The sequence below is a fragment of the Hibiscus syriacus genome, unplaced genomic scaffold (assembly GCF_006381635.1).
Source record: "Hibiscus syriacus cultivar Baekdansim isolate YM2019G1 unplaced genomic scaffold, ASM638163v2 tig00111621_pilon, whole genome shotgun sequence".
NCBI classification, from domain to species: Eukaryota; Viridiplantae; Streptophyta; class Magnoliopsida; order Malvales; family Malvaceae; genus Hibiscus; species Hibiscus syriacus.
The window spans coordinates 3,767,805-3,828,752 of record NW_024063138.1 but is presented as its reverse complement, the minus strand read 5'-3'; the positions used below and the strand labels follow the sequence as shown (position 1 = coordinate 3,828,752).

The following is a 60,948-nucleotide window of genomic DNA, read 5'->3' as shown; positions in this document are numbered from 1 at the left end:
TCGAACTCAAAAAAAAAATTTAGAAGTTTGATTGAAGCCTAAAATTTGAACTCAATTGAAGCCTAAAATTTGAGCTCAATTGAAGCGAAAGAATAGTTCGCTTTGTGCTCACCAAAAGGCTCAATGATTTTGAATGTCAAATTACCTCTATTATTTATAGAAGTAAGTTGAGATGCTCTTCTATGTTTCTTAGCCATGTGAGATTGTTTTGTTCTCATATTTTTACTCTTTAAACTTTTGGGATACTCTTCTATGTTTCTTAGCCATGTGAGATTGTTTTTTTAAAACAATTAAACCAAATGACATCATTTGTTATGATTTTTTTAAACCTCAATTTTATTTTTTTGATTATAGTTATATAATTATATTTATTATTTAATATGTTTTACCTTAAATATTATGTTGTAGTTGATTTGAATCATTTTGTTTCACTTGATTTTATGGTTTTTCATTTATACATGTTATGACTTGTGATATTTTTATACATTTTAATATTGTAAACTTAAAAAAAGTGTTACATATATATTAATATTGTTTTGAATATTATGTAAAATTAAAAAAAAATTATTTTATATAAAATCCGGTTCAACCGCGGTTGAACCCAGTTGAACCAGTACCTTCACCGGTTCAATGTCCGGTCCGGTTTTGAAAACATTCATAATAAGTAATTGACAGCAACTTTTTTCATATTAGTGTTAAAATAACGTAACTGGAGGTGGTTATTATAATTCACTATATCATTATTCTTTTTATATGTATGTATAAAACGATATAGATATTTGTAATATTTAATATTACCTCTAGAATTGTATATTAGAAGAATTTATATATTTATAATGATAAATGACTAATCAACAATCTAATGGTCACTAGAATCTATAATAGGGGTGAGTTTTACCATTATAGTAAGAGTGGAAAAAAAATAAGAAAATGGCGTCAAAAGTGTGAGTTATATAAAGAGAGCTTAGAGACAAAGATGAGAAAAGTAGCTGGATAAATGAGTAATATTGTAATTGTATTTTGTATAAATAAAAATATTATATTCTCTTAAGTTTCATGTTAAGTCTTAGTTGTTTTTAAGTTCTTAGTGCACTTATGCTAATTTTACTATATGATCGACACTGCCGCCTGATTGATATATGATTTGTTATATCGCCTTATTGATATATGGTTAGTTATATCACCTTATTGATATATGGTCACCTCGACCACCTGAATTATATATTCTTGGTCATGCCTCCTAGTATTATTGTGTACTAAGAATTTTATGAGATAAAAGGCTAACCAACATCAAAAGTGTTGTTGTAGTGTGACTGATATATCTTAGGTCCTCTATAGTAGGTATATTTGGGCTCGTCAAAATTTCTAACACTGTACATCTATGATTTAAAATGTTGACGTGAAGATTACAGGTAAAACTAATGAAGGGATGATAAATTGATCTTGCATAAGGGTTTTTCCTTCTCTTTCTTACATAATATATTGTATATCTAGTTACAGGTGTAAACGAGTCGAGTCGAGCTCGAGTATTGTTGAGCTTGACTCGACTCAAAAACTCTGAAAGGAAGCTCGACTCGAACTCGAAATCCTAAACTGAAGCTCGTGAGCAACTTGAAAAGGCTCGAAATGAAAAAAAAATCTTAAACTTAACTCGATTAAAGCCTAAAACTCAAACTCGAACATGAACCTTAAATACATGAAATCTTACTTTATTTTTTAAAAAATCAATACATAAATATTAATATTATTAATAATTTATTTTTAAAAAATAAAATCTTAATATATTATATTTTCGAGCTACTTACAAGTTTTTCGAGTTGAATATCGAGTAGCTCGTTTCGGCTCTTTAAGAACTCAAGTCGAGTTCATTAGATCCGAATATTTATCGAGCTTTAATCAAATCAATCTCGAATAACTCACAATCTATCTCATCTCATTTACCGCCCTACATCTAGTCTTGGTTTCTTGTCTTTGTTATTTCATTAATTTGGGTTTCTGTTAAATGAATCAGAGCTATGTTTCAAGGGGGGAAATTTCAAGAAAGAGAGGAAGAGAGCTGGTGGTAGAGGCTATCGAGGAATGTAGGGGCAAAAATAAGTCAATTTCACCAATAGTAGCATAAGAGCTAAGACCATTAATTCTGGGTACATCAACATTTATTGCTTGAAGGAAACCAATGATTTGGTCCTATTTCCTATAAAATTGACTTATGTCAGTTTTGCTTTTTCTTTTTCAGCTACGTTGTATGTATCTATGCCTATGCAACAAAAGCTAACACTAATTTCTTCGGCGTTTTTCCAATATATCACCTTTTTTATTTTTTCCCTTTTAGATTATTTTTTTTAATTTAACACCCTTTACAGTAAGACACGCAGTGTTCTTTGTAACTCACTTTATGTTGATCTGTAACCACGTGGTGTAAGACGCCCCTTGGAACGCGCCTTATGTTGATGTAAGTTACACGTGTGTAAAGCGCAGCCCTTAATACGCGCATTATGCCGCGTAGGATAATAGTACAGGACAGAGGCCGCGTCTTACCTTTAATTTAATTATATATATAACACAATTATTAAATTTTATCAAACTAATAACAATTTGATATTTGAACATAATTTTAAATACAACAAACTTACAAAAAATATAAAATGATAAATGATAACCAAATAACAATAATTGATATTAAATGATAATAAATAGAATTAACCAAAATACATTAACAAAACTGTATAACAAATTTAACAAAATAAATTAAAATAAATCCAATCACATTAACGAAAAAAATAAGTATTAAATAATAAATAATAAAAAAATTACAATAAAAAGTCCAATAAACAACTAAATACAAATATAATAAAAAAATAAATTTTATCGATGCATGCGACGCGAATGTGTTCCGCAAGACAGTGTCTGTCGGCCTCGAGGAGGATTTCTTCGTATCACTGGTTGTGACTCCTCGCTGTCATCATCATCACCATCGTCGTCGTCGTCGTCGTCCTGAGCAGCTACATTTTATTGAGGAGGAGCTGATGACGATGAAGCACCTCCATATAATAAGGACCCTGGAGGTGTATGAATGACTATCCCACCGGCCTGCGAAAACTGGGAAAACTCATAAAACCTAGACATCGCCGAGTGTGAAAACTGTACAGGAGGTGTCTGTGCTGCGGCCATAGGTGATGAGGTTGCACCCGCCAAATATCCAGCATATGAACCCCAAGTAGGATCTGCAAACATAGACTCATAATATCCTTCAGGAGGGGTCATATAACTCTGTGGTGGTGGCGGGGTCATAAAACCAGGTGACGGTGGTGGCGGAGGCATCGGGTAAGAGAATGGTGGTGGCAGCATCATATATGGTTGCGGTATGTAAGTCGCTGGAGACGGTGACTGATGTGAAGGTCCTGCTGGTGCAACTGAGGACGAACCAGACGCACCTGCTCTCTGTCCACGAGTCGGAGGACGATGGTGCTGTGTCGGTGAACGTCTCTGTCGACGTCGCTGAAAGGTCCGCCCTCGTGCATCCTCGAGACACGTCCTAGATAGTCTCGACACAAAACAGTCCATGAACCGTGCGCCATCCCCGATATCACATCTCCATCCACCGGAAGCCTCAGGTGCATAGAAACATCCTCAAGTGTAATCGTGCACTCTCCGTACAGAAGATGGAATGTGTGGGTCTCCGGTCTCCACCGCTCCACTAAGGCAACAATAAGGTCTGGTTCTATCTTACAATGACCCTCATATCTACCTATGTGACCGAATCCAGCCTTTACTAAATACGACATGACACAACCAGATATCACTAACTTAAGGTTCCTAATAAAAGGATATAATATACGGTTTCTCTCCTAAAATATAAATAATTCCAAAAAATTAATTTTTAAACTAATAATCATGCATTAAATAAATAAATAAATTATCACTAATAATTTAAATTAAATTAAAACGTTAAAATGTTACCGTATCAGCAAAATGTCGAGATATATAATTTTCATCCAAGCGAAGCAGACCGCCTTCCATTTTATAACTGCAAAAAAAAATTAATTAAATACAATATTAAATAATTTAAATACTTAAATAAATTAAATACAAAATATTAAATATATAAAATATACATTAAACAGATAATATAGTACTTGAGAGAGGTTGAGAGAAGTTGAGAGGATTTGGTGTGATGAAAGTGATTGAGGATAGGGGTATTTATAGGGAGGGAGGGGATGTCAACGGTAAGGGTAGGTATGTAATTAAACCTAAGGCGCGCCGCAGGGGGCGCGCCCTTCTGACGCGTGTCAGATTTGCAGGTAAGGCGCGGCTCCTGTCCCGCGCCTTACACACGTATATCTCAGTCAGCATAAGGCGCACTTCAGGGCCTTACCCCACGTGGCGCCAGATTAGCGTAAAGCGCGCTGCAGGGGGCGTGCCTTACTGCAAAGGGTGTTAGATCGGGAAAAATAGTCTGAAGGGTGACTGACATGAAAAAATAAATGGAAAAGATGATATATCGGGAAAACGCCAATTTCTTCTGGTTCTTGGGAACTGACAGTTTGATGCAATCCTTCGCAAGCTGAAGAACCTCCGTCTAGAAATTAGAGAAGAAAATTTGAAAACGGAACTGACATTGATGCTGGTAGTTGTTCTAACATAGGCAACATTGATGGTGGTAGTTGTTCTAACAGAGGCAACATTGATGGTGGTATTTGTTCCAACAGAGTTGACACCGATGATGGTAGTTGTTCTAACATGGAAATGGATTCAGAAACTGGTAATTGTTCCAACATGGATATTGATAGTAGTTTCTTTATGGTAGAGCACAAGGTTCTTAATCTTGAGGTCGTGGGATCGAGTCTCACGGAGGGCATTTCATAATTCGGAGGTCTCTTACGGAAGCTGCTCTCAACCTGGTGTTGGGGGTAGCCTACTATCTTACCTCCCCTTACCCCATACATATGGGAAAAAGGGACAGCCATTTTTTTTCTTTATGGAAATTGATCAAAATGTTGGTGCATGTTGAGTAACGAAGTTAGTTTGAGCTTTCATGGTGATTCCAAACATTGCAACATTGTTATCCTGCTTGAAAATATAGGAGTGGCCGGTGACAAAGAAGATGAATAACCTACAGACTGGGACCTGCAGCATCGATATAGTAAATCTATGGTTTCGGCAGAGTTTAAGCGGAAGAAAAACATATTAAAATATGGATAAATTAAAAAAATTTCTCTAAACTATTTTAGATTTATTAAAAAAACTGTGATTAATATTTTATTTATAGTTCAGGAGTTAAAAAAATTAACATTTTTATTTACGTGTCAGGTCATCAACTTAACGAATTCAATGTCATTATTATATCATTTCCTATAAGAAAATATTATTCTAGTTTTAATTTTTTTTTTTGAATTTAGAAGAGCTAGCTAAGAGCCAAGTATGGAAAGCAGTCTTCCTAAGGTAAGAATATCCAGCAGCATGCAGGTCAAAAAGTTGGTGAACTTCCTGTGGGGGTTGATCATGGATATTTAGCGAGAGATGTCCAGAAGTTGACAGCTTGGCCATTTTTCCTGCCACCAAATTCCCTTCACGATGGATCTAAAATACCTTGGTAAACCAGCAACGCCTTCTTAACTAAACAATTGAGCGAACAAGTGGGAACCGACTCCTATCAGCACTCGGGTAGTTGATAAGCCTCACTGCTTCAGAATTATCCAATTGGACCTGCAGAAATTCAACTCTGAGAGACCATGCAACTAGTAAACCAAGAAAAATCCCCCAGAGTTCGGCTTAGAGAGGAGTAGAGATGCCAATGCGCTTGTTGAAACCTGTTATCCAAGAGCTATCACTAGAGCGGATAACGCCACCAATCAAGATTGAACCAGTAGCCATATCCACAGCACCATCGATGTTCAAGGAAAGCCATTGAGCAGGCGATTTTTTCCATGCAATCCATTCCAAAGCTGCAGTATTCTAAGTAGGCTGCGAGGGGGATAATTCAGTGAAGTGTTTAGCCCAAGCAATGCCGCAATGAAGGAGATCCTTAAGAGGCCAACACAATGTCGAAAAGATATAATTATTTCGACGCTTCTAGAGCAGCCAAAGAAGGAACGAGAAGAGGATGTTCCATGGAATGCAAGAATGTAAGACGACCATCTTTGAGTTCAGATTATAAAGGAACCAATTTTGCAGATAGGACCGATAAAACTCAGTGTCTTCGGGCACAAAGAACCTGTTACAGAGACTACAGATAGCAGCGCAATCTCAGAGTATGGAGGAGAGTTTCAGGGGCGGAATTACAAACCAGGCAAGAAGAATCAGAGGTAATACAATGTTGTGCTCGTTCAGTCTGGGTCATGAGTTTTCCATGCAGAGCTTTCCAAACGAACAGCTGGATACGCTGGGGGACTTGAAGGGACCAGGCAGATTTCCAGACGAGAGACCGTTCATTCCAATAATTTCCTACCAAACGCTCGTCAGCAGAGGCAACACTGAAAGAGGGTTTGGAGCTCCATCGCCAGTGGTAGGAATCCGACATATTAGAAGCAATAGGAGGTCGAACTCCAAGAACGTGAGAGATTGCTTCCAGTGAGAATAAAGTAGATAAACAAGCAATATCCCAGTCGCCTGAATTGTCGAGGAGGTTCATAAAGCACGAGTTTGGATCAATTTCATTTGGGCGGAGGGACTATTAGTGAAGGGGCCAAGAGACGACACTCAAATATCATCCCAAATGAGAATAGACACACCATTGCCTAGGGACCAGGCGATATTCAAGCGGAAAAAATCCTAAACTTTGGAGATACCTCTCCAGAGAGCCGAGCAAGAGGGACGATGGATTGTGAGGGTGCAAGTTTGGGTCATTTTATATTTCTGTCGAAGAAACGAAACCCAATGGGCGTCTTGCTGAGTTACCAAAGCATAAGTAACTTTGAGAATGAAAGCCAGATTATGGCTTAGAGCATGATGAAACCAAGACTTCCCCTGTCAAGAGCTGGCAAATTATGTCCCAGTTAATTAGTGAAGGTTTCCTCCCAGATGCTGTTGAACCCCACAGGAATTATACGGACCGGTAAAAAATTCGTTTGCATGGAATAAATGGGGATAGCAGCCAAGACAGATTTAGCAAGAGTTAAACGGCCAGCCATAGACAAAGTACGAGCTGTCCACCCATTAATATAAATTTTATAGTAACAAAGTACAAAATGACAAGTAGACTTAGTCAAAATTATAAACTTATGATGATGATCTACTTGTGATGTAATATTTTTTAATTATCACAATTACCTTATTATGTAAGGTAAATTTTTTAGTAACATAATTTTATTGTTTTAATTATGATTAATTATAATGACTATTTGTCACTTCGTTACTATTATCACTTTCCTCAACAACAACAACAAAATGGTGCAAATTTGAGGATTTCAGTAGTGGTAAAATGAGAGTGATAAAAAGATTCCATCAAAATTATGAAATTACAATGACAATATACATGTGACGTAACTAAAACCAGGGTCAACTACTTCAAATACCACTCTACTTAAGTTTGGGCTCGTATATGTCACTAACGTTTCAATTTTGTCAATTTTAACACTGATGTTTATGTTTAACTGCAATTATATCACCCCGCTGTTAATACATTATGGGACGATGATATGACATTTTTATGCCGTGACAATAATAATGTGACTCTCTTACTAAAACGACGTCGTTTTGATGCAACTATTTTGATGCTTAGAAAACTCAAAACTACATTTGACACTTCTTAAGCAAGTTCGCTATTTTGGACCCCGATAGTCAAAATTCTCATAATCCGTTCAAGAAATTATGATTCTTCTTGAGAAGTTTCAAAACTTCCTATGTAAGTGGCAATTAAAAGAGCATACCGCAAGAATTCACTTCGTTAACTTTGTAGTAGAAGACAATATTGTTTTCTAAAAAACTTAGGTTCAAGTAATCACGTTAGAATCATTATACGAATCAAACGACTTCAATGATTAAATGATTTGTTGTTATTTATTGAGGTCTTAAGTTCGGGTGCTACGTATACAAAGATATAAACGTTCATTATCAAATGATTGAATTATAAAACAAACTATCTTGTATTCACCCGAATTTATAAAAAAGTTATGTGACAAAATATTTGATACAATCCCTCAAATTATATAGGCTTGATACAAAAATAAGTACCAAAACTCTACATTTAAAAATGTTTTAACGCCTAAAGAATTTTCATTAAAAATAAATGCCTAATTTTTACAACATTAAATTTTTAGGTGCCCGATTGTTGACCACCGTTAAAAATATCCGTTAAGTGAAATGTGTCACGCTCTGATAATTTTAAGAATTTCTTAAAAAAAACCAAACAACAACTCGTCCCCCTCCCGCTTCCCCTTTCCATAGTCACCAGCTAGTCAATCGTGACTGTTATCGACACCGTCATTTATCGATAGGATAGTAAACAAAATTAAACTATTAGGATAGTATAGTATGTAATGATAAAGCGAATTTAACGCCGTCTTGATAAGGTTAAAATTATAAAAAAAAATTATCTTTGAGAGAGAACGATAAAATCAAAGAAAAAAAACCGTAACGGATGAGATCTAGCTGCCATGTCAACGAAAAACAATCCACTTCAACATAATTGGCTATCATGTCATCCTCTTGTTTATGATTTAACGTTCAAATGAGAGAAACACGAGTGAATAAAAAGTTTAATGATCAAATTAAAAAAATAAATAAATTTTAATGATTAAAACAAGAATGACGCCAAAATTGAGTGATGAAGCTTATAATTTACCCTGAAAAATAATAGTAAAGAAGACAGAATTCTATACTCGTGATCTGCAAGTAATGTCTTAAATCTTTGTTTTTAGCTCAGGATGCCCATTTTTATTTCTTAAAAGGATCCTGAAAAGGTTGGTAAATTATTCTGGAGGGATCTTCTTAGGTTAGGTTCTCTGGTATAATCTTCTCTCTTCCATTTACAGTCGGCCTGTATAATGGACATATATTATAACAATTTGAGGAAAAGGATCCCGACACTATTTTAACTCGTAACATTCAATACGAGTTCAACCTTTATGTAGGGATGCATGTGATTTCAAAAGCATGCATACGTAGTTCCTTAAGCACCAACAACTCAATAGCCACACATTAGACTGCATCAAATCAAATAGGCAGGTTACAAATCAGCATAACTTCTTCACATCCAAAATTTTCTTTCAATATGTTGCGAAGGAGTTAGAAAAACATCTAGCATGCAACCTCAGAGTAGAAAAACCACATGAGAAATAGAGGCTGCGATAACTCACCAGTTCGTTAAAAACCTGCATAGATGTGATGCGGTACTTTCTGCATGAAATCGACAAATGAGTACCCCATTTCAAAATATAGTTGAGATTGTATCCTTCTTATTATTTATCTCCACATAACCGATGCCGAAGTCTCACCGTCCGAACAGCCAGTCCAATTGAGAAAGGGAGCAATTGGTCACATGGGCTAGTTCCCCACACAAAACCATGATCCCAAAGTGTTATCACTAGTCACTGTGATTTCAAACGACATTTACCTTGCAATTCAATGGAAAAGAACATAACGCTCAAGCAATAACACTTACAAATGACACCAATCACGAAAATTCAGAAGCCACTGCTGGAAGAGACGCTGTCAGGTCTAGCAGTTCCTGTGGGACCATTACTAGTTTTGCTAATAACCCCCTTCCCAAAATATTCAGCAATTACGGAAAATCCGTCCTTTGAGCTCTTGACTTGTTGGAAGAATCGATCTTGATCTTTTGAATTCTGTTCCAAGCTTCTCTTCATTTCCATTACGGACCTGTACTCTGGAGCACACTCAGGACATTCCTTTTCATTATCACCAAGGCAGCGCTGATGAAATGAGTGCATACACATGAAGTGGACAGCAGGTAGGTCAAGCGTAAAAGAGCAAGCAGTGCACTTGCTCAGCTGAAATATCCTAGCATTTGTCCTCAGGTCCTGAATTTCTTTTCTCATAGCCATTGTGTCTTCCTGTGCACAAAGACTCGTTGAATTAGAAAAAGAATGAAAAATTGATTGCACATAGTTTTGTATTTGCCAAATGAGTATCATGACAAGTTCCATTTCCAAAAGAGAATAGACCATATTTCAACAAAGCTGAAACCATTGTGGAAAGGAAATAAATGAATTGTCCATAAAAAACGGCAGCAAACATTACCTTTGCAGTATGACATCTTTGAATTATAATTAATTAATCACCATTTGTTTCACATGTTGAGGAAAATGTCATTTTAATCTCTTAACAACACTTCAAGTAAATTTTGGATCTTCTTATGTTATGGAATGTTTTCTTGCCAAAATCTATTATTACATGATTTCGAAACTACATGTGCAACTCTTACTACCTGGTTAGGTGATCAAAATGACCAGTAACCAACATTGCAAGATAAAAATCAATGGAAGAAACTAGGTACCAATCTGATACTTCTCTATAGCTCGCCTGTCCTCTTCAATCAGTTTTGACTCCTGTTCAAGTTTCCGGGCAATATAATCTTTGATAACCGATAATGTGAGACATGGATTCCTAGAAAGTGTCTGAAGAACAATAATGGGGGGCAAGATGTCATCCCTCTCAATATATGTTAATACTTCCTTCACTTCTTTAGAGCAATCTTCCCCAAGTTCACCAAAGTACTTTAGAAGATCCGCCCAAAGAGCAGGATCCCCTCCCTTACCAGAGTCCCCTAACCTTTTGCAACATGCAATCAATCCCTCATGGTCATGGGCTTGCATGTAGCAAGCAATCACTTCTTTAAAAAGTTTCAACTTCTCATAGAGATACAATAACCCCTCTCTAAATGCATTCATCTCGCATAGGATGATAGCGAGATCAACATCATAAAGTGGATGTTCCAGGTCAGAAGGCCAAGCACTCTTAAGCAAGCGTAGCCCCTTTTCCAGTCTTTCCAGTGTGTCCTTTTCTGTAGAAGAATTCTTACCCTCAGCAACTAACTTCCCGTTGGACACTGTTCTTTTTTAATACTAAAATCTGATCCATTGTTAGCTTGGGAGATTGATGGGAAGTTCAAGTCAATGGACAAGTACAACTCCAAGAGTGTGTTATGAATCTCAACTTGAGCAGGAGAATCTTTTACCTTGTCAGCATATTTTTCAAGAAAATCCATAAGGGATTGTGGATGATGAATGAAAATGTTGAGGAAATCAACAGGAGATGGTAACATAGATAAATAACCACCATTTGAAGTTCCACGCTTAGCCAACTCCTTATCCTCAGTGCACAACCTCATGAGTATATTAATTGTCTCTGCCGGTTTGTGCTCTACGAGAATCTTCCCATATTCCTTCACTGTCACCCCAGCTTGACTTAGTTCAAGGTTAGAGATATATTGCAAAGCTTCATCATATCTGCCAAGGTCATCAAGCAAAATCTTTAAGTACCATTCATGCCGCCCTGCCTTCTTTGCAACATACATGGCATGCTCATGGTAATTTGCTGCTCGGCAAACCCGTATAGCAGTCTCCACGTCAAACTTATGTTCCCCAACACCATCCTCACTCTTAATGAACACATTCAACTTTTCAACATCTTTCAATTTAGTATAGCAGTTTAACAGAAGGGTGGTGTGATCCTTAGAGGCGAAGCCCTTCTCATGTAAATTTTCTAAGTAATTTGTAAGGTTGTAGATTCTCTGTGCATCCAGAAACTTTTGGATTACATATGAAGGTTCAAGATGACCAATGGTGTGTATGTACTGTGCCATAGCCTCATCATATTCTTGTTTGCTATATAGATGATCGCCATACTTCCTCAGTACTTCAGCAGTTGCAGAAGCATCAGCTTGTTGAGTTTGAACTAGGTTGATAGCTACAGTATAAAGGTTTTTCTTGAACAGCATATCTAACTTGCTTTCCATATCCTTCTCACCAATACACAAAGCTGAATTATCAGTCATTATAAGTATTATATTACCCCATTCACAAAGCATGAGAGAAACTTCTTTAACAACTAGACTGTTTGCAATTAGCTTGTTCTTCAGGTCATATATATTAAATGTGTTCTTCCCATTTCTTTGATCTGCAATAACGCATAATAAATATCCACGGTACCACCCCCAAGAACTTCTTCTCTCCTTCAAAAGCCCAACAAGGACCACACCCATCTACCTCATAGAAATACAAAGCCTCAGGTCGACCGATTATCAACTCCTAAATACAAACAATAGGGAAACACTTATCTTCTAAGATAATATATATATATGGCTATTAAGGCACCATAAAGAATAGGGCACAAAAATGCATACCGAGCGGTCACTCATTGCGACACTATTAACATCGCATCCGATCTGATCTAATGTTTGCCGCCTAGGAGGTTGGCTCTGCATGCTGAACAAACTCACAGAATTTGGAGTCACAGCAAACAATAGAAGGGCTTGACCATCCACTCTAAAACCTAGTCCAGTAACCGATGAATTACCATCACCAGATGCGCTATCAACCTGAAGCTTGAAACGAGTTATTCTTTCACGTGCAATATCTCCCTTGATACAGTAAATGCAACCATTGTCTAACCCAATAGCTATATGTAATATCGGCGGAGCTTCCTCCAAGACTAAAAATGATGTGATCTGCAATGTGTAAAGACTCACATTAAAAGTTTAAAAATACGCTGAACACCAGTCTCAGGTGCTTCACAAGTTGGTTTAGCTCAGGTTCAGTTTGGTTATTATTAGTGGTCATTTACATATAAAAGTAATAAAATAATAAAAATGACAACTAATCCAGAATAATTGTTAGACAAAAGAGTAAAAATTAAACATTTTTTACATTCAGCCAAAATTATCGTTTGCTTTATGTTTTTGCAAACTATTTATATACTTTTATTATTTCTTCTGAAATTAGAAAATAAACTAGCAAAAATTATAACTTTGATATATCATTGGCAGTGAAAATTGAATTTAAAAAAGAAAACAAAAGTAACTTAATATGAAATGAACAGCTAACTGTAAAAACGTTGTGAGTAAATATAAATAAAACGAGGGAAGAAAGAAGAAAACCTTCGCTTGGGGAAATTGATTGGTGAAAATACGCAAAATTCCAATACAATCAGGACTAGTGATACTCGATCCTTCTGGCTGCATTTTATCAAGATCAAATACCTTCAAGCACATCCCTGATTGCTGAGGCGATATTTGTTCATCTTCTCCAATACTCACCAAGAAATTCCGTTGCTAATTGAAGTCATCAATCAATCCAAAAAAAAAAAAAACCCAATGAAGTTGCTTCTTTTATTATTGCAATATAAAGTTGAATCGTAAAGTAAATATACACAGATTTTAGTCTCTTAATTTTACCTTGAGCATTTGGAGGAAGAGAACGGAGAAAGTATGAGCTTGAAAGCCAAAATTGAAGTTAAGACCGCGATCCAGGAGGCTTACAGTGCCGTCATCGCAGCCGATCACCAGCTTTCCTCTTCCGCTGTAGGCGCACTGTATTTTTCCAGTGATTTCCTCCGGGATTTTGCATTTTCCTCCTCCTAATTTCTCCTCAAAGAACTCGAATTTCCTCCACTGATACATTCCCCCACTTCTCGTTGATGGATCGGATAAGGGATCAGAGCTCGACAACAAAAACCCTACACTTTTATTTATTAATATTTTTTAAAAAAATATATAAATAAGCTGCTTCTTCTGTAACACGGGAAGTTTCGTGATACTTTAGTTTCTTTCTAGCATTTTCCGTGAATTATTAGCTTTTTTGCTGTTTGCTATGGCCAAGAACAAGAGGATGAATGGAATGGAATGGAATGGAATAATAAACTACGATGGTCTAATCAATCCCCGGATAATATGCTTTCAGATCGAAAACGGCGGCGTTTCCACCATATCAAATTCTGGGTTCCCTTTTCGTTTCTTGGGTAATATTGGCCCAATATAGTAGTCGGACTAATTATTTAGCCCAATATGATATCAAATATTTTATTTTGAGAATTATTATATTTGTTACAGTGATTTAGAACTTATTACGTCGATATAATGAGTTTTAATAAAACAAATATTAAAACTTGTCACTCCAACGTGACAAAATTGAATAAAAATTATATTTTATTAGAACTCGTCACTTCGACGTGACGGATTTAAATAAAAAATATTATTTAAGTAAAATCGTCATGTGAGTTTGACGAGTTTATACTAACTGTAGCATTTTCGTAGATCCCGAATTAGTTTTTAAAATGATTTAATGGTCTAATTTTTTACCCACGTGGCCTTTTAGGCCAATTTGAACTTTCTTGTGGGCAATTGCGGGCTAATTATTTAACCTAATACTATAACATATTTTTTGTTTTGAAAACTACGACATTTACTACAATGAATTGAAATTCATCACGTTGGCGTGACGAGTTTTAATAAAATATATTTTTTATTGAAACTTGTATTTTGATGCGACAAAAATCGAATAAAAATTATATTTTATTAAAACTCATAATTTTAACGTGATAAGTTTAAATAAAAAATATTATTTAAACAAATTAATCATCTTAAAGTGACGAGTTCCCTTATATTGTAACATTTGTCATAGATTATAAAATAAAATATGAGATTCTCTATTGGGCCAAATAATTTTAACACCATCGGTATTAAGCCAAAAAAAATCATCTTTTTATTGTTGAGCCAAACTTGGATACTATATATAAAATAATCTAATCTACAAAATAAGAATCCTATTCTTATTAATATATAGGGATGAGTATTTAAACCCGACCCGATCGGGTCGGATTTTTCTAAAAAAAAATTGGGGTCGGGTTTTTTATGTGGTGTCGGGTTCGTGTTTAAGGTGAAAAAAATCCGACCTGACCCGAAAAATATATATAATTTTACCCTATATTTTAGGGAAAATTACAATAATACCCCTCTCTATATATATTTTTTCAATTAAGTCACTGTTTTTATTAAATAAAAATAATTTTTTATTATTTCGGGTCGGATCGGGTCGAGTCGGGTTTCTATATCATATATTCGAGTCGGGTCGAGTGAAACCTTGTTTTAGTCGGGTCGGATCGGGTCTCAGGTGGAGACTCTCTTATTTTCGGGTCGGGTCGGATGGACCAAAAACCCGACCCATGCCCATCCCTGTTAATATATCCTAAATTTTATCACACATACTATGTGGATGGAAAAAAGATATTTATCAATTAATATGGGTGATGTGAATAAATAAAATATTTATCAATTATTATAGGTGAAATCATAAAGGGCTTGCATATAAATATACCAGTTTTTTATTTTTAAATAATGGTTTTTAATTATTTTCTAACTCGTCAGACTTAATTAATAAATGTATAGAATTCAATATTTCAATTACGCTAATCATGTTTTTATACAGTAAAATTACATGGCACCTATCGTATTTTCTTAATAATTTGAAAGGATAATAAGGTAGAATTTGTTAAAAATATTTTTTAATTATTAACAATATATAAATACATTACAAACGTAACTGTTTAAATTTAAAATCTCTAAAAAATAACTCTCTTTTACTCACGAGATCACTTAATGAATTCATCACTTATAATATTAAAATTTATTTGTAAACACAAAAACACGGAGATAAAGAAGGAAAAAACTATAAACTAAAATATTCTTTTAAGAAATTTCAAGAGAATGCTTTGACAACGAACACTTATACATTCTTGTGACATCTCGTTTGAACTTAAAATTTTAAAGATAACAATAATCTATTAATTATTAAAATCGTTTGATTTGTGTTTCAAAATAATGTATGAAAGACGGAAAAGGTAGGAAATCTCCCAAGTTCATAAATGGCCACATGAAAACGCAATTGAACGTAAAAGAGAACTATAAAGAAGTATTATTGATTGAAGCTACAGATAACATGATGAGCCGAGATCATTTAATAATTTTTCATGTAGATATACAAGTAGACTGATTGTTCCTTAATTTATGGGCTTCACTTGGTTAGGAAATGAAATGGGGGCCCATTCTTATTGAAAGAGACATCACATTCTATTGTTTGGATTTTGTTAATAAAAGGGAATCATAATAACCACCCACCAACCTACTATTCTTAGTTTTAATAAAAGATTTAATATAAAATAAGTGTTTAAGTTATATCTTTTTATTTAGGTGTTTAAATTATTTTCTAATCAATATAAGTGTTTAATGTTATAAATATTATTATTTTAAGTGTCTTAGTCGTAATATATATTAAAATTTTGCGTTAAATAACACGTGAATCATTTAAGAAATTTTAAAATTTTGATTTAAAAAACTTAAAATATTATTAATTTATAAAAAAACTCAAACTTTTTGGAAATTAAAAATCCCTAAAATCTCTAAAAAAATCTCAATTTTTTTGGGATATTTTATGATGAAACAACCATTAATTTTGGACTTGGGGGTAGAGGCAAATCAACTCATGAACTTTGGGATCGAATGATCACCATCTACGGCGGTTGACGACGGCCAGCGATAGCGTTGGACCACCTTCTATTTTTATTTTATATTAAAAATAATTAAATTGGATCAAAACAAAAATAATTAGAAAGTTTAATGAATAAATTAAAAAAATTGAAAATATAGTGTGTAAAATAGCAAAGAGTAAAATTTATGTATCTTACTCTAATTGAATAAAAAAAGAAGTTACTAATAAGGGCAATTAAGACATTATAAAAACCACCGGACTGATTCATAAATCCAGGCGCATTTTTAATAAAATTCCCGCAACTATCTGTAACGACAACTACAACCTGGAATTTTTTCATAAATTGGTTTTCTATAATTAAAAAAAATATGTGGCAACAAGGAAAAAAATTATTTTTTAATTAAGAAAAACAATAGCATAAATAGGCAAAGTAGTGACTTTTTTAATTAAATAAACAAAGTCAATCAAAACTACTTTTCTGCTTACTATTACTAGTAATATATTTAGAGAGAGAAGCAAAAGTTGAGTATATATATATATATATATATATAAATATATATTTACTTATTCAAGTGTGTGTTGATTTGAGCTAAAGACAAGGCTGTCCTTTGTCATTTTGGCTATATTTCGAAGCAGGAAGAAAGAAGATCAAATTTATACCAGTGGAATGGAAGAATTTGAGGCATTGCATTTCTCCTTTTGATTTATTTGTGTTTTCTTCATCTTTTCAAGCCTCTTTCTTTTGGTGGGTATCTTAAACCAGCCTGTTTTTCTTTTTTATAAGAAAAACAAAAAGTTTGGGTTCATAATTTTGTCTTTACAACTGTGTTTTTCTGCTTCGAAAACACATCTTCAGTGTTCATTGGCTAGAAAAAAAGCGACCAGGAACTGACTTTTGTGGCCCCCTTTTTTCTCACGGGTTGATGGCTATGAATTTTGAAACGGTTGTTGCTTCAAAGATGGTGAAGCCAACTGTTCAATTTTGTTTCCATGAAGGACTAAAACAAAGTAGAAAATAAATTCAAGAGAGGTTGAGGAAGAGAAGAAGAGGAAGGAGTTTAACATGTTCTACCTCTCCTTTCTACTTTTCTTACCTGGGATTTCATGTTACCTGTTTTTGCTAAATTCAGACTTTGATGAAGCTAACTAGCTGTACTGTTACTGGCAAGAAAAACCCCCATCTTTTCTCTTTTAAGATTAGGCTTTCGTTGCACTGTAACCGTGCAGATAATGCTTTCCCTGTCTTAGAATCAGATGTATATATGTATGTATGTATGTATTTGAGGTTATTTCCATTTTACAATTTGAGATTATTTCATTATACTCTGTATGGGTGTTGTGGCCTGAGGGTGTTATATGTGTATTTACAGGGTTTGCGAGAAACCTGAGATGGATTTCAGTGAATCGACCAAAGTTGTTTACAATAGAATCCAACAGTTGGAGCCCGAGAATGTGTCTAAAATCATTGGCTATCTTCTCTTGCAAGACCACGGTGACCGGGACATGATCCGTTTGGCCTTTTGCCCCGACACTTTGCTGCACTCTTTGATCCACAAGGCCAAATCCGAACTCAGCTTAAACAAGGTTGCTGTTTCTCTAGTGAGTCCGACCCCTATCGTCGATCTCCCCGTGCAGTTCGCACCGTATTCCCCGGCTTCAACACGTGTGGTTTCGTCTCCCACCGCTCAAAGAGGTGCCCCAAGTCCTTTCTGGGATCATCCTGTAGTGACTGCTGCTGAGCAGCATGTCAATGGTTTGGAATTTGTCCCACCGGGGTATTCGGATGTCGTTGCCAAAGATTATCGCCTCCAAAACCAAATGCATTTCTTGAACATGGAAGATCAGTTAGAATCTGCCAATCCCATTGGTTCCGAATTCCATAGCAATTACCATTATTCAGAACCTGCATTGGATGCAAGGAGCAACCGAAGGTCCCCGAGCTTGCCTGAGTTTCCTGTCAAGATTTGCCATTACTTGTTCAACAAGGGGTTTTGCAAGCATGGGAATAACTGTAGGTACTTCCATGGCCATCCTATGCCGGAGAGCTTTTCGCAGATTTTCAATCCTGGTTCGAACCAGGCTGGCAACGATGATAAAGTAGTCTCTCCCGGGACTCTCAAAAAGCTCGAATTGGAGCTCACCGAGCTTCTAAAAGCCAGGAGAGGGTTGCCTGTCTCCATTGCCTCTCTGCCAATGCTATATTATGAGAAGTATGGGAGGACACTTCAAGCTGAAGGTTATCTTACTGAGAGCCAACGACACGGTAAGGCTGGTTATAGTCTGACCAAGCTCCTTGCTCGATTAAAGAACAGCATTCGTCTCATTGACAGGTGTGGAATGTTATGTTCCTGTTGGACCTTGCATTTAGACAATTAGCAAACAGAACATGTGTGTATTTAATTGTCATATTGATTGGCAGGCCCCATGGCCAGCACGCCGTGATATTGGCAGAAGATGCTCCGAAGTATGCTCCAGAGAGGAACGATCCTGGTGCGATAGTCGCTGGTTCCAGGCAGATATACCTTACCTTTCCAGCTGACAGTACCTTCACCGAACAAGACGTTTCCCACTATTTCAAGTAAGGAACTCATCATAATGAGGTCATTTAAGCTCCTTCTTTTTGTTGTTGTCTTACTTATTCTTATGTTCTATGTTTAAAAATATTTATAGCAAATTCGGACTCGTGCAAGACGTTAGGATTCCATGCCAACAGAAGAGGATGTTCGGATTCGTCACTTTCGTTTATGCAGAGACAGTGAAGCAAATTCTGGCTAAAGGAAATCCTCATTTTGTATGTGGGGCTCGTGTTCTGGTGAAACCGTATAGGGAAAAATCAAGGATTGTTGATAGGTAAAGTTTCCAGTTTCATTCAACATATAAATGATCATAATCTATAGCACTTCAACTTGTTTACAGTACACTTCTATAAGAACTAGCAAGGGTAACATATTTAGGTTGATCTTGTTTATATTAAAGTCTTCGGGATGCAAACTCGACGACCGGATTTGCAACGTGTGCTTGATTCATATGTTCTTCCTTACATGGTTGCTATCTTCTTATTGGTAAAACCAAATGAGTGCTATCACTAGTGTGATAAAATTTTGTTGCTTTGTGATTAATGTTGTCAATGTTCCTGCCAATGGCGCATCGATGCTTACGGATTATTTTCCCTCTCGGTTTTCTCAGGAAGTATACTGAGAAATTACAGCAGCCTCCTATGTATTATTGTCCACACTTCATAGATGGAGGTTCAGAGCTTCAATCAAGTTACTATCTATTCATTTGCCCTGCTTGTTTTCATCTTTCTATTTCCATCAACATAAATGTTGGTTGCTTGTTCTGATGCAACGATCGAATTGCATGCCCGTTTTACAGTGCCAAGAGTTTGCGACAATTCAAGGTTATTCCGGAAACAGCTGATCGAAGATCGCGAACAAGCACTGGAGTTCGAGAGCAGGCTTTTTTCGGAGTTGCAATTAGCACCAAATCAGCAACATATGACTGATCAATTCTACTTTGGCTACTCAATGGATGAACTGAAGCACACAGATGGTATAGCCAATATCATTACAAATCTGTTTCATTCTTCATTTCTCCTTATACATGTTGCTAACCATTGAAAAACTACGATTCTCTCCTGTGCAGACCACGCGGCTACGGATTTCCCGACGTACAAGCGATTCAACTATCTGTTGGATGTTCTGAATACAGGTTCAACCAGTGAGGACAAAGTGAAGAATATTAGCACCAATTATAACGATCAGGATAGGTATGCATCTTCTTCCTCTGTTCCAACTCCGGCATTCGATCGATGTCGATTGTTTTCGAGACAATTTAATACATTAGTTTCTTTGTTTTTGAGCAGCCAAGGACTCAATCTTCCTGAGAGTCCATTTGCATCTCCAATAGGGAGTGGCATTTCAACAGTTATATAGAAGAGACTCAACAACAACAACGACAAGACAGGAGTTTCATTGTCTTCCCCTTTGTTTTGTGTTTTGCTTTTTCAAGTGTTAAAGTTGACATAAACATCATCGGTCCGATAGCATCTTTTCATAGTCGATACCTAGTGAAGGAGAGAAACACTAGAAATTCTCCAGTTTTACTTCCAATGGAGAAGAAGAAGATATAGACGAGGTAATATGTAAAAGGGTCCAAGGTTCCTTTTCTTTTCTATTTTTTTTTATTTTTAATCACAGAAAAGCAGGCAGAGATAGAGAGAGAGAGAGAGCTGTGAATATTCTAGAAGATAAATGTAAAGTACAGCCTTTTTCTCTGTTTAGTTGAAAGAAGAAAAACAAAGGTTTAAATATTGTAGATGGTTCAGATGTAGAAGAAATCTCTGCTGTTAACATTTCTTAAATACTGTCAAACCCCAGTTGTTAATAATATGAATTTTTAGGACATAAATAAAAATTTTAAGGTAAACACTATCAGTAATAAAACAATTAACACAAAGAGATTCGGATTTTAGTCCACTCTAAGTAATACCTACATTCGCCACTTGCCTTGGTGGCCAATGAAAAAAAGTTTTACTTGACTTTCTCCATGGCGTATTGTCAAAGATCATGAAATATGTTGTTGCGAAATCTACAAGTAAATATTTTTTACTAGGAAGAATGCATAAGCGATATATGTTGAGGTGATATAGAAGTAGCAAATAAGATTAAACAGTAAATATCTTTTGGCATCATCAGTTTTTCTTACATGCCAATTGCTGCTGCATGCGAGATACATACATGGCAGTGACGTGGAATTTGTGAATACAACTAAATGCAAAACACACTTGAAAGGAACTGGTAGCTGCGATGACTACATTTTTGGAGCATTAGTCTTCATCACCACCGAGATCACCCCATCTAACGTTGTACTTGGCCGCAAGATAATGTGCTCCCACCGGTCCTCTGCTCCCATAAGGGTACAGCTCCGGAGCAATCCTTTTTCCTTCGAGTTCCTTCAACAATGGCGTGAACAGTGACCAAGCAGCATCGAGCTCATCGCTTCTAATGAACAACCTCCGCTCCCCTGCTATTGCATCTAAGAGCAGCCTCTCATATGCATCTGGGATTTCTCTCGGATATCTGCATGTCATAACAGAAGTCCTAAGCTAATGCCATAAGAAAATCTGGAAGCGAATAAGGTGTTTCGATAACAATGGTGGCAAGGATCGTTTTTACTATACCGAACATTGTAGCTTCAACATCAAGCTCATTGTTGATACGTTTCGCATTTGAGTTACATGCAGATCAATGAACCAAAGCATCGTATTAAGTTCATGAATAATTAATAATCTCCTTACCTTGATCGATAAAGCAAGTTAAGGTCACTGCGGTCTAATCTCATCCCAAGACCAGGAACTTTGTTATTGATCTTCAGATAAATGGCTTCATCAGGTTGTACACGCAGCACAAGCTCATTTGTAGCCTTGTCCAAATCAGTTCCGAAATTCCGCTTGTACAGATTACCTGGAACGTGCCTGAACTGAACTCTGATCTCTGCCCTGGATTTTCATATACACAACTTTTCAATCCATCTGATTATAAGGATGATCACGCCCTCAAGAAAAAAAGCAATGAATAAAAACACACTCCTACCGCTTCCGATGGAGAGCTTTTCCAGCCTTCATGAGGAAAGGGACACCATCCCATCTAGCATTATTGATAAACAAAGCTGCTGCTGCAAATGTAGGTGTAATACTGTTACTCGGTACAGTCGAGTCATCGGTGTAACCTGGATATATTCTACCACCCTTGTTGTGACCCTTATACTGACCAATGATGACATCTTCTAGTTCCAGTGGTTTCATTGATCTCAGAACCTTTACCTGCAAATACCCGCCATGTTGTACCGGATTTTACAAGAATAGAGTTACTGGAAAATCGAAAACAACGTAAACGTAAATCATGTCAAAGGAAATCCAAATACCTTTTCATTCCTAATGTCCTCGGCATCTAAGCTGACAGGAGTCTCCATTGCAAAAAGTGCCAGAATTTGCAGGAGATGATTCTGCATTATGTCCCGTATGATCCCGTAGTTATCGAAATAACTGAAATTAATAAGGAATACTCGAGTGATCTTGGTACTCGAAAAGAAGGATGCTTTTTGACAGAAAAAGATCAGATGCAACTCACCCTCCTCGCCCTTCGGTACCAAAGTCTTCGGAAAATATAAATTGCACATTCCGGATATAATTCCTTGACCATAAAGGTTCGAAAACAAGGTTGGAGAAGCGAAGCACTGAGAGGTTCTCAACAAGCTCCTTCCCCAAGTAATGATCAATCCTACAAAACCATAATCAAAATTAAGCTGTTCTTTTAGTTTTTATAACTTGTAATTTTCTTTCTAAAACTGCAAAATGTACCTGAATATCTGTTCCTCCGTTAGGTACTTCTTCAAACATCTTGTAAGCTCAGCCGATGATTCCGAATCACGGCCAAACGGCTTTTCGACAATGACCCTTGTCCACCCCTTTGCTGAAGAGGCTTTCCACGAATATATTTGGAGGTATCGACAAGTAAAATAACCTGTTCGACCGTTTTCCGGCCTGGAAATAAGCAATTTATATGTCGGTTTGCATGCATTGCATCTTCAGTAGGCAAAACCTATCCAGCTCTTGATCTAGAAGTACAAAATATGAACTCCAGTGAACATGTTACCTCTTTCTCTTTAAGCTTTCTGTCTAGTTCCACGAAATGCTCCTCGGAACTATACTCGCCCGAATGGTAAAAGCATCTCTTTAAGAACTGCTCCATTTTATCCTCACAATTTTCCCTACAAGTCATACCAGGAAATAAATCGACACAACGGGCAACGGCATACCGAGTTTTTAGATATAACATGATAGATTAATCAAATTATTTCAGCATGATATCGCTCTCACCTCTTATCGATTCTACAAGTTAAAGTTGTACAAATCATATTCCTGAGCTCTTCATCTGCCAGCTTAGTACGAGCATAACCAAAAATTACAAAGTTCTGCAATAACAAAAGAAAATAACATAAGAAAAAAAGATAAAAACTCAATAGTCATTTCTCCACCATACATAAAATCATGCAGACTCCGATTAACCAATTGCATTCGATCTTCGGAAAGCGAAACTATGTTTAGAAATGAAAAACATTACCTCAGGAAGCCAATCTTCATAGTAAAGAGCAAATAGTGCAGGAAATATTTTCTTCTTAGCAAGGTCCCCTGAAGCTCCAACAACAGTTATGCTGAGAGTAGAGTGAGCTTCCGCTCCATCCGAGATGTCGATGAAAAAATCGTCGTCTTCTTCTGCAGGGTTGATTGCTTTGGCCAAAGGACTTCCATCCATACCTAATCCGAAAAGCCCTCGAGGGATCCAAAACAGATCATATTAGCATATAGCATTAAAACTTTCCAGAAGTCATACAGCTAAAAAAAGGCAGCTAATTTCATTCAACAATTTCAAATGCCAACAAAAAGGCAGCTAATTTTCAAACATAAAACAGACCATGAAACAAAAACAAAGAGTAATTTAAATTGACTGACCACCCTGTGAAGAAACTGCGTTTAATGGATGTCCGTTGGAGGATTTGATCTGGAAATTGCTTCTTGCATGAATTATCGGGCAAACTTGAGAAAACCTCCTAGAGAAAAAACATTTTCTCGGCTTGAATTCAGAAGGGAAAGCAAGGGAAGAAGATGAAGTTGGGGAAGAACAAGGTGCAATTTGTGCAGCCATGCAAATTATATCAATGAACAAAAAAAAATACTTAAACAAATGTCAAAGCAACCATTTTGAGTGCATTGTCGGATTTTGTACCAAGTAAAGAAAAGAATGTAAAGAAAAAATCTTTGGAATGGTGGCCTTTAGAGTTGTTGAAAAGTTGAGTTCTTTGAGAAATGCTAATGAAATCTTCAATGTGAGGTCAGGATTTTGTTCCAATCTTATCAGGTTTTTATTTTTATTTTTTACCAAGTGAAAATGGCCCCTTGAGCATCGAGGATTCGTTTCTTCGGTTGAAATTTATTGAAAACAAGGAGAGATTGGAAAGAAATTTACGGGGCAAGTATCAAGTTCTAATCTTCATTTCTTCAACTTGAATTTCCTTAATTTGGGTTGGTATGATATTTATTCTCAACTATAATATTATACTATATTATTTTGATTAATATTGTTATAATAGTATCGGTTTGAGGTTAACTACATACAGTATATTACGCAATAATTGTGAAGATATAAATCGTTTATCTTCATACAATGAGTCAAGGTAGTATTTAGAATAAGGGTAAATAACAAATTTCATTACTTAATTTTATTTTTACTCTTATTTAGTCATTAAAATTTAAAAAATTTCAATTTACTTAATAAATTTTTGATTTATTCTTGTTTTGGTCACTCAATTGTTGAGTCATAAATGGAAGGACGACATGGCAGTCACATATATTAACGTGGACTGCTTTTGCTAACATGAAATCAGGTCCGTTTATGAGATTTTAGTGATTTGGAACGAACGTAAGCCTCTAATAAAAATATCGACAAAATTAAATTGCAAGAGCAAGAAAAATAAATAAATTTGTTTGTAAATTATTTTTTATTACAATTAATAAATTATCTAATAAATATATTAAATTTTAAATAAAAATATCAAAAAAAATTATTAAACACTCAATTACTAACACAAAATAAGCATGACCCTCTATAAAGAGGGTTCATATTCAATTTCAACATTCTCCATCTTGTCAAAAATAAAAAAAAAAGAATAATTAAATGAAAAGTAAAAAATAATTTAAAAATGTCACATCAACATCGGTGTTAATTTTTTAATGATAGAAAATAAAAAAAATAAAGTATACCATTAAGTATGATATTAAGGAAAATAATAATAATTAAACGATCAAAATAAAAATAAAATAATAAATTAATGAATAAATAAATAATTTATCCTTTTATAATTGCATAAGAACTCTATAATTTTAGACCCCGGGCAAGAGGGAGCCCTAGGCAGGTGCCCCTCTTGCCAAGGGCTATATAGAATTTATGTATCGTCCAAATCATTTTCTTATTTTTTCCCTTTTTCTGATTTTTATTTTTTTCATATAAAAATTAAAGTTTTACAATTTCATCCGCGTGTTCTGTAATTTTTTTTAATTCATACATTTTTACTCTATTCTATATTACCAATCAGAGGATAATGAAACACCTTCGTGTTTGCGGAGATTGTCACGTGGCATGAAAGTACATATTAAAGATTGTCGGTAGATTAATTAATTCGGTTCAATAAATGTTATAAATTAATAAAATAGAAAAGTTCCATGGGTTAAGCTTATTAAAACATATGATCGTATCGTCAACAATCTCTAAAGCAAGTAATGACACCTCAAAAGAAAGTATCACGTAGCTAGTGTTATATATATCAAGGAAACTCGATCTCAAGCAACATTATATATCAAGGTTAAATTTGAATTTAGAGAATATATAAAATAACCCTGAAACCGAAGAATGAATAAAATAAACTGTGGATTTCGATGTGAATGAGCATGCTTTCAATATAATTGAATTCAATTTATTCCAAAGTCTTATCCCTATATGGATCAAACGCAGATGTCGAACATGAATACTTTGACAAAATTAACTCGGAGCAACAAAGTCCTAGCATCTGTGAACCTGCAAGATTCAGAGGCATTGCATGAGCTAGAAAGTAATCGACAATGCAGTCTAACAGTCGGGAAGCTATGTATGAAAAGGAAGAGTTATGCAGTGTAACAGACCGAACCCGACTCTGATATCTCCATGCTGTGTGCTAAGTGAGAATCGATCGACTGATTCATACTCCGTTAAATCAGGTATGTATCCAACTCAGGTACGAATTTTTCAAAGGCAGCACAGTCAGTTACAATTAATCGCCACACGAACACTTACCATCTTCAAAAACGATGAAATCTGTTCGAGTCCCGAAGTATAATTAGTCTGCCGACGATCTTCGATATATACTTAAATGCCATATGACAATCTCCGCAAACACGAAGGTTTTTCATTATCCTAATTGGTAATCTGGAATGGCGTATGAGAACAAATGCAACGGCAAGTTTCTCACAATGGTAGCTAAGGAGTTCCTCTTTACTCTCAGGTTCCAAGTCATACAATGCGAATCTTGTCTCTGGAACGTATCCGGCATTCCTCATTTTTCGGTTAAGTTCCTTGAGTTTTGAATAGATCAAATCATTATCTGGGTGTGACTTATCACCTGCCACGAATACGTGGACGCCGTCTTTCATCGTGACCCAACTACAACCAGCTTCTTTCTTCGCATCTGCCCTTCTCATCGCCATCCTGGCCTCTGCCACACCATCCCACTTTCCCCCTGAAGCATACATGTTTGCAAGGAGGACGTTCACAGCATTTTGAGGTTCCAAGTCAAAGAGTATCTCAGCTGCCTTCCGACCCAATTCCATCTTCCGACCGTTTGTTCTGCAGCAAGCCCCTGAGATTGTCCTCCATATAAGAACATTAGGCTTAATCGGCATGGTATCAATAAAATCTTCTATTTTGTCAAGTTCGCCCGAGGAGATCCACCATGCATGAAAAGTGTTCCATCTTGGGAGTCAACCCATATACTTCCTGCATTGAGTTGAAGTGAGAAAATCCTTCATCGACCAGTCCCACGTGGCTACAAGCCGATAAGACCCCAACAAAGGTCACGTGATCGGGTAATTGACCATCTAGCTTCATACGCATAAAGAGCTCAAGAGCTTTGTCTCCATGTCCATGACAAGCGTAGCCTGATATCATAGAATTCCAAGAATATACGTTCCTTACCGGCATCATATTAAAAAAACTTGAAGCATAATCTATCCTTCCACATTTCGATTACATGTCAACAATTGCACTTCCAAGTTCCAACTACAACATCAGATTCTAAACAAGCTCTTATGGAACAAGCATGAACTTCCATGCCACGCTCTAGTGTTGCAACTGAAGCACAGGCGCTTAGGACAGTTGCAAAAGTGAAACCATCCAGTTTTTGACCCCCCTGCATGATAAACCAGACTAAATTAACGGCTTTGTCCAAGAGCTCATTATGTATATACCCAGAGATCATGGAATTCCAACTAACTTAACCTCTTCTCTCAGACATCCTGGGGAAGATCTTCTCTTCTAGCATTCAAACATCTCCCTGCATTTCCCATAAAAGCCAAAAAGTGCATTCTCAATGGAACTGTCATTCGCAAGATCGTGTTTGAGTACTAGAGCGTGTATATGATGGTTCAATTTGCTGAGTGAAAGAGATGACGCTGCCGCAAGAATGTTTATAAAGGTTATTCTATTAGGAACCCACCCATAACACATCATGTCCAAAAAGTATATAACTACATCTGAAAATGAAGACTGAGTCAGCTAATGCTCCAATCATAGAATTCCATGAATCTTGATCAAGGTCCAGCATCAAGGAGAAAACGTTCTTACATTCAGAAAGGCATCCAATAGTTGCATAGAACGCAAGAAGAGCGTTTGATACCGAAACATCCAGATCAAGTCCCAATTTGAGAGCTTCACAGTGTACCTGTTGTCCGGTTATGCTCCAGCCCAAGCTTGCACATGAACTTAGAGCACTTATTACTGTATAATTCGAAGGCGTTAATCTAGTTCTTCTCAATCCATTGAAGCTTGTTACAGCATCTTCAAAACACTCATTCTGGTCAAGACCAGAAATCATGGTATTCCAAGAGACTAAATCTTTATTAACCATAAGGCTAAAAACAGAACTAGCAGCAGCAATATCACCGCTTTTAGCATACATGTTAATAATTCCATTTCCAATTGCAACCACTGTGTCGTTTAAGCCCCTACGAACTAAATAACCATGAACTTCTCTACCTTTCTTTTCCCTTGTTCTGACATGGAAAATTCAGCAAAAGAACCTAATAGAATAACATAAGAATCAAAATTTATATCAACTGAGTTCATCGTCTCCCTAAAAACTTCTGTTGCTTCTTCCCCACATTTCTCCCTTACCAATCCAACCATTCATAGAGACCGCATTTCTCCGACTCATTTTCCCAAAAATCTTCATAGCATAGTTAGTTAAACCAAACCTTGCAAAACCACTCACCAAAGCACTACCCACGTAGAGATCTGAGAGAAACCCACAAGCAGCAGTTACCAAACTCCCAAATGTATATTCATTAGGCTTGAAAATGAACTCTATGCCCTCTGTTTGCATCCTTGAAAACAACTTGAATGCAGACACTGCATCCCCAGTTTGTGAATAAACTGATATAACACTGTTCCAAGATATTGAATTTTTAACCTGTAAATTATCAAAAATGCGAAGAGCATCAGAAACACACCCCAAACAACTCCCATACATTGATATCAGCGCATTACAAACAACTCCATCAAACGTATACTGAGATTTTGAAATCAACCCATGAATTTGCAAACCAAATTGAAGACCACAGGATCCGAGCTCCTGACAAGCTCGAAGAACACTGCCAAAGGCATAATGAGTAGGCCAAAAACCCATAGAAATCATCTCTTTAAAAACCCCACACGCCTCATTAGGCATCCCACTTTGGCTATACCCTGAAATCAAGCAAGCCCATGTAACAGGATTCCTCTCACGCATTTCGTCGAACAATTTTCGCGCAGACAATAAATCACCAGCTCTTACATACACATTGATAAGGGTGTTGGACAAGTACAAATATACATTAAACCCATGTTTTAAAATCAGCAATTGAAACTCTTTTGCGTCGGTTAAGCTAAGAGCATATTTGTAGCGAGTAACCAAAGATTCGCATAGCTCGAAAGTTGAAGCTGAGAATGATGGAAACTCCAGATTGAGATGATTTATAGTGATTAAGCAAGTTTTCCAATGGGGTCGGAGAAGGAAGAGAAGGGTTGATTAAGGGATCGGCGTTTTGGGGTTTGCAAAGAAGTTGATTGGTGGCGTGCGTGGCCAATGAAGTGAAAGCAAGTGATGAGTTGCAGGCAATACGACATGGAGTTTGAATAGATGGTGGGAAGAGAAACCGGAGCATGGCGGCGATGAAAGTCGACCTTTCTGTTTCATGCTTTTTGGCGCCCCTTTTGTTTTCATTCTAATTATCAGCATTTCAACTAACTTGTATGTTAAATGGGTTAAGGTTAGATAGAGTGAAGAGTCCAAATATACCACTGAAAAGTTCTCGTTGAAATCAACAAATAATGCTTTAAGATTCAGTTCTTCGATTTATTTATTTTGGCACAGAAACAAAAACAAAATCCACCCTTTTTCACGTAAAATAAGTAAATACGGTGGCTCAACAGTTTGACCAAATGCTTTCATAGAATAAACAGGAAACAAAACAGGTTTTCTGCCATTTAAAAACAGAAACAAGACAACATAAATACTATCAATGGAGGGAACAGCAAAGGGTCTCAAGAAACACGAAAGTTGAATGCCGATCCTCCCAACCCGGACAAAGGATAGCTCGAGCTACAGGTTTTCTGGAATTGAAACTTGGAGCCACAGGGAACTATTTCACCTTCTGCTGTACCAATACCTTTGAGATGTTCGTAATTGTTCGAGAAGGATCCGTCTACATCCTTCTGTATTTGCATGTGACTAGCAACCAGTCTTCTGAAACTGTTTATCCTCCATAGCTGGAAAAGAGTTCATTATCAAGTCAAGGATCATTTAGAGGTTCACTGTACAGTAGCCTCTTATACACCAAAAGCAGCAACATCGGCACCATATGATGCCCAGGCAGTTAGATATTGCCTCAGTCTATGGAATAGTAATGCAAGAAAGATACATAATGTATCCTAAAATAAAGAAGGTTCTAAGATATTCACTATTGTTTTATCAGGTTTTCTCGTTACTGAAATCTTCGATTCTGCAGCGAACTTTTCACCTGCGTTATAAACTTCTAATGGCGAATGCCCCTTGATAGGTTGAGCAGCATCAGGTATCATCCAGACTCAGAAAGACCACAACTTGACCCCAAGGTCTGAAGACGTTTGATTGGTTGAGACTTGAGAACACAAGCCACTGATACGGTTCATGTGGAAGCTGCAGTACCGTTGTTTCAAATCTCATCAGACTCCCATGGACATGGGTTTTCAACGGTGACCCAGCTGGTGAGCCAATGGAAATTCTAAAAGAACAATGAAGGATGATCTTTCGGCCTCTCTAAGATACTGTACAGTACCATTCATAATCTTTACAAGCTTCTGACTGATGTATAGGCCTAGACCTTCTCTTGAGACACCCTGCCTGTGGTGGAACATATCCCGAATTAAATCTTCGGGGACACCCGGCGCTGGATGAGTGATCCTGCAATATAATCATTCAAAGTCAACAGCCTTATTTTGATTCTTTATCTGAGGATATATAGACATGATAAAACTGCTCTATTCTATCCAGCTGCATCTATTATGAACATAATAAAGCATACACAGCAAAGGGATTTTACCGAAATTCAAGATGAACAATGTGTATCTTTGTTCCAATACGTTCCTTCCAAGGAATCACCCTGAATGCAACTGATGATTCCTCAAATGCAGGAGTGAAAAGGAGTGCATTTGTCAAAAAACCAGAAAGGACTTGCTGAAGCCTCAAATTGTCTCCATACAAGTACATGGATGAGAGTCCAGAAGGTAACTCTTGGATAACCTGAACTTGGCGCTCCTGGCTCATTAACATAACCTGTTTCAAGACAGCTTCCAAGGCTTCTCCAAGGTTAAACTCCCCAGAGTCCATTTCCATGTAGCTACAAGTGTCAGATAGAGCAAGCTTCCGTTAAAAAGAGAGAAGGTTAACTTATGAACATCATACAAAAAATGAGAAATGTTAAATCCATGAAAGATTTGATTGTAAAAAACCCAGAATTAACTAATTCAAAAAGAACAAAGATCAACAGCAACAAGGTAACAGACATGTTAAGTACTCCTACCACTCCTCGATACTTTCAATGTCTGTGTCATCAACAATCTTGGTCATTTGTTCTTGACACGTTATACTTGTCCTCAGAAGCCGCTTCTGCTCTCTACTCAAATCAGAAGACCCCATTAGATCCTGCATTAATGCAATTCCTTTCATAGGCTTCCTGAGTTCTTGACGGATGTAAGCCAACTTGTTGAAGCTACTAGCTGCTGCCTGTTCAGACATCCTCTGCACCTGTAAAGCATATTGAAGCTCAGGGCTAGCTACATGCAAAAAACACAAAATACCAGTGATCCTTCCGTTCGCATCTGTCCTTTTGTTTGCCGAAAGTAATACTTCAACAAATTTACCCTGCTGATCAAAGAACCCAAACAGTAATTTATCTGCATCCTCACCCGCAGTTATCCCATTAAATAAAATCCTTAGTTTGGTTAAGGTGTAATGATCCTTCACCCTACAGCCCAACTTATCCAGTGTAAAAACCTCCCCTAAAAGCATCCTATTAATGGCTTCTTCCCTCTTCATGCCAGTCAACTTTTGCATTGCATCATTCCACTCCAAGCATCGGCCGAATTCATCGACCATAAAAATTGGGGGAATAAGAGCAGATGGGTTCCTCATAATACCAACATAGTCACTCTGGACACGGGCATATTTGTTTATGATTGTCTTTTGGCCGGTGAGATCTTGCCCAACAAAGCAAATTCCAACAACATTTTCCTTTATGTCTCGATTACAACATGCATTAACAACTAAGACTATAGGGCCATTATTTCCCTGACAACCAAAAGTCTTAAGCTTGATTTCGATGCTTCGTTCTTCTATACCTGTCATTTGTCATCAACGTGAAAAGCAAGCTTAACTTCAAAACCACCAACATAAAAGGAAAAATTAGAGAAGATAGAAGTACAACAAACAAAGGTGAGTAATATTTAGAGCAATCTTACAAAGGAAATGCTGAACTAAATGGCTCATTGAAAATAAAGAGTTAAAAACATCACACCATTTCTCTATGGGGCTATCACAAAAGGATCAATTAGAAATAAACATGATTCAACTATTTGATGATTCAACAAGTTGTTCATTGTTTTTAAGAGAGATACATAGTTGATAATAGGTCAGAAAGCCAAAAGAAAACCTTTATCCGAATACTCATATCAAAATGCCTACAAACATGTCACCAGTAAATAACACAGCTACGCACTCCATAATGCAATTGAGCTGCTGCTGAACTAACATATAAAATAATGGATGAAAATGCAAGTTTGATGGGGGATCTGCCGATTGCACAGTCGGTCAGAAACCCCAACAACCGGAATTGGTCTAGTGGTACCAGGGGAGCTCGACAATTCCCCTTAAGGCTTTGGGGGTGGTTTCTATTACCCCAAACGCATTTCAACACCAATTGTGTCATTCAATGCCAATTGGTCCTCCAAGGTTCGCCACTTCTCCAATCGGGTCCTCCAAGTCACCAAACCCTTCAATTGGGTCCTTATGGCTCTTTGCCCAAATCAATTGGGGTGAACCACACACAGTTGCTCAGCACTCAAGGTAACTCACGGTATGTATGACGCAATTCAACCAGACACTCCCAGGACCTTGTTGGGAGACAAAATCCCAAGGCTGAAAACGCCCACAAGCACCCTCGGAAAACAATATCTTTCGGTTGGTGGGGGTTCCAACTGATTGCCCAATTGGGAGATACCTAAACAATAAAACCTCGAATGACGAGTTTCTGGTTGTGGTTCACCCATGTTGATTTGGGCAGAGAGCAACGGGAACCATTGGAAACTTGGAGGACCCAATTGGAGAAGTGGCGAACTTTGGAGGACCAATTGGCATTGAATGGCACAATTGGTGTTGAAATGCATTTGGGAGAATATAACCTGCACCCTCAAGCCGTAAGGGGAATTGTGGAGCACACACAAGGTTCTATTCTCTCAAATGCATTTCAATGGCAATTGATCCTCCAAGGTTTGCATCTTCACCAATTAGGTCCTCTAAATCTCCAACCCCTTCAATTGGGTCATTGTGGCTCTCCACTCGAATCAACCGAGGTGAACAACACACGAGCTCGACATCCAAGATCAGGCATGGTAAGTACAACATGATCTGCATATCGTGCTCTCCTCAACCGAGGAGCTCCTTAGACCCTCTTAAGGGTCAGGAGACAAAATCCTAGGGCTAAAACGGCACTCATGTACCCTGGAAAAACAATACCTTCCGATTGTTGGGGATTCCGACCGACCGTGCAAGCGGGAGATCCCTCAAAATAAGCGATACGGTTAAAATAGAGGTATATAAGAAAGAAACAAAAACATATATATCCATAATGCATAAATACACGGTTCAATTGAACATGCATATAGTTTCAAGACCAATAAAAAAGTAATATCTAATAAAGCAGCATGTTCAAAAGATAAATCCCACTAGTACCTTCTAAGGCTAATGAATGCATGTTTTTGACAATATTGATCGAATCATCCTCGACAAGATCAAACAATGGCATGCCAATGGCTTGCTCAATTGTCAGGCCAGTGAGTTCTGCTGCTTTGGAGTTCCATCCATTAATGTTACCAGAGGAGTCAACGGCGAAGATTGGGACAGCAGCTGTCTCAATCAGGTGGACCATTTCATTAGTGACAACACGCAGTTCATCCACCCTCTGAATCCTGTCATCTATAGATGGTACATTCACAATCATTTTTGAATCGTCAGCAACCTCATCTTGCAAGGAGCCTTTCAATATCAGCTGTAAGGAATGAATTGCATCCATTTCTATATCCTCCCAAGGCAGGCTACGCCACTTGACAACCTCCAAAAAAGCCTTGAATGATGATCTGGGATGCATCTTTCTTCCATCATCCTTGTCACCAGGATCATGCTTTGCACCACCCCACTTGATCTCTTTTGCTGTATGGGACCGGAACCAAAACAGGAAATCTTTAGCAGTGATCCTAACAGCAGCCATCCCACAAACTGCCTCTCCAAGACCAGAAGCACCTGGATAGCCAGCTTCCATAAGGCTATCAGTACTTAAGCCTGTACTGCTACTATGGTACTTGAGAAGCCACTCAGCTATATCCCTGATTTGTGCGTTTGTAGGGGTAACTCCAAGCAACCAAAATTTCTGTTTGTAGTAAAGTGCAGCCCCATCACACTTAACAAGTTCCATGACATTTGGAGATTTAGTAACAATTCCTACAGGAGAATCTCTCAACAACATGTCACAAAGAACGGTCTGAGTTCGCAGAATATGCTTCTCCCTCATTTGGGCAGCCAATTCCACTTCCTTGTTAACTTGCACAGCAAATACTTGAATGAGAAACTCACAGGCGTATCGCAGTGGAAATGGAACAAACCTGGGTCTAGTGTGATGGCAGACCACTAATCCCCATAATTTTTTCCCCTTGTCCTGCTCACTATCCATCTCATCATCATTCTCATTGATAGTTACTGACATCACAAGAGATGCAATTGATCCCATACTTGCCATATACTGCGCATGACATCCATGAGGAGATCTTAACGTGGATCCAAAAAGACTTAATGGTTGAGCCAATCCTTTGTCTTGAATCACCTTAACTGGTTGGGCAGAACAATCACATATCATTCTAACTTTGTTTTTCCTGAAAAGGAATCTTGAGGCTTGTGGTATGTCAGTAGCTGGATAATGCAACCCTAGATAAGGCTCCAAATCAGGTCTATGACTTTCAGCAATTACTTCTCCATGTTCGTCTTCATGAAATTTATAAACCATTATCCTATCATAACCTGTTAAATCACCAACTTCCTTAACTAAAACATCACATAACAGATATATGTTCCCACTTGGCAAGGACTGTAATCTCGAAATGGCTTTGGATGCCAACTTATAGGACTTCAAAGCACCAGCAGCAGTTATTGGCACCTCAGCTGGGTTAACTGGTTCTAGATCTATAACTAGTGCAGCTTCAATCCTATGCAAAATAGCATAAAAGGGCTTGCCTGATGTTTTACAATGAACCAATATCGGATTGAGAAGATTAACTTCCTCAAAATTAGCAGCTTTCTGCAAGGCCGCCGCACCTGGAGAACTAAATAACGCTATTACGTCGCTTCCAAAAGTCAGAGCCTCTTGCTGCTCTATGTTTGGAACAGCATGAGGTGCCAAGTCCAACATTTCCGGAGCATTTTCGCTATAAGCAAGAACCGTGAAGTTCTGCTCATCGACGGCAATCAAGCAACCAAAGGGCTGAATCAGATTCCCCCTTTGCATCTTTTGAAGGTAAGCTGACACCGTAGAAGATGGAACATTACTGGTTGAGCTCGAAACGTTGAAGTCAACAGAAGTGGAGTAATCAAAAGGCCTCTTGGATTCTTCAAAGTCCACATGGAGCTTGGCATCAATTGTGGTCTGTGCGACCACACGAGCGTTATGTTTTGATCTAGCAGAGCTGCTCCTAGAACAGTTACTCATGTTTGTCGACTTGGATGACATTTTTTCAAACACCCCTATTCCTCTTTCTTCTTCTTCTTCTTTTTTAACCCATATAAACTTAATATTTCAAAATCACCATAACCAAAAGAAAAAGCTTAAAGTTTTATATGGAATCTACTAATCTTTGTACTGCCACTGCCAGAACAAAATATGAACTCCAAAATTAAATTAAAATTCCCATGCTAGAAGAAAACTATTCATTGTCAGAAAGAATCTCCTGGACCCGGGAATCATGAGCAAAGTAAAAAATATATATCCCACATAAACCATTAAAAGAAAAAGTTACCAGCTTTTTCTCCCAAGATAATTCTGACGATTCCATTCTCAACTCAAAAATAAAAGGCCACCAATGAAATAAAAAGGCTCACCAGCAAAAAAAGAAAACAGATTCCACCACCTTCACACAACCTAAACGGGCAGATTCATCGTTATTTGTCTCTCAAGAAATCCTACACGAAAATGAACAAACGAACTCACGTAATCAACCCATGACTTAAAACTGCTCTGTAGTACAGCTCATAATTCCGTGAAACAACTCTGGTTTGACAAAATCCAAACCCCCAAATTAAACCCAATGCTTTAAAAAAAACTGTGCGTTAATTGAAGATGTGTGATATGGTGGGTGTGGATGGGTATTAAAAGTAGGGTAAACTACGTATAAGTCGTTCAATTCTCACTATAATTTCATTTTTGTCACTCAACTATTTTTTTCAAAATCATTATTAACATCACGTTTTTATTTCATCTTGGTCATGCGTCGTTAAAAAGCTAACAAAACTACTAATGTAATTTTTTTTAGTTTTTAATGATGACATGACATTATTTTATATTAACATCACTATTAATTTTTAATGATATATGATCAAAATAAAATTAAAAAGTAATATTAATTATAATTTTGAAGAAAAAATAATTAAATAACTAAATAATAAGTTTACCCTAAAAAGTAAAAACAAGGTAAACAACTTAGATAGTCCTTATACTATAGTGTGTTTCTTAGTTGCATCTTCTGACCCTAAAACACTATTAAATGATCACTTGAGTTGTCAATGTTTATAAAATCACCATTTTTATATAAAAAAAAAATTGATGGGGTAAAGGGGCTTTTAACAAAATTAGTGCGATAATAAATTTAATTTTAAATATTTATATTTATTTAAATTTAGGTTTAATTTTAAAAATTAATTCTCAGTATTTAAATATTATATTAAATTAAAATTAATTTATATAAATGTTAAATAGAAAATTATTATTATTATATCAATGTTCTAATTATCATGTCCTCTCCAATTAATTATTTAATTTAAGAGCATTATTTTGTAAGTTTCAATATTATAGTTAATGGACCTAACTTTACCTTAAAATCATAATTTGAGTTTATGCAATTCAGGAGGGGCTGACAACTGCCTTTTTGCGGCTGTGTATGGTGTGTTGCACCTTAAAAGTAAAATTTTACTGAAAAATCATCTATTTATTTATATGATTCTTTTTCTATTATCTAATTATATCTTATAAAAAATTACATATAATATTATATTTTGATTCTATTTTGATCATTCAATGATGATGTTAATGTGTCACTATGAGTTAATATTACGTTAATATTGAAAAAAATATCACGTCAATATTTATATTTATTTTTTAATGATAAGTGACGAAAACGTAATCTTAAATATAATTTGAAAAAATAATTGGATGACCAAAACAAAACCTAAAAAATTAATAGGTAACTAAACACATAATTTGCTTCTCTAAGGAAAAAAAATAAACGTTTAGAGAAAAAGAGTTTTATAAATTAAATAAAAATATTACAAGAATATAATTGATGTTACTAGAAAATATTACGAGAATATAATTTTATTAATATTAAATCTCTGATTAAGTTAATAATCTGTTACGAAAATAATTAATTTTTTTATTAATGAAAATAATTACATTTTATTTTTCAAATAGTAATAAATATGATTTATAATAGTACAAATATATTTTTATTTTACCAAAAACAGTATTAATATATTATAATCTATAATCTTTAAATAATACACTGAGAATCACTATTAAAAAGTGACATGAAGTTAATCGTTCCTCCAAGTACTAGAGTGATACTACAACCAATAAAGATATGAAAGAGAGAAAACTAAGGGAGCGAGCTATGGAGCTCAATGTGACCTCTAAATACAAGTCAAACGACAGAGAATAAGGTTCAACATACAATCAGTACACGATAATGGATAATATAGACATGACATATTCAAACTACATCAAATACGGCATAAATGCAATGCAAACCATGTATCCCACCTACGTCGCCAAACAGTTATTGAATGTTAACATCCGTTAAGAGTACACCAGTCTGTATTTCGGTAATTGGATGTTACCATCCCATAAGGATACCCCAACCTGTAGTTCGGTATTGGATCTTAGCATACAATAAAGATTTTAACTGAATATTTGGGTTTAAAAGCAGAAAACAAGAAAGAAAACTTCGGTTCCCACTTCCCATGAGCATACAGTGATACCCCAGCAAATCCATATTTTAGTTGGCACGCATCTACCTAGTGAGCCCCTGGCAAGGTACAAACTGGTGACTGATGACATAAAAGAACAAGTCGATAAGCTAAAAACCAAAAAACATATTGTATTGGGGGGCGACCTGAGAATGAAGCTCCATCAAACACCAACAAATTACGTCGATATTGTTATAACATCTCATCGTCCCATTGATGAAGTCAACATTTATCCGTACGCCTAATACCATAAATTTCCTCTTAATGTAGCAGTGAAGTAGTTTCAAGACCATAACATAGTGGCCTTGGATTCATATAGGCTCAAACAGAAATACAGAATAGGATAAAATGCCTAATGTTGGGGGGGGGGGGGAAGAAGCTCAAATTGGAGGTCTCTTAACAGGTTAACGTACAAGCATTGAATTGCACCGACTTATATCTCATAGGACAAGCACCGAGCATCAAATTGCTTCAAATTCAATAAGAAAACAAGAATAATCTAGTCTCATTGCAGCTAAATTTGGAGAAAGAATAAGAGATTTCATCAACGTTACAAAATTATAACTCAGAATCTATATGTTTCTAGAAACTATGGAAGAAAGTAATCCAGATCTCACCAGTTACGACAGAGGGAAACTGAGATGCTTTAGACTCAACCCATCACATCTAAAGATGTGTTGTATGAATGGTACATTTGAGCAAAACTCAAGCACAGTTGATGATCTCTGTGATCCCCCCAGCCACCCCAGCCCTTAAACCCAGCTTTATACCCAGCTTGATCGTGATACACGTGCACACCCCATTCCGATCTGATATTAGCAACCTTATCAACATCATCTACTTGAATGTTCACTGATCCATTATCAATGCAAGCATTACTCTGCCCTTGGCCCTGATGCAAACCGCACTTCCCAAAGTGAACTGCACTAGTCCTTGGACCTCGTAATGTGTACACCGGCCTGCCAAATGAAGGATAGACCGTCGCCCACATTGTTATATCCCAGTTGTAATCGTCAAAGAAGCAAAACTCTTTACCCTTCCAATGGATTTTTCTCCAAACAGTCCGATTGAAGGCATATCCAATGTTTCCCATCCTCTCTGCAACCAAACTATCCCAACCTTCCCCTCTTGCATTCACGTCACAAGGTGCAAGATTTGCAGCATAGCAATCCTGGCATTTGATAGGCTTCAGCGAAACAAGAAGCTGTAGATTGCGATATGCATTGGGGTAAATGAAGTGATCCTCCTCTATGAAAAGAATATGCCCATCATGCCCTTTGGTCTCCTTCAAACCGTCCCATACAGTATTCATCATCCACCACCAATGATGCTTCAAAGAAACTATCTTCGGAGACCGGTGGTTACCATACTGATCAGGATTCCCAACACAATGTTTCTCCCCTGCATCACCTTTTTCCTTGCAGTCATCCGATGAAACACCGGGAAAACCGTCGGTAAACACGTGGGGCGAATACGGTGCAAAAATCTGCTTCACTTGGCAAAATTTGATCCCTTCCACAATCTTATTCATTTCTTCAAAGTATCCATCGTGGCTAACTATCAGCAATGTCTCACTTATCCCCGCAACCTTGGACAAGCTTTCAACAACCACTCGGAGATATTGAGGCCGATTATGCACGTATAAAACAATGGTTATATGATCTTTAGCTAACTTAGGATACAGATCTCTATTCCTAGGGGGCAATTGATTTTGTTTTTCCAATAGAGTCGAAAACTCATTCAGTTTAGGAAGGTTGAGCATGCCACTAAAGCTCTGAACATCAATGGTTTCACTTAAATCTTCATTTAATCGATTTAAACCAGGCGTTGTATTGGTCCTAAGAGAAACTACCAAAAGTGAAACTCCTAATAAAGTAACTAAAACAACATATAGCAGACGCTTAAGAGCTGCATCTTTCAAACGCAGTTTCCTGGTATTAGCCATAGAACAAACAATACACAATCTCAAACAACTTCCAAATCAATTTTTTTCTCTTCAGGAAAAAAAACAAACTTCACATCCGTAAACAATCTAACATCAAAGAATAAAAGCAACCCGTTTTAGAAGAAGCTGAAAAAGTAAAAGGGTAAGTTCCAAAAACCTCAGAGCTTTTTCCCTTGCCGCAAAATCAATGGTTTTAGCGGTTAAAAAGAGACCGCAAAACTCATGGGAAATGGGGATCGAAGTTTGGATTCGAGGTAAGAGGAGAGATCGAGAACAAGAAATAAATAAAAGGAAAATAGATAGCACCCATGGCCCATGATCAGAAAAGATCAACGGTGCAATTTACTTGGTTGACGGTTTTACAGTGAGAAAAGTATTCGGACAAGGAGATTTGACTTTGGTTTAGACAATTAAGACGGTAAGTCGACAGATAAACGCGTCAAAAACTCAGGTGGAGGGTTTAACGATGGTACTGTTTAATTTAATGAACAAGTTTTGTCAAAACAAGTTCAGCTTTAAATTTAACTGGTTAATATAAACAACTTAGAAATGTTTTGTTGTTTGTTTGGGTCGGATTCCACAATGGGAAGCTTCTTTCTTCTTGTTCTTGCCTATTTCTTCTTTTGTTTGATTGCAAGTCTAAAAGACAACATTTATGTTGAAATAAAAATAGATTTTATATTCTCTTGTTAAAATATACTAAGTATTTGACCTTCTTTAGTGAATTTTGATAAACTGTTTTAATTATTAAGATATATTAATTAATTTGATGATCAAGATGTCTAATTGTCTCATCTTGAATGGATTTCAATTTTAATATTTATCTTACTAGGTAAATACCTCTCTATTAAATAAAAAAATTAATTATTTGAGAATTTTAGTTTTCAAATAAACATATTAAATAAATAGATATTTTATGTCAAGTTAAAGTTCTTATATGAAATTTAATTGGTTAATCAAATGTTTGAAATTAGTTTTTTTACTTCCAAAATTTAACAGCAAATAATAATAATAGTAGTAGTAATAGTAATAAATATTGTAACCAGAGAAAATATGTTAAGATTTGGATGATAGACACATAAGGACTGATCAAAAGATTTTAAGAGCGGTCGTATCTTAAAATTTTAAATTATCACGTAATATAGGTAATTTTAAATTTGTCCCTAACATAAAATTATATATTCATTCCTAAATGGACATCCTACTTATAATTCAATATATATATAATTCAATTTATTATTGAATACCCTATGGTTAAATGTAGTGTTGTTTTCCCAGATTTGAACAACTACATCTTTAGGATGCGTGTGTATTGCTAATAATTAAAAAATATTATAAATAAATATTATTTTATAATCATCTTATACTATTAAAAATCTTATTATTGAATACAGTGGTTTTAAGTAAGATTCAATTGATTCCCATTTGAATTGCAGCCGGTTGATGCTTAGCCATAAGTTTTCGATGGGTCATCAACCCTAATCATTTTAGCTTTAAGTTCACTTCATTCACACATTTATTTTCAGTGTTGCTTTAGGCAATTTCTTTTTTTTTTTTAATTTCCTCCTACCATACTAGTTAAAAATCTTTTATACATGAAGAAAATTTCAAATAATCAAAATGTGTCCGGTTACATTTTCTAGGCAAACTCACGGAATAATGCATTGAAAAAAACAATTCATCATATATTGCTCTCGAAGAATTAATTGTTGAAAGAGGACGATTGCTACAGATTATTTGTAGGTCGCCATATATGCCGTGCGACCTTATAGGCCGCCATGGAGATCGTGCGACCTTGTAGGTCGCCATGGAGACAGTGCGATCTCGTCCCTGATTCTGCTCCAATAGCCGCATGCTTAAAAAAATGGTTCCACTGATCATGACATTTTGTAGCCATTGCAATTTTATATATTAATATATTTTGTTAGTTTTATTTTTATTTTTTTAATGTAAAGGAAAGGCTAAAAACAAAGACCAGTCTTAATCCGCAAATAATATGTATATTTTCATTAAAAATAATTTTTTTTGTAAAAGATTAAAAATTTAGCCAAAAAAGTAATATTAAAAATTGAATTTATCATTAAATCATTAATTTTTTTAACGATTCTAATGGCGTCAACGATGATGGTCACGAATTGACAATGGTTGATCGACAATGAAAGATGTACAATTTGGGGGTTTTGGTTTTTTTAAAAAATGTATAATATTAATTTTTTTAAAATAAAATAATTTTTGAAATTTTATATGTAATTACTAATGAGGAGGCATATATCTTGGTAAATTAGGACATTTGTTTTTTGAGTGACCTTCACCTCTACATAATTCACATATCTTTGGTTGACCTCTCTCTAGCATGAAAATCCATACTGGTATGAATACGGCTAGACTCAGCTCGACCCTTTGGACTTCTACGAAACATTGAATTTGGCAGCTATTCGTCATGATCCTTTTTGGGCCAATATGATTCATTTGGTATCTGTCTGAACGCATAGCTGTAGACATTTAATATCCTATGTAGATGAAATCATCCATCAATATAAGTGTATACGCTAACACCAGCATACATACATGCAGTGACTGCATGAGCACATGGATATTTCCATGCCTGAAAGCGACCACAATCACACGTGTCACACATATAAAATTACAAAAATTATTTTATTTAAAAAAACTTAATATTATACATATTAAATGTCTACAGCTATGCGTTCAGACAGATCCCAAATGAATCATATTGGCCCAAAAAGGATCATGACGAATGGCTGCCAAATTCAATGTTTCGTAGAAGTCCAAAGGGTCGACATGAGTCCAGCCGTATTCATACCAGTATGGATTTTCATGCTAAACAAAGAGATCAACCAAAGATATGCAGATTATGTAGGGGTGAATGTCATTTTAAAAATATCCTAATTTACCAAGATATAGGCCTCCTCATTAGTAATCATATATGTATTTCTATGTTTTTTTAATAATATTTAAGTTCATTTTTAATTGAATTATTTATATTTTATTTATATTTTATCTTATTATTATTTATAAATAGTCGAATTTATTAAATTTAAATCAAATTTATAAAATTTATGTATGGGCAAAATGACCTCAATAATGCATGGGGGTTATTTTTTCCCCCAAAATAATGCATAGAGAATTATTACTAATAATTATTTAATATGATTAATTAATTATTAATATTATCAATAATGTTTTAATAATTATTATTAATCTAATGATTTGATATTTAATGATTTAGTAATGATATGATTTACTAATAATTACTAATAATTATTTATTATAAATATTTAAGGATTTTGATTTGATATTAATGTATTAGTAATGATCACTAATAATAAAATTATAAGATTTGATAATGATTTAATAATAATTTTTAATAATTTACTACTAATTTGATAATATTTTTTTTAAATATCAAATAAATTTGTTAATTGATTTTTATAAAATTTAAGATTATATTCGATTTAAATTTTACTCTTTACTCAAATGAAAAATTTTTACTAAAGGTTTTGAAATTTAATCGAGTAAAAAACTCAATTTAGACTAAGTAGTACCGAAATTGATAAGGCAGTACCAAAACCATGGAAACAGAACCTCAAAATAATATCGATACTACTAATAATTTATTATTAATATTTAATGATTTAGTAATGATTACTAATAATGATTTATAAATACATACCTTAAGGTACTCATCCTCTTCATTCTTGAGGGCATTTCAACTGATGTTGTAAATATATTCCAACTACTATACTATGTCATTCTACCAGTTTGCTCTTCCATCCACTTGGAAACGATGACTGACAAATACTGATATTATGATTTGAAACATAAAAAACAATAATTAAATCACGAATACTCGGATATTTTTATATTACTTCTACAGAAATTTTCGAGTTTAATAAAATCTTATACATCATTGATATAACTAGAGATGGGCATGAGACCCGAACCCGACGGGTTTCGACTCGACGGGCATGATATAACTAGGGTTCGGGTCTAGTCGGATTTTTATTTAATGTAATGTTCGTGTCGGATAGGGTTTAGGGTGAAAAATATCCGACTCGACCCAACCCAAAAAAATATATAATTTTACCTTATATATTTAGGAATAATTACAATAATATCCCTATATATATATTATTTTTTTCAATTAAGTCATTGTTTTTATTTAATAAAAATAATATTTTTTATTATTATTTCGGGTAGAATTTTTAAGTTATATATTGGGTTCGGATCGGGTGAAATTTTTTTTAGTTGGGTCAAGTCAGATCTCAAGTGGAAGATTCATTGTTCACGGATCGGGTGGACCAAAAACCCGACTCATGTTCATCTCTAAATATAATCAATGGTACGACTTACAGAACACGATATGTCTGACATTTAATATTAAGACTCCCTAATTAAATACATTAAGTATTGCATTAGAATGTTTAATGGAAAATTATTTAAAAGCAATAAATAAATAAAATTCGTCATATACGAAAGGAGCAAAATTATTTAAAAGTAATTATTTGTAGGATAAAAAGAAACGAAAGAAAGATGAAAGACTTGACTTGGCAAATCGGAGAATCGAGCACTTCACGCGCATGAAAACATCAAAGGCTCATGATTTGCCACATGTAACCGAGAGGGAGGACCATGATGATGAGTTGCCATTGCCAGCTCGATTCAGCTTAGCCAGCCAAAATCGCGGAGCCGCAGCAGCCGCCTAAAGATTCTCCTTCACCCTAAAAGGTTAAAAACGCACTCCCCAGCACCACGTGTTTCATTTCCAAACCTTTAGATCATCGGGTCCCATATAAAATCCAACGACCTAAATTACATTTCGCGAGTCCACTCTTATCGATAAACAAAAGGTCCAAAACCAACCACGTGTCAACCCCGATGCATTATTATGCCATCTATCCAACGGACCCAAACAACCTCTCTTTCTGTCTCAGTATTCGACACGACGACACCCCCTCCCTCTTTCTCTTCCCGACCAGCGACAAAGATCATCGTGGATTCCCGATTCTGCCCCCACCAAACCCTCAAATTCTCTGCTAATTTATAGAAAAAACTGTTTGGGATTTGGCATTTTTCTTATGGCGGACTCAGATAACGAATCGGGGGGACATAACAATAGCGGAGGGAACCTTCATAGCGAAACGTCTGCGCGTGAACAGGACATGTTCCTGCCAATCGCCAACGCAAGCAGGATCATGAAAAAGGCGTTAATGGCGAACGCAAAGATCTCGAAAGGCGCTAAAGAAACAGTCAATGAATGCATCTCGGAGTTCATCAGTTTCATCACCGGGGAAGCTTTCGACAAGTGCCAGCGTGAGAAGAGAAAGACTATTAACAGGGATGATTTGCTTTGGGCCATGACGACGCTGGGTTTTGAGGAATACGTGGAGCCCCTGAAGATTTATTTGCAGAAGTACAGGGAGATGGAGGGCGAGAAGAGCAACATGGGAATGGGAGAAAAGGATAGAGCCAGCGGTGGTTCATCCGGCGGGACAAGTGGAAGCGGAGGAGAGGGTAGCGGTGGGGGTGGAGTTCGTTCGGGTGGCGGTGGGTTTAATGGAGGAGGGATATACGGAGGGATGATGATGATGGGTCATCATCAAGGTCACATGTACGGCTCCGATGGGTTTCATCATCAGATGAGTATGGAGACACGAGGTGTTGGGAAGTTGAGAGTTAGTTAGTAAGTTTGTTAATTAGTTAGCAGTTAGTTGAGAGTCAGTTAGTATGTTAACTGACGAATTTGAATTGTATATAAATGTAGTGTACTAAAATGGTTAATATACTTGAGTTGAGGTATTTGTTCCACACGTGTATTTTATATGGTATCATAGGAAAGGTTTCGTGTGGCTCGACCTTTTCTGATTTTCCCTCTTTTTGTACTGATTCATCTTCTCTTCTTTCTTTGTTTCCATGGACTCGGTTGATTTCACGCACCCTTTCTACCTGCATCCGTCGGATACGCCTGGGACTGTCCTGGTCTCACATCAGTTAACGGAAATTGAGAATTATAATCTATGGAGCCGCTCGATTCGTATTGTGTTGCTACTGAAGAATAAGTTAGGGTTCGTCGACGGTGACTGTGCTCGGGGTGATTTCGCTGAACTCTTACAACCGCAGTGGGATCGGTGTAACGCAATCGTTTTGTCATGGATTTTGAACATAGTAAGTGCTGACCTCTCGGCGGGATTGGTGTTCGCTTCCACTGCAGCACTTGTTTGGAAGGATCTGAAGGAGCGCTTCAGCAAGGTTGATGGGTCACGAATCTTCTTCTTACATTGAGAGATTGCTCTCTTTACTCAAGGCGATTCGTCTATTTCCGCCTATTATTCGCGGTTGAAATTGCTTTGGGATGAATACAGTGCATTAGTTCCTGTATCTTCATGTACCTGCGTTGATTCCTCACAAGCCTTGAATCATGCTCTTCAACAACGATTGTTTCAGTTTTTATTGGGGCTGAATGAGATATATTCTGCGATTCGGAGCCAGATTCTTCTTCTGGATCCTCTCCCTTCGGTTAATCGGGAGTATTTGATGGTGGTTCAGGAGGAGTCCCAGAGATATCTGACTTCCGGCGTTTCCCCTCTTTCTTATACGACGATGATGTACTCCAATTCCTCTAATCCTCCTTGTGGCAGATTCAATGGAGTTTGTGACTTTTGCAAAATTCATGGCCATAAACGGGAGCAGTGTTATCGGCTCAATGGCTTCCCTCCTGAGTTCAAATTCACAAAGGCAAAGAAGTCTTATTCTTCCATGGTGGCTAACTCTGAACAGAGTGAAACTCGTTCTGAGTCTTTCCCTGTGACTACTCCGTTGGTGCCGATGTTTACAACGGAATAGTATAACCGCTTGTTGGAGCTTCTCAACAAGGATGTTCATGATTCTGGTGATGTTGTTGTTGCCAACTTTGCAGGTATGGTTCATAGTCGTTTACCTGATTTTGAACGTAATTTGATTACCTGGATTCTTGACACTGGTGCCACGGACCATATGTTGTCTAGCTTTGAATGCTTGAGTAACCCTGTTGCGTATACCTCACGATTTGTTCATCTCCCGAATTATAAAACCCTGCCTATAACACATATTGGTTCTTATTGGTTTGATTCTTCTCATTGTTTACGAAAAGTACTATATGTCCCTTCCTTCACTCACAATTTATTATCTGTTTCCAAACTGACAGTTGACTTAAATTGTGCTGTTCAGTTTTATCCTGATTTTTGTGTCTTTCAGGATCTCTTCAGTGGCAAGATACTGGGGATTGGTAAGAAAAAAAGGGGCTTGTACATTCTCCATTCTTTTGGTTCTTTTATTAGTTTTGCTTCTAAGGTACCTTTCAATGTTAAAACTCATTGTATGTCCTCTATTAATAATAAAACTTCTATTTGGCATTCTCGCTTAGGACATGCTTCTTTTCTCAAATTGCATCATATGTCGTTAGGTGACTGTAAATTGGATTCCTCTGTTGTTCATTCTTGCTTAATTTGTCCTTTAGTTAAACAAGCTCGGTTGCCTTTCCCAATAAGTCAATCTCGGTCTAGTCTCCCTTTTCATCTGATTCATATGGACTTGTGGGGTCCATACAGAATTTCTACTCATAGTGGTTATAGGTTTTTTCTGACAATTGTTGATGATTGTACAAGAATGACCTGGGTCTATTTACTGAAACTAAAGTATGATGCCATTGTCTCTTTAAAGAAGTTTTTTTCTTTGGTTATTACTCAATTTGAAGCTTCTATAAAAATCATTCGTAGTGATAATGGGTCTAAATTTTTTAGCAAAGATTGTTCGTCTCTTTTCTCTTCCCTTGGTATTGTTCATCAGTCCTCTTGTATTGATACTCCTCAGCAAAATGGGGTAGCTGAAAGAAAGCATAAACATTTATTAGAAGTAGCTCGTGCCCTTCGTTTTCAGTCTAGGGTGCCAATTAAGTTTTGGGGAGAGTGTGTTTTAGTTGCTTGTTACTTAATTAATAGGCTTCCTTCTGCTGTTCTTAATTGGAAATCTCCATATGAAATGTTTCATCATAAGCCACCATCTTTGTTGCATTTAAAGGTCTTTGGTTGTTTGGGTTATGCTACTGAAACTAAACCTCGTGATAAATTTTTCCTAGAGCTATTCCTTTGGTTCTTATGGGATACTCAGAAACACAAAATGGTTATTTGATGTTCAGTCTTGTTTCTAAGACTTTTTTGGTTAGTAGATATGTTAGGTTTCATGAGGATTCCTTTCCTTTTCATTCACCTGAATTGTCGTCCAGGCTATTTCCTTCTCAACCTGTTATACCCGATTCAGAGTTTTTTGTCACTAACCTATCTGTGACAGATATGTCTTTAGCCCATAATAATCCTTCCAATTTATCTCATCAGTCTCAATCTAGTCCTAGTGTTGGTGATCAAGTGTCTCCTACATCTGTCACTTCTAGTTCTTCTAATGTTCCTATTGATCCGGTTGTTCGAAGGTCCTCCAGAGTGTCCAAGCCTCCATTGTGGTTAAATGAGTATGTTTCTTCCCAATCATCCACTTCTAGCAGTTATCCCATCTCAAATTATATTTCTTATTCTCATCTTCCATTTTCCACTCAATCTTTTCTTTCTTCCACTTCTATTGTTGAACCTACTAGTTATAGTGATGCCATTAAAGATCCTTTATGGGTCACTGCCATGCAAGAGGAGATTCAAGCATTAGAGTTAAACAATACTTGGTCTGTCGTTCCTTTGCCACCGGGTAAGGTTCCCATTGGATGCAAGTGGGTGTATAAGGTCAAGTTTCGGTCTAATGGTGAGATTGAGCGTTACAAGGCACGTTTGGTTGCGAAGGGGTATAATCAGCGCGAAGGTGTGGATTTTGTTGAGACCTTCTCGCCCGTTGCTAAACTTGTCACGATATGGACAGTTTTGGCGCTTGCCTCTTTACAATGTTGGCCATTGTTTCAAATGGATGTACATAATGCATTTCTTCAAGGCAATTTGTTTGAGGAGGTATATATGGAGCTGCCTCAAAGATTCTGCAGCCAGGGGGAGAACATGGTGTGTAGGCTGCAGAAGTCTATTTATGGCCTAAAACAAGCATCTAGGCAGTGGAACATGAGGCTGACTGAAGCCTTGGTTGATGCTGGATATATCCAAAGTAAGTTTGATTACTCACTTTTTACGAAGAGAGAAGGAACAAATATAGTGGTCATGCTTATATATGTTGATGATTTGTTGATCACTGGAAATAATACTGCCATGATAAAAGAGTTGAAAGCAATCTTGCATGCTAGTTTCAGGATGAAGGATCTAGGGGAACTTAAGTATTTTCTTGGGTTTGAGATACTTAGGTCTAGAGAAGGAATTTTGTTGAACCAAATGAAGTATGCACTAGAGTTAATAGAAGAAACATGATTAGGAGGTGCTAAACCAGTTTGCACTCCTATGGAACAAAATGTAAAACTTACTTCTACTGGCTATGATTCTGGTCTGATTGAAAATTGTAAAGAAAAGTTAGATGATGAAGTGTTGCAGGGTGATAAAGAAGTTTTCCAGAGATTGATAAGAAGACTGATCTATCTCACTCATACAAGACCAGATATTACCTTTGTGGTGCACCATTTGAGTCAGTTCATGCAACAACCAAAAAGATCACACTTGGAAGCTACTCTTCGAGTGGTAAGGTATATTAAAAAGAATCATGGTCAAGGAATTTTGCTGTCCTCTACAGGAGAGTGTCAGCTAACAGCCTTTTGTGATGCTGACTGGGCAGCTTGTTTAATGACAAGGAGATCAGTTACTGGTTTCTGTGTTAAACTAGGAGATTCATTAATCTCTTGGAAATCAAAAAGACAAAATACAATAGCAAAGTCATCAGCAGAGGCAGAGTACAGAAGCATGGCGATGGTGGCAGCTGAAATTGTTTGGCTAAGAGATCTGATATTAGAACTGGGTGTAAAGGATCTTCAACCGGCCAGACTTTACTGTGATAGCAAGGCAGCATTGCAAATTGCAACAAACCCAGTCTTCCATGAGAGGACAAAGCATATAGAAATAGACTGCCATTTTATCCGAGAAAAAATTCAAGAAGGAGTGATCAACACAGCTTATGTTCCAACAGCAAGTCAATTAGCAGATGTTTTAACCAAAGCCTTGGGAGCTCGGCAGCATGAGTATTTAATTTCCAAGTTGGGAGTCAAAGATATCTTTGGACTACCAACTTGAGGGGGAGTTTTGGGAAGTTGAGAGTTAGTTAGTAAGTTTGTTAATTAGTTAGCAGTTAGTTGAGAGTCAGTTAGTATGTTAACTGACGAATTTGAATTGTATATAAATGTAGTGTACTGAAATGGTTAATATACTTGAGTTGAGGTATTTTTTCCACACGTGTATTTTACACGAGGTGTGGTCGCCGACGCCAGTGACTAAGCAAGAGGTGGAGCTGCCGTGAGGTGAAGGTAGAAGATTGTACTGGGTAGGGGTATCAAGGATATTAGAATTGTCAATTAATTGTTTGTAAGCATTATTAACTCAATTTCTTAGATTATTTTTCTTTTTTTTTGGATATGTAATTGTCGGCAAGAAGAAAATGCATGGTTAAAATGTTGTAACCTTTAATCATAAGAAGAGGATTGCTTGTATTTCTAATTTAATCATGGGAGAAAAAGAAAATGCCTTGTTCACCATCTTACAGGAATGTTGTTATTTGAATCTAATTTTTTTAAAAATAATTTTATCATTGAAGGACCTGTTTTTGCCATTTGTGACATCTATGGGACCTAAAACGGAAGGTTGAGTCATTCTCATCCAAAAACTTTAGTTTATAATGTGAGCTATATGATCAAGACTTACGATTCCAATTGAATCGAAATTATGATGGATTAACTAGTCCTAGTTTCCTTATTATAGACTAATGAGTTCTTAAGTGAGTATATTCAATCCGATAGATATATCAAATTTATCTACTTATTTCATTATTTATAGGTTTAATATGAAAATAAGTGTATAGATTATACTCAAAATTGACTTTTGATGTCTAAAGTTTTTTTTTGTTAAAAATAAGTGTGTAACGTTTTTAACATTACACTTTAAGTGTCTAGACTGTAATAACTGTTAAAGTTAACCATTAAGTGATACACATTACCCTCGTATATTTTTAGATTTTTTTTATTAAAAAAACTATTTAAGAATATTATTAATTAAAAAAACCCACCAATTTTTATTGAAATCATAAAAGACCTCCAATTATCCAAATACTCAAACCTTAACCCTTCCTTCTATTACCGTTGGTGGCCGACCGCCACCATTACCGTTGAATACCCACCCACGTCGTCGGACCACCACGGTGTATCATTCCATTGTCGTCGCTCCAATACCACCTACTTTCATTCCTTCAGGCGAAAACTACTAAAATACTCAATTCTTTGTCCTTGAATCCAATTTAAATCCTTATAGTTTTGAAATGCTTATTTTATATTGATTTCCACATTTATTTTGAAGTGATCATCAACACCTATTCTGGCAGCACTGGAGAAATCAAACCTGGTGTCAAACAACGGCTTGGTCGAAATGCTTTATCTTGAACAACGATGGAAATTTTAAAAAGAGATTTCAAAATCAAATTGCCACCAACACCCATCGTCGGTCGTGTGATATACAGATGATTTGTAGCCATTTTAAACCGTCTGATGATTTGCAAAATTGCAGGAGACTGCATGGGTGATGGGGGACAAGGGAAGGAGACGGGAGAGAAGGAAAGTTTTTTTTTTTTAATTTAATATTTCATTGTTTTTTTTTAAATAATTTTTTTAAAAAATATATAAATATAACACGTGCAAGTTAACGACTGTTACGGTGGAGACACCTAAAATTATAACATAAAAAACGTTAGGCACATATTTTTAACGAAAAATTCTTTAAACACCTAAAATTAATTTTAAGTATAATTTAGACACTTATTTTTATATTAAGCTTGATTAAGTTAATATATCCTATTTAAACTCAACATTATATGTCGGCCTATAATAATTAAATTTTAGAATTTAAACATTAATGGAATTTTGAGGCATTACAAGACTTCAGTGAAGAAACTAGTTAAAACTTGGGAAATTAATGGAAGTTGGAACTTGAAATGAGGAGTGAGTGTGAAGCTCTTGTAAGAGGCGAAGAGCAAGCATCAATCATCAACTGGATGGCAAGGGAATTGTTTCTTTCCTTGTACTCTTTCTGGGTATACAAAACTCGATCGGCTAAAGAATAATAATATAAAATAAATATTATATATGTTCTCTACACAAATATTGACACGCGTAGAATGGGTAGAAAAAGTTAATAAATATACGTATAGAATGGTAGAAATTATATTACCCGTTGCGCCATTTTACTTGAAAGTTATCTAATGAGATTATAAAGCTTTAAGAATACAACATTAAGAATTTTTTTTTTTATTTTGTAATTTAACTTGATTCAATAAGATTAGTTTTACTAAGATCTACCTAAACAAAATTAACTATTTTAATTGTTATTTGATAAATTAGAAAATGTAAATCGAAAGAGTATGTATTAATTTTTTCAAAAATCAATTATAATAAAACAAACAAGTCCTAACATATAATTAAAGTTAATTAAAAAAGTCTTACATGATTTTTACCAAAGTTAATTTATATTTAGATACTTAAAAATTCAAAGTTTCAACCTTTACCAATTGTGTCACAGACCTTATTAATTATTTATACTAATGTTACTCATTCAACATTAATGATTGGCAGTTAAAATGACAAATTACAATTTATTGAAACATTTTAGGAAAAAAAAACTAATTTATGCAAAGTCATGGAATATAACCAACCTCAGCCTGAAAACAAAATCCTAACCGTAAAATGGAAAAGGAGACAGTCGGTAGAGCCTAACTACTCTTTATTACTAATTATTAAACAAATCATCTTACTTACTGTCTGATTTCAATGCTACAACCTTAGTTTTGGTCCCTAAGTCCTTAAATGCATGCTTGATAAAGGAATTTAGACCTATTTCTTGTTGTTCAGTGGTCTATAAAACCATTACAAGAATCCTTGTTAATAGACTTGTTCCTTTCTTCCCTTGCATGATTTTTCATAGTCAGTCAGCTTTTGTCAAGGGTAGGAATATAGTAGACAATACTTTGCTTGCTCAGGAGGTTGTTAAAGGCTACTTTAGGAAGAGTCTTTCTCCTAGATGTGCAATTAAAATAGACTTGCATAAGGTTTTTGACTCTGTTAATTGGGACTTCTTGTTGACTGTACTTGAGGCAATGGGGATCCCTGTTGAATTTTGTAATTGGATCAAAGCCTGCATTATTACTCCCATGTATTCAATCTCTTTGAATGGTAGCTTGGTGGGGTATTTTAAGGGAGCAAGAGGGATTAGGCAAGGAGACCATTTATCTCCTTACCTATTTGTTATTGTGATGAATGTCCTGTCCTCCCTTTTGAATGCTGCTGCAAAACAGAGTGTCGAAACGATTTTTTTCTAATATGTGAAAAAAGTGAGATTTTAAAAACCACATTAATTCTTAATTATCTCTTTTTAATTTAAAAACAAATGCGATTTAAAAGACCTCTCGTTTCGAAAATTTTTGGATTTCCTTTACGATCGAAAAATACGGTTCAAAGAGTCGCCACCAATCTTTGATTAGGGTGTGATTGGGCACCCAAAAATGCTTTGTCGTTTTAAATAAAAATTAATTTTAATTAAAACAACAAATTGAGGTCTGCGTTACCAAAATCCGAGTTCGGGAGTCGGTTACGTGTGGGGAAGGATTAGCACCCCCACAACGCCCTAAATCGGTACCTAGTCGATTAATTAACATTTTTGCAATGAACTTTACAAATTCGAACTTAATTTGAGTTTTGATCCCATAAAACAAAAATGTAAATTTAAAACATTTAAGAACACTCAAACGAATTAAATTAAAATTACCAAGTCATTTTAGAAAGATAAAGAATGTTCGATTATTTACAAATATCGAGACCAGATCTTAAAGATATAACAACCTTTTCTCGATATATTTAAATAAACGAACATTTCTTTTTCTCTCGTTCCCAAATTTTAGGTGATGAATCAATTTTTTGGTTTCACTTTCGGGATACACTTTTATTTTAAAATCATTAAAAGCAGACCTCAAATCAGTTATGACTGCCCACTTAGTACAATTTTAAATTAAAAGGGCATTACCCTTAGTCTGATTATGTAATATGTCGAGTTATGCAAATGAGGCTAATGCAAATTATGCAAAAATGATGCCATGGAAAACTTAATTAAAGAAGGATATATTACATCTAATTACTAAATAATATATGAAATTATCGTGCAATGCTACATTTAAATGAATAAATAATATATATATATATATATGCATACTTTTAAAATATAAATTATATACTATACGCATATTAACACAAATAACTAAATATGACTAAAATAAAGAAAACGAATCATAACATAAAAAAAGTTCAGAAATCAAGTAAAATGCTTAACCTAGATACTAAATAATACATAACACAAATTTACTATCTTAATTATAGAAATAATAATAATTGAGATAAAACAAACATTAAACCATTTTAAGTATTGAAATCAAAAAGAAACCCTTGTTATCCTAATGGACTAAAAACAGAATAAAGTCTACACATACAAATGACTAAAATTAAATGTGCATGAAACAAAGTACCAAGATTATAAACATGAAAATTTTGACCTAGGACTAAAATGTCAACTAACAAAATTACAGATTAAATATAAAACTAATGAAAAACTCGAAACAACGTAAGGACGAACCAAAATGAAAGACGCATGAAATATAAAGACACAAATAGAAGCCTGAAAAAATTTAATCTGAGGACCAAATTGCATCAACCCGAAAACACTGTCGTTTTGGCAGTGTTATAAGTTTAAAACCTAGGTAAAATAAAACCCTATCCTCACTTATCCTTCCCTAGCATCAGCCGCATTCTCTCTCACTCTCAATGTCTCTTCTCTCGTCGACAACCTTAAACGAAACCCACCAGCTACCACGGCCGTCGTGGTCTCTACCGCCTAATGGCTCCGACGAGGAGCGTAGACGTCACCTAACCTCGTTCTCCCCTCCAAATACCAACCTAAAACCAAGATCTAAGACCAAAATACCTGAAACCCAATCGATTTCATCACCTAATTACCTCTAAAACTGGACACTCATCTAAGAGAACGTCCTACCCAAAGCATAAACCGTGCTGCCCTAAAAAAACCACTCGGTATCGCCCTCAAAACCCATACTTCTCGACCCCTATATCATGCAATAACAGTACTCGCAAGGTGAAAATCTTACCCTCGACGACACAACAAGGCTCGGGTTTCAAGCGGTGATAATGGCTCTCCTCTTCAAGTCAGGAAGGTAAGGATTGTTGTTTTGATCTCTGAAATTTTTGGTTGGTGTTAGTTGGTGTAATATGTGTTTTTGGGTTCCACCGATGGTTGTTAGTGATGAGTTCTTTGGTTTCCTTTCTTTTCGCTCTGCTAATGGATAGTTCTGTTTTTCATTTCGCTCTGGTTGATTGTTTTTTTCTTTTGGTCTCTTTCGATCGCTGTCAATTTCTATCCTTTTGTTCTTCTCCACTACTGATGATAGATGTTAACCTCTTTCCCCTTTGTTTTCGGTCGTTCCCCACGTTTCTGGTAGTTAATTCTAATAAAAACTGACCCTCCATGTTTTTTTTGGTTTTTAACTCCCAAAAACTGCTTTCATTTGCCCATGATATAGGGCACAGACAAATTAAGCATCTACAACTGCCCCTCTTTGCTCATTATTATGCAACGAGAATAGAGCAAAGATCAATAGATGATCAAGTTTGTCCGGCCATTAGAACTTCAGAAGATTAATCCGCTTCTCTGCTATTTCAGGATAAGCAAGACTTGAAAAGATCTTCAAATGGCGGGTCTGCTCCCTATTCTTTCAGGGAGTATAAGACTCAAACAATATTCGGCAAACGTGTCTTCTCCCTATTCAGTCAGGGAGTATAAGACTTGAACAATCTTCAATAAAACGGGTCCGCTCTCTATTCCTTCAAAGAGTATAGAACTCGAAAAATCTTCAATAAACGGGTCCGCTCCCTATTCGTTCAGGGAGTATAGAACTCGAACAATCTTCATAAAACGTGTCCGCTCTCTATTCCTTCAGAGAGTATAGAACTCGAACAATCTTCAACGAACTTGTCCGCTCCCTATTCCTTCAGAGAGTATAGGACTCAATCTTCAACGAACTTGTCCGCTCCCTATTCCTTCAGAGAGTATAGGACTCAATCTTTAACAAACGTGTTCGCTCCCTATTCTTTCAGAGAGTATAGAACTCGAGCAATCTTCATAAAACGGGTCCGCTCTCTATTTCTTCAGAGAGTATAGAACTCGAACAATCTTCAACAAACGTGTCCGCTCTCTATTCCTTCAGAGAGTATAGAACTCGAACAATCTTCATGAAACGAGTCTGCTCTCTATTCCTTCAGAGAGTATAGAACTCGAACAATCTTCAACGAACTTGTCCGCTCCCTATTCCTTCAGAGAGTATAGGACTCAATCTTCAACAAACGAGTTTGCTTCACTACTCTTTCGTGAAGGCTTAAGATGATTTGCTTCACTACTCTTCCGTGAAGGCTTAAGTTTGAATTGCTTCACTGCTCTTTCATGAAGGCTTAAGATTGACCTGTTTTGAAGGTCCAACCTGAAAATCAAACATTATCAATCATTAATGTATGTTTGAAAATATTATATTCAAAAATTTAGAATTTGATAAAATTTCTGAAAATCCATCTCCATCGCGAAAACTTGTATGGAAACCATTGGATATGTGAATCTGCTTTAGCTCAGTTTTCGTATAAACATCATTCTTTTCAAAATCTCCAAACCAAATATCTTCATCTCGATGCTTCAATATCTTCAATCTTCAACTATCATTGGGAAACCTGCAAATGCTTAAGTCATCATGCAATTATGAGTGCCATGATCCTATTCATGCCTAAATGTATGCAAATATGCAATTTGATGCACTTTCTTCTTCGAAGGAACTCTATCTCCTTTGATCTCGATGAAACTCGGTTTCATCTTGGGTACAGAACATTTGACCAATTTACCCCAGTTAACAATCTCAATTCCGTATCTCTCGACTTAACAGAACATTGACTCTTTTCTTTCTTGAAACCCACCAGTACCCATGACCAACTTCTTGACCAATGACAATCTCTTTGGGTCTTCTTATCATGGCTAAGATTTTCTATGAATTCCAAGGTTTTAGCTTTCCGTAGCCACACAAGCTTACATGTTTAAACCATTGTCAACTTCAGAATACCTGCATTTTCCAAAACCTTTTGCACAATAATAAAAAATGATCTCATGTACTTCAAGTTAAGCTATATGTTTTAACTTTTCAAAATAAGATGCTTACAAAAGGGAAACGAACAAGAAAATACATCTCTTTATTTATATAATGCAAAGAATTTTAGGCAACTAAATGGCAAACTTTTAACTGGAAACAGTAAAAGAACAAAAGAGTAGGCGTCTTCAAATATCAATAATGCAAATGCTTTTGAACTGGCACGCCGTTAGAAAGTCTTGAGTGTAGCTTTTGTCAAAAGGATCTCCAAAATTGTGATGATGCTTAAGAGTGTAAAGCTACTTCTAAACTCCCAAATCTCCATCATTGGATGCCCTAAACCAGTATTGAATCTCATGTGCATTCAATTTCTCTCCTGGTTGTTTCAATCGAGACTTATTAACCTTTAATCTCAATCTTGATCGTCAACTGTCGCTGTTACTAACCATATCAGGAGCTCTTTCCACATCCAAAATCAATTCAGAACCTTCACCATGCACGAATTCTGAATTTAAATTTCAAGCTGCCCTTTACAGGTTTTCAACTTGAGACCTCCTTTGGTTTCAAGACGCCCTTTTCGGGTTTCCATCTTGAACCCTCCTTTTATTTCTTTTTCTTTTTCTTTTTTCTTCTTTTTTTATTTTTTCATTTTTCATTATTATTTTTTTCTTTTTTTTTCATTTCTTCTTTCTTCAAGCGAAATATCTCTTAACAGCGTCAGAATTCACTGGATAGGGTAATTCTGATCCGTCCATTTCAGTTAAGACTAGAGCTCCACCAGAAAAAGCTTTCTTGACAACATAAGGTCCTTCCCAATTGGGCATCCATTTTCCTCTGAAATCCTTTTGAACAGGCAAAATCCTTTTAAGCACCAAATCTCCCTCAAAGAATTCTCAAAGGTGAACTTTCTTACCATACCCCGTATCATACGTTTTTGGTACATCTGACCATGACAAATAGCTTTCAATCTCTTTTCTTCAATCAAATTCAACTGGTCATACCTAGCTTGGACCCATTCTGCCTCATTGAGCTTTACCTCTGACAAAATCCGAAGTGAGGGAATTTCCACCTCAATAGGTAAAACAGCTTCCATCCCATATACCAGAGAAAATGGAGTTGCCCCAGTTGACGTTCGTACAGAAGTTCGATAGGCAAACAGAGCAAATGGCAACTTCTCATGCCAATCTTTATAGGTCTCAGTCATCTTCTCTATGAGCCTTTTGATGTTTTTATTGGCCGCCTCTACTGCCCCATTCATCTTCGGGCGATAAGTGGTGGAATTATGATGCTTTATTTTGAACTGTTTACAGACCGAGTCCATCATCTTATTATTTAAATTCAACGCATTATCGGAGATAATCCTCTCTGGTAAACCATATCTACAAATGATCTCTTTCTTCAAAAATTTGCATATTGTAGACTGTGTAACATTTGCGTAAGAAGCCGCTTCTGCCCACTTGGTGAAATAATCTATGGCTACCAGAATGAAGCGATGACCATTTGAAGCTTTGGGTGAAATTTGTCCAATAACATCCATGCCCCACATTGAGAATGGCCATGACGATGTCATTACGTGCAACGGATGAGGAGGAGTATGTATCCTATCTCCATAAATCTGACATTTGTGACATTTTCGGGCATAATTGATACAGTCTGTTTCCATAGTTGACCAATAATACCCAAATCTCATAATCTGCCTGGCCATAGCATGCCCATTAGCATGGGTACCACATATTCCCTCATGCACTTCTTCAAGAATCAATTTGGCTTCTTTCGCATCCACACATCTTAACAAGACCTGATCCAGACTTTTCTTGTATAAAGTCTCACCATCAAGCACATACCCTGATGCCATTCTTCTAATGGTTCTCTTATCATTCTCAATGGCCTGTTCTGGATAACTCTGATACTTTGTATATTGCAAGATATCATAATACCAGGGGTTTCCATCTTCTTCCTCTTCAATATTAAAATAATGGGCTGGATATTCATAAGCTTTCATTTCAATGGGCATCATATTCGAATGCTCGTTCATCTTAAACGCTGCTGCCAGTGTGGCTGAGGCATCTGCCATTTGATTCTCTTCTCTGGGGATGTAATTGAAAGTTACTTCTTCAAATTCTTCAACAAGTTCCATAACCAACTTACGGTATTCTACAAGCTTAGGATCTTTTGTCTCCCATTCTCCTCTGAGCTGGTATATTACCAAAGCTGAATCCCCATACACCTTGAGCATTTTTACTTTGCGTTCAACAGCAGCTCTAAGACCCAGAACACAAGCTTCATACTCGGCCATATTGTTAGTACAATCAAAATTAAGCTGACTGGTGAAAGGATAATGCTCTCCCTCTGGTGAGACCAAAATTTCCCCGATTCCATGTCCAATGGCATTTGAAGCACCATCGAAGTTCAACTTCCAATATTTGCTAGTGGATGCAACTGCTTCTTCTACCGAAATAGCCATTAAATCTTCATCTGGGAAATCAAAGCTCAACGACTCATTCTTCCGAAGCCCTGCTTGCAATGAATTCCGCTATAGCACTTCATTTAATTGCCGTCTGGTTTACATACTGGATGTCAAATTCGGACAATAAGATCTGCCAACGAGCTAATCTTCCAGATAATGCAGGCACACCCATTAGATATTTCAAGGGATCAAGCTTGGATATAAGCCAAGTAGTATGGTACAACATATATTGTCTAAGCCTTCGGGTAGCCCATACTAAAGTGCAACACAACTTTTCAATGGGTGAGTATCATGTCTCACATTCAGTGAACTTCTTGCTGAGATAATAAATAGCCCTTTCTTTTTTCTCAGTTTGGTCACGTTGCCCCAGCACACACCCCATTGAATTTTCATAAACTGACAAATAAAGAATCAAGGGTTTGCCTGAGATGGGTGGCACTAAAATTGGAGTGCTCGACAAATATCTTTTCACTGCTTCAAAAGCTCTTTGAAAATCCTCACTCCATTCCCCTGAGTTATTCTTGCGAAGAAGGCGGAATATGGGATCACACTTTTCCGTCAGCTGTGAAATAAACCGAGCTATGTAATTCAATCTCCCCAAAAATCCTCTGACTTCTTTTTGTGTTCGTGGGGCTGGCAAGTCTTGAATAGCTTTTACTTTATCTGGGTCTATTTCAATTCCTTTTTGGCTTACTACGAAACCCAACATCTTCCCAGATATCACCCCAAAAGTACATTTATTTGGGTTGAGTTTTAGCTTGCATCTTCTTAGTTTTTTAAAGAGTTCTCTCAAATTCCCAATATTTTCTTCCTCTGTCTTAGCTTTGACAATCATATCATCGACA

General features: G+C 36.2%; 5 protein-coding genes and 2 pseudogenes across 7 annotated transcripts; 2 read left to right on the top strand and 5 right to left on the bottom strand.

The window, feature by feature from the left end:
* Positions 1 to 9,365: 9,365 nt before the first annotated feature.
* On the bottom strand, positions 9,366 to 13,765 carry LOC120166147 (annotated as a pseudogene).
* A 3,387-nt stretch (positions 13,766 to 17,152) lies between these two features.
* On the top strand, positions 17,153 to 20,635 carry LOC120166149 (zinc finger CCCH domain-containing protein 18-like). Of its 2 annotated transcripts, none has more exons than XM_039175507.1 (8): positions 17,153 to 17,187; positions 17,813 to 18,772; positions 18,862 to 19,020; positions 19,113 to 19,292; positions 19,629 to 19,708; positions 19,818 to 19,994; positions 20,088 to 20,211; positions 20,308 to 20,635. In XM_039175507.1, the coding sequence occupies exons 2-8, from the start codon at positions 17,832 to 17,834 to the stop codon at positions 20,375 to 20,377; spliced, it is 1,731 nt and encodes a 576-aa protein (XP_039031438.1). In that variant the 5' UTR covers positions 17,153 to 17,187; positions 17,813 to 17,831; the 3' UTR covers positions 20,378 to 20,635. The 2 variants fall into 2 exon arrangements, with proteins under 2 accessions (XP_039031438.1, XP_039031437.1); XM_039175506.1 differs by having other exon boundaries at positions 20,305 to 20,634.
* A 624-nt stretch (positions 20,636 to 21,259) lies between these two features.
* LOC120166148 (glucose-6-phosphate 1-dehydrogenase, chloroplastic-like) lies at positions 21,260 to 24,274 on the bottom strand. The gene is given in 11 exon segments (XM_039175505.1): positions 21,260 to 21,523; positions 21,742 to 21,942; positions 22,037 to 22,266; positions 22,368 to 22,488; positions 22,574 to 22,723; positions 22,804 to 22,929; positions 22,931 to 22,986; positions 23,099 to 23,213; positions 23,323 to 23,417; positions 23,567 to 23,775; positions 23,956 to 24,274. Coding segments are annotated over 11 exon segments (1,749 nt in total). The 5' UTR covers positions 24,149 to 24,274; the 3' UTR covers positions 21,260 to 21,270.
* Positions 24,275 to 26,291: 2,017 nt separating this feature from the next.
* On the bottom strand, positions 26,292 to 29,524 carry LOC120166146 (annotated as a pseudogene).
* Positions 29,525 to 29,660: 136 nt separating this feature from the next.
* On the bottom strand, positions 29,661 to 36,382 carry LOC120165901 (phytochrome C-like). Of its 2 annotated transcripts, XM_039175333.1 has the most exons (4): positions 33,774 to 36,382; positions 31,348 to 32,164; positions 30,868 to 31,164; positions 29,661 to 30,728 (listed from the first exon to the last, which is right to left on the bottom strand). In XM_039175333.1, exons 1-4 carry the CDS (start codon positions 35,815 to 35,817, stop codon positions 30,515 to 30,517), a joined length of 3,372 nt encoding a protein of 1,123 aa, XP_039031264.1. In that variant the 5' UTR covers positions 35,818 to 36,382; the 3' UTR covers positions 29,661 to 30,514. The 2 variants fall into 2 exon arrangements, with proteins under 2 accessions (XP_039031264.1, XP_039031265.1); XM_039175334.1 differs by lacking the exon at positions 30,868 to 31,164.
* A 2,450-nt stretch (positions 36,383 to 38,832) lies between these two features.
* LOC120166120 (alpha-1,6-mannosyl-glycoprotein 2-beta-N-acetylglucosaminyltransferase-like) lies at positions 38,833 to 40,605 on the bottom strand. Its single transcript, XM_039175482.1, has one exon. It carries the CDS (start codon positions 40,267 to 40,269, stop codon positions 38,977 to 38,979), a length of 1,293 nt encoding a protein of 430 aa, XP_039031413.1. The 5' UTR covers positions 40,270 to 40,605; the 3' UTR covers positions 38,833 to 38,976.
* Positions 40,606 to 45,246: 4,641 nt separating this feature from the next.
* On the top strand, positions 45,247 to 50,725 carry LOC120165887 (nuclear transcription factor Y subunit B-3-like). The gene is made up of 2 exons (XM_039175319.1): positions 45,247 to 45,948; positions 50,662 to 50,725. Exons 1-2 carry the CDS (start codon positions 45,369 to 45,371, stop codon positions 50,685 to 50,687), a joined length of 606 nt encoding a protein of 201 aa, XP_039031250.1. The 5' UTR covers positions 45,247 to 45,368; the 3' UTR covers positions 50,688 to 50,725.
* The last annotated feature ends 10,223 nt before the right edge of the window (positions 50,726 to 60,948 follow it).

Excerpts from the sequence above, each read along its gene's own strand:
- LOC120166149 (XM_039175506.1), top strand. The coding sequence starts at position 17,832 with ATGGATTTCAGTGAATCGACCAAAGTTGTTTACAATAGAATCCAACAG. Across the intron at positions 19,293-19,628 it reads AAATCAAGGATTGTTGATAG|GAAGTATACTGAGAAATTAC; the intron begins GTAAAGTTTCCA and ends CGGTTTTCTCAG. Across the intron at positions 20,212-20,304 it reads AATTATAACGATCAGGATAG|CAGCCAAGGACTCAATCTTC; the intron begins GTATGCATCTTC and ends TTTGTTTTTGAG.
- LOC120165901 (XM_039175333.1), bottom strand. The coding sequence starts at position 35,817 with ATGTCATCCAAGTCGACAAACATGAGTAACTGTTCTAGGAGCAGCTCT. Across the intron at positions 32,165-33,773 it reads GCATTCATTAGCCTTAGAAG|GTATAGAAGAACGAAGCATC; the intron begins GTACTAGTGGGA and ends GACAAATGACAG. Across the intron at positions 30,729-30,867 it reads ATTGTTCATCTTGAATTTCG|GATCACTCATCCAGCGCCGG; the intron begins GTAAAATCCCTT and ends ATTATATTGCAG.
- LOC120166120 (XM_039175482.1), bottom strand. The coding sequence starts at position 40,269 with ATGGCTAATACCAGGAAACTGCGTTTGAAAGATGCAGCTCTTAAGCGT.
- LOC120165887 (XM_039175319.1), top strand. The coding sequence starts at position 45,369 with ATGGCGGACTCAGATAACGAATCGGGGGGACATAACAATAGCGGAGGG. Across the intron at positions 45,949-50,661 it reads GATGAGTATGGAGACACGAG|GTGTGGTCGCCGACGCCAGT; the intron begins GTGTTGGGAAGT and ends ATTTTACACGAG.